At 39.7% G+C, this 72089-nt stretch overlaps 4 protein-coding genes, 1 non-coding gene and 2 pseudogenes across 5 annotated transcripts; all 7 read left to right on the forward strand.

Moving 5' to 3' along the window:
• The first annotated feature begins 6637 nt into the window (after positions 1-6637).
• Positions 6638-7666, forward strand: LOC126084563 (olfactory receptor 11G2-like; annotated as a pseudogene).
• Positions 7667-14010: 6344 nt separating this feature from the next.
• TRNASTOP-UCA (transfer RNA opal suppressor (anticodon UCA)) lies at positions 14011-14097 on the forward strand. Its single transcript has one exon. It is a non-coding gene; the product is annotated as a tRNA-Sec (tRNA).
• A 1568-nt stretch (positions 14098-15665) lies between these two features.
• On the forward strand, positions 15666-16628 carry LOC126083613 (olfactory receptor 11H4-like). Its single transcript, XM_049897485.1, has one exon. It carries the CDS (start codon positions 15666-15668, stop codon positions 16626-16628), a length of 963 nt encoding a protein of 320 aa, XP_049753442.1.
• A 13683-nt stretch (positions 16629-30311) lies between these two features.
• On the forward strand, positions 30312-31289 carry LOC126084503 (olfactory receptor 11H6-like). Its single transcript, XM_049899117.1, has one exon. The coding sequence runs from the start codon at positions 30312-30314 to the stop codon at positions 31287-31289; it is 978 nt and encodes a 325-aa protein (XP_049755074.1).
• Positions 31290-36991: 5702 nt separating this feature from the next.
• Positions 36992-37992, forward strand: LOC126083614 (olfactory receptor 11H7-like; annotated as a pseudogene).
• Positions 37993-38393: 401 nt separating this feature from the next.
• On the forward strand, positions 38394-48158 carry LOC126083615 (olfactory receptor 11H4-like). Its single transcript, XM_049897486.1, has 2 exons — positions 38394-38469; positions 47119-48158. The coding sequence occupies exons 1-2, from the start codon at positions 38394-38396 to the stop codon at positions 48156-48158; spliced, it is 1116 nt and encodes a 371-aa protein (XP_049753443.1).
• A 19124-nt stretch (positions 48159-67282) lies between these two features.
• On the forward strand, positions 67283-68251 carry LOC126083617 (olfactory receptor 11G2-like). Its single transcript, XM_049897488.1, has one exon. It carries the CDS (start codon positions 67283-67285, stop codon positions 68249-68251), a length of 969 nt encoding a protein of 322 aa, XP_049753445.1.
• The last annotated feature ends 3838 nt before the right edge of the window (positions 68252-72089 follow it).

Genomic DNA, 72089 nt, shown 5'->3' on the forward strand with positions numbered 1-72089 from the left:
CTAGGGAGCTTAGTTGCCCCAGAGGAATGGAAAGTCCTCCAAGCCCTAGGGAAGGAAATTCTAATTCAGAAATGATGTTTCCATGACATTCTTGAGAGAAAAATGGGAATTTAGAAATCAACCCTTGAGGCCCTTGAACTACAAGTAATCTTAATTACTACTGTATAAAAATTTACAAGACATTTTTGTATCCATTATCTCATTTTGTAATCCAACCCTATGAATGCCACTAAATTTCCAGGAGTCAGAGAGACTGCCTTAAACTAGCCCAACCCAGATTCAGTCCACCCTGCATGCCCAAAAAGGCCAGCTGTGACCATTAGTTGACCTCAACAGAGGACAGAGCAACAGGTAGAACAAATAAGAAGGAAAATCATCACCTGGACCCCATTCCGAAGTGAGAGGTCTCAAAAAGAACCATGTCATCTCTGTTTTTTGGCCACCATAATTCCTATAATGTCTTCCTTCTAGAATTTTCCCTCCCAATTAATCCTGTGTGGCTGTTGTCTTGCTACCGAAATCACACCTAAGCCCTACTTATGCATAGCTCAAGGAGTCAGATCTGAGGAACTGACTCTTTTCTCCAAGCATTACAACGAATTTGCTTTCTCTTTCTCAAGGGTTGGTATCCAGATTATAGGCAGGTCTGAGCACTCTGGACAGAACCCACCTTCTAAGGTTTGGCAACAATTTCACCCCATATCCCATATCAGCCCCATGGGGCACACAGGAAAGGTATGTATTTTATACTTGATGAAACTGTACCTCACCAAGCTCTTACATCTAATAAGTGAAAATACTCAGACTAGGACACAAATTATCTGTGTCCCAATATTCTTTCTGCTACCCCTAGCTTCTCTCTAGATTCAACCCTCCTCTCACCCAGTGTCCCTCTTTAACCCAGGTCGCCCACACTCATAAAATATCTGAATTATCTTTTCCACCATTTCCTTGCCTGTCCTATGCGTCTTTCAAAATTTCCTCCAGTTGCTTAAATCCAACTCTGCTTTTCAATATGCCTAGATCTTAGTCCCACACTGTCATGGATTGAACCGTGTCCCCAAAAAGTGTGTGTCAACTTGGCTAGGCCATGATTTCCAGTATTGTGAGATGGTCCACCATTTTGTCATCTGCTGTGATTTTCCTATGTGTTGTAAATCCTACATCTATGCTGTTAATAAGGAAGAATTAGAGGTAATTCTGTTAATGAGGCAAGACTCAATGTACAAGATTAGCCTCTGTCTTAACCCAATCTCTTTTAACATATAAAAGAGAGAAAGGAGTAGAGAGAAATGGGGATCTCATACCACCAAGAAAGCAGCACTGGGAGAACAGTGTGTCCTTTGGACCCCAGGTTCCTAGGCTGAGATACTCTTTGACCACAGGATGACAAGAACCTTCCCCCAGAATCGACAGAAAGAAAGCCTTCCACTGTAGGTGGTACCCTGAATTTGGGCTTCTAGTCTCCTAAACTGTGAAAGAATCAATTTCTCTTTGTTAAAGCCATCCCCTTGCAGTATTTCTGTTATAGCAGCACTAGATAACTAAGACACACACTGAACATCACCTGTAGCTAAGCTCAAGGTGAGTTATCCCTACAAATATCATTCTTAACCCACTGTTGGAATTATGCTCAATCGATTCCTGATCCTACTGACTCCAATGCTCTATCTTCTATCACAGTGGTTGTCAAACTTTTGGGTGCACCACAAACACTGGAAAGCTTGTAAGCACAGATTGCTGGGCCACACACTCAGAGTTTCTGATTCAGTAGGTCAGGCTGGGGCCTGAAAATGTGCATTTCTAACAAATTGTCAAATGATGCTAATACTGCTGGTGCAGGGACTACATTTTCAGAAAACTTGCCCTTCCTCATTCTCGCTCCTAAACTCAGACAAGATCTCTACTTGAGCTCTTAATAGCTCAGATTGAATTCATCTTTCTCTCAGGTCTTCAGGTTCTCTGCCTCCTGTCATTTGTCCTCCTTCCACTGATATCACTGGAAGAATTCATACTTCCCACCTCTGAACCATTTACAGTGCCAAACCTTCATTTTCAGTAATATTACATCATGTCAACCAACAGCCTTACAAAATTTGTTTTACAGAACACTAACTTTTTTCAAACAGATGCTTTCAAACCGCATTTAAAATTGAAAAAGGGGATTCTTTGTTTTATATTGAATGTAACAAAATTAAATTATGTACAGAGATTTTTTTTAATGTAATTGCTTATCGGTTAGTTACCAAGAATAAAGTAAGTCTATTTTCCAGAGACGATCAAACACACACTCACGCTGTTGTCTCTCCTCCCCCATCAACCACAACTCCCCACCTCCCACCCCCACCCTCTCATCCCTACTCCCTTTTCACCTTCCTCTCTCTGCACAGTAGATTCGATCCTTAGAGGATGATATCTTCACTAAGAGGAAAATTTCCCTGGCCTCTTTGATAATTATCCTGATCTCAGTGTCTCACTAATCCAGCCCCTGGGGAAAATATATGCAAATATAGATCAGATTAGATACAAGCACAGGGAGTGATGCCTCCCAAGGAGGACACTGGGGAACTATGGGTCCTTGCAAGAGAGACTTGTAAACTCTTAATAATCACTGACCAGGAGAATGAATTCCATTTGTTCAGGTTCTTTACACTGTAAGGAAGCAAGCATCTGGAGCCACAAATATTGTTCTCCGTCCTTGGCTCAGTTTTTAGGTCATAATAGTAAGGAGAGTCTTGTGGCTGGAGTTTCTCTCACGACTTCCTCTTGGAGCCAGAAATGCCACCAGGTACATAAGGAGGATGCACGCATCAGTACATCACAGCGCCTGTGCACCATTGCTATCAGAGCCTAAGAGGATGCTGGCCCTTCCGTAAGTCCACTGAGTCTTCATTCCTTTGTTCTTTATAGGACTCTGCAGTTCTCTTCTCCCAGCACACTACTGAGAAGTCCTCAAGGTGATATAGTCACATTTAGGACTCACAAGGTACCATACAGTGCCCATGGTACAGCACACTTGGCGAAAATGTTGCTCAGGAGTCTTGGGTATTATTTTTTGGCCACTAAATTTCCTTCCATTAGAAGGTAACCTGAATCTGATAAGCAGACCAACTTCTGTGGAGTCAATTCCAACTCATGGCACCCCATCTGTGTCAGAGGAGAACTGTGCTCCATAGGGTTTTCAATGGCTGAATTTTCAGATACAGGCCTTTCTTCCAAGATGCCTCTAAAAACCCACTGCCATCTCTAGGTGAACTCAAACCACCAACCTTACAGCTAGCATCCAAGTGCATTAACTCTCTGCACCACCCAGGGAATCTGTCAGGCTTTGTTTTTAATATTGATGCAATGTAGTTTTCATTGATGGATTATCCTTCATCGAGAGCAATTAAAGCAGGTCATTCTGATTTTTTTCAAGTTGTTGGCAAGTGGCAAAGAGAAACTGAGAAAGAAGTTGCCCAAAAGACTCCCTTGCCTTTCAGATTTCTCTAAAGGTTAGCCATAAATACAGAAATATTTAAAAGAAGAAGAAGCCATTCATTTATAATTTAAAAAGTAAAAGCTCCTTACTGGTCAAATGGCTTAAATTCCCAGCATATGATTGGTTATCAGGAGGGTCCGGCCCCCTTTCTAGTGCATTCAGGATGGACTGCCCTGGCTCACTGTTCCTCGTCTTCTCTGCAGCTGCCCATTTGTACTAACACTTGAGGTGATCAGGAAGGTGAATGAGGTAAATTTTATTTTCCATTTAAGCTACTAATAGGTGTGCTTTGGAACTAGGGGCAGTAGAAAGAGATTCAATAAGATTTCAATTTATCTGTGAAGTTCATTTATCCACATTTCCATCTTTCTCTGGTCCTGTATTCCATAGATAACTGAGATTTCACTGCAGCACAAATAGTGTAGGCAGAAAGAAAGGCCAAAGTTATGTTACTGAAGTATCGTGTTGAGGAAAGCTATGAGTGTATGAGTGTGCCATTGCGTGTGTGGTGTTTGTGTGTGTGTGTGTGTGTGTAGAGGAAAATCCCGATGGCTCTGGAAACTCATTTCAGTAACTTCACTAAAAGCTGGCTCAGCATGTCTGTTAGCTCAGTAGAACAGGCTGATTCCAGCTGCTGGTCTGTACAGGCCCCTGCTTTCTAACAAGGCCACTTGCTCATCGGAGGAACTTCCATTGTTCCGTAGTCAAATTGATGGTCTCTGCTTTTCTGTCCCTATAAATATGTAGAGCAGGAGTCAACAAACCATGGTTCATGGGTCAAATCTGGCCTGCTGCCTGTTTTTATAATACAGAAAGCTAAGAATGTTTTTTACATTTTTAAACGGTTGGAAAAATTAATTGGAGAGTAACGTTTCATAAAACATTTGACATATGTGATGTTAATTGTATGAAATTCAAATTTCAGTCGACATAAACAAAATTTTATTAGAATACAGATATGTTCATTCATTTAGGTATTATGTATGGCTACTTTTGCACTACAAAAACGGAGCTGAGTTGTTTTGACAGAGCCTATTATTGTGCACAAGCCTAAAATTTTTTTTTTTTTTTTTTTTGTATAGGGCATTACATGGGTAGGGCAATCCTTCACTACTGAAACGCAGACCTTGGTGAGTACAGTCTAAATATAAACAACTCAGTGGGATTGTGAGAGCTCAGGGGATGGTGGGCCTCCTGTTACTTTTCAGCTTGTCAGTTTTTCTGCAATGAACCCTATTTTATATGTGCAAAGCTTACATTAGTAGGGCATGTATGCACACCCCATTTTCACAGCACTGTGTGTGAGAGAGAGAATGAGTGACAGTCTGATTGACAGAACCATGAAAAGAGGTTGGAGATGTTTGTTTTTGTTGTTGTTAGGCACCATCAAGTAGATTCTGCTCATAACAACTCCATGCACAACAGAATGAAACACTGCCTGGTCCTGAGCCATCCTCACAACACTTGCTATGTTAGAGCCCATTGTTCCAGCCACTGTGTCAAACCACCTCGTTGAGGGTCTTCCTTTTTTTTTCACTGACCCTCTACCATACGAAGTATGATCTTTTTCTCCAGAGATTGGTCCCTCCTGATAATATGTCCAAAGTACATGTGATGAAGTCTAGTCATCCTCGCTTCTAATGTGCATTCTGGCTGTACAGATTTTTTTCATTCTATTGGCAGTCCATGGTATATTCGATATTCTACACCAACACCATAATTCGAAGGCATTAATTCTTCTTTGGTCTTCCTTACTCATTGTCCAGCTTTCATATGCATATGAGGCCATTGAAAATACCATGGTTTGGTGTCGATGCACCTTAGTCCTCAAGGTGACGCCTTTGCTTTTTAACACTTTAAAGAAGTCTTTTTGCAGCAGATTTGCCCAGTGCAATACATTATTTGATTTCTTGACTGCCACTTCCATGGGTGTCGATTGTGGATCCAAGTAAAATGAAATCCTATTGGTTCAGTTGCTAGGGTTTTTGTTTTCTTTCACTGAGTAGTAATCCATAGTAAACGCTTTTAGTCTTTGATCCTCATCCGTTGAGTGCTTCAATTTCTCTTCACTTTCAGCAATCAAGATTATGTCATCTGCAGATCACAGGTTGTTAGTGAGTCTTCCTCCAGTCCTGATGCCATGTTCTTCTTCATATTGTCCAGTTTCTTGAATTATCTGCTCAGCTTACAGACTGAACAAGCATGGTGAAAAGATACGACCCTGACATATACCTTTCCTGGCTTTAAACCACGTAATATCCCCTTGTTTCTTCAAACAACTGCCTCTTGGTTTACGTACAGGTTCTGCAGGAGTACAATGAAGTATCCTAGAATTCCCATTCTTTGCAATGTCATCCATAATTTCTTATGTAGATGTTTATTATAGAATTTTGTGGAGATATTTATAGGGGCTAAATCAAAGACCACAGTTTAGAGGTTTTATTTTATTCTGAGTGAAGTGAGAAGCTAACTAAAGTCTATGTGCAAGAGAAGGAAATGATCTGATTTTCTTTGTTTAAAGAGTCACTCTAGCTGTGGCATGGAGAGCAGTGTACTGTGAAGCAAGAATGGAAGCAGGAAGCCAGTTAAGACACCATGACAGTGGTCCAAGGGAAAAAAGATGACTTGAACTAGGGCAGAGGCAGTGGAGGTGGGAAAAGCATCACTCAAGTTTTCTTAACAAGCATTTCATTTCTGATTGATCAGTGGGAACAACCAGTTCATAAGCTCAGCTAAGTACTTTCAAGACAAAAATATGAATTTGGAGGACCTGTGTCTCACCTTGTCATAGATACCCAAGGGAGCATCCAGGAGTTGTATCCAACTGATATGAGGAAGGATTGTCACTTGCAGTGAGCCATTTTCCTGAACACAACGGACAAAGGGGTTTCTTTAATCATAGCTGTTTTCTAGGCTCACGGGGTTCAGGTAAAATTCAACATTGCCAGGTGATATATATAAATATATGCACATACATATATATGTACTACTAAGTGTAAGTCTTATATAAACACCTCAACAACACTCTATTTCAAGAGCTTATCAGTTCTGACCACAAGTTTTCTTGGGTCCACAGTGAAAATGTGAATGAAAGCAAGCCAGGACGATATTTCAGGATTCTAGAAAAAGAGTAGCAATTGATACTTAATTCTTTATTTTCTGTCCAAAGATGTTTCAGATATAAATCTGGGTCCCCATCTGTCTTCACACTGTTATTCAGTATTTGCTGGTCTTTTACAGCTCACAGACATGAAAATCTTCAACACATCCAACAACTCAAGCACCATCACTGGCTTCATCCTCTTGGGCTTCCCTTGCCCCAGGGAGGGTCAGATCTTCCTCTTTGTGCTCTTCTCTATTGTCTACCTCCTGACCCTCATGGGGAATGGTTGCATCATCTGTGCTGTGTGCTGGGATCAAAGACTCCACACTGCCATGTACATTCTTCTTGCCAACTTCTCCTTCCTCGAGATCTGCTATGTCACCGCCACTGTCCCCAACATGTTGGCCAACTTCCTCTCTGAGACCAAAGTCATCTCCTTCTCTGGGTGCTTTCTCCAATTCTACTTTTTCTTCTCCCTGGGTTCTATAGAATGCTTACTCTTGGCGGTTATGGCGTTTGATCAATACCTTGCAATCTGCCAGCCTCTATGTTATCCAACCATTATAACTGGATGTCTCTGCACCAAATTTGTGATCAGTTGCTGGGTATTTGGTTTCCTCTGGTTCCTGATTCCTATTATCATCATCTCCCAGATGTCCTTCTGTGGATCCAGAATAATTGACCACTTCCTATGTGACCCAGGTCCTCTTCTAGCACTCACTTGCAAAAGAACTCCTGTGATGGAGGTTGTCTTCTCCACCTTAAGTCCTCTTCCCCTCATTGTTCTCTTTCTCTTCATCATGGGGTCCTACACTCTGGTCCTAAGAGCAGTACTAAGGGTCCCCTCAGCAGCTGGATGAAGAAAAGCCTTTTCCACCTGTGGGTCTCATCTGGCTGTGGTTTCACTTTTCTGTGGCTCAGTACTGGTCATGTATGGGACTCCAACATCTCAGCATAAAGACAGAATGCACAAAATTGTGACCCTGTTTTACTCTGTTGTGACCCCTCTCCTTAACCCTGTGATATACAGTCTTAGGAACAAAGATATGAAAAGAGCCCTGCAGAAATTTCTGAGAATATAAAGAAGGGTGCTAATCAAAAAGGCTCTTGAGCAATATTAAACTCATATGTAAGCTCTTTTTCAGATTAAAAAAAGAAAAACAGGGGTCATTCATATACTTGTTCATCCTAGTATTCATCCAAAACTTTAACCACCTGTAAGCCTGTTTGTATTATCTGTTTCTTCTCTTGGTTTTTGATCATTTAATCCTATTTCTTAGCATGCCTCATTTTTTTTGGAATGCAGCACATTGTGCTTAAAAAATTCTGTAGACATTGGGTGTAGTAACCAAACCAAGATAAGGTTTCCTTTTAGCAGGTAGATAGAGTAGGCACAGATAGTTTTAATCCCATTTAAAAGTTATTTTTATGTATTTTAAAGATGGTCTATGTCAGTTTTGACCTCACTCCTGGGATACATTCCTTACTCAGGAACATGGCCCTCATGAGATCTCAACTGAAGCCTGGACCATGTACCAGGGCCACTTCTAGTGTGCCCTGACTCCTATTTCCGTACTTCTTGCACCCTGTGACTCCAGAAACCTCTGCTCATCTCTTCAGACCCTCAGTTTCTGCTTTCTGCTAGATTTCTTGAAGTCTCATCTTGCATATGAACATCTCCAAAAAAACCCAAACCCATTGAGTTGATTCTGACTCATAGCAATCCTATAGGACACACTAGAACTGCCCCACAGGATTTCTGAGGAGTGGCTGGTGGATTCAAACTGTCAACCTTTTGGTTAGCAGCCAAACTCTTATCTACTAGCCACCAGGGCTCCATGAAGAGTTAAAAAAACAAAAACCAATCTCTTTGCCATTGAGTCTATTCCAAGGCATTAAAAAAAAAAAAAAAAAAGGCATAGGCACCCAATTAAAAACAAACAACAAACAAAAAAACCCAAACCCATTGCCTTTGAGTCAATTCCGACTCATAGAAACCCTGTAGGACAGAGTAGAACTGCCCCATAGTGTTTCCAAGGAGCAGGTGTTGGATTCGAATTGCTGACCTTTTGGTTAGCAGCCGCGCTCATAACCACTGCTCCCCCAGGGCTCCTAGGAAACCCAAAGTGCGTTGAAGGAAGTTTTCATCAAGTTCTGGGTGTCGCTTCTCTGTGGTCAGCCTCTCTCAAGAATATGTTTCTCAAACACTTACTGCTTAGGCAGCTGCAAACTCCAATCTTTTATCTCCTCAGTTCAGTAAAACCACTGCTTTCTACTCAGACTTTATTCTTCCATCCCCCAACCCCCAGTCTCTTCCCCATGCCTCCACATCTCCATATTCCACACACCTAGTGACTTGTCCAGAGCCCTGGTTTCATAGTTAAGACCTCTGCTTGCTAACCAAAAGTGTGGCAGTTTGAATCTACCAGCTATTCCTTGGAAACCTTATGGGACAATTCTACTGTGTCCTGTAGGGTCGCTATGAGTTGGAATCCACTCCATGGCAATGGGTTTGGTTTTTTATTGGTTAATTGTCAAACATCCTTGGGTGGGGGTGTACGAGGTGAATGGAACACACTTCCTTGCTTTTGGTTTTTTACAGGAATTGTAGTCCCTGAAGTTTTACCTGTGTAGATTGCTCTCCAATGCATTCAAATGGTTGCTTGTATTTTGTCCAGATTTTATAGCTACATTTGTCAGAAGCATTAATTCCTAAGCTGCTAATCATGATCATAACCAGGAAAAATATACTAAAAAAAAAACAAGACCAAATTGAATTTATACCTGAAAACTTCATGCTTGCTTTTACATTAGAAAATCTATCTATGTAATTCATCACATTAACAAAATAAGAGAGTATAAACATTGTATCTTATCAAAACATACAGCAAAACACGTATTAAAACTCAATATCACCCATTTTAAAACATCTTAGTAAAATAGCAATACAAGAATTACTTCTTAACTGATAATGATGTTTTATTTAAAAAAAAAGCTACATTAAATACATTTAATATTTTAATTTGAAAGTTTTTCCCTTTCAGATTGAAAAGGAGACAAGGATGCTCATTGTGTTTAAAATTGTACTTGAGGTTCTAGCCAGTGCAATAAGACAGGAAAAATAAAGTTACAAGGAGTGGAAAGTTAGGATATAAAATTGAAAAAATTGTATACATTTATGTGTAGTATCTAAAAGAAATTAAAATGGTATAATTGTGTATGTATAATATCCAAAATAATCTCCCAAGAAAATATCACGTTTAATAGGCGAATTTTTAATAATCATTGAATGAGTCAATATGCAAATATTTATTTTATTTCAGCAACAAAAGCTATAAAATATTTTAATGGCACCACTTATAATGGCATCAAAAAGTTATCTAATGACAAAAAATAAATCTAACAAAAGATGTACAAGGCCTCATGACAAAAAAAAAAATTGAAGATTCAAGTAAATGGTGGTTATATTATTTCACAAATTGAAACTCACTATTGTGGAAGTATCAGTTCTGTCCAAATTGTTCTATGGATTTAACAATATACCAACCAAAATTCCAGCAGTTATTTTTGGGAACATTAACAAACTAGTCCTAATTTTAAATGAAATAATGGAAATAATCATGAACAGACAATGGGCAAAAAAATTGCAGTGTGTCTAACAATGTAAAGCTATAAAAAAATAGTGAAGAAAAAGGAAGAGGAGGAGAAGGGAAAGAGAAATATGAAAGAAAGGAAGAAAAAAGCATATAGGTAGATGACTTATATTTCTGGACAACAAGACTTATTACAAAGATAATGACATTGTGATATTAGGGCAAAGGTAAGCAAATAGGCCAATGGAACCAATTAGAAAGTCCAGTAAAAGACCAACAGATGTAAAGTCACTTGGTTTATGACAAAAGTGACATTGCAGTGCAGTTACAAACGGATGGTCTGGAAGTGAAAAAAAGGAATGAACTCTAGGGAGGATAAATATGTGAATAAATATAAAACAACCATTTACAAAATAATTATAATATCTTGTGGGATTTATAACATATGTAGAAATAAAATGTATGAATAAGTGGGTTTAAACCATTGTTACCATCTTAAATTGTCCCGGAAGCGGTAAATGTATTAATTTAAGGTATAACAAAACCAAAACCAAACCCATTGCCATACACTCAGTTGCAACTAATAGCGACCCTATAGGACAGAGTAGACCTGTCCCATAGGGTGTCCAAAGAGCAGGTGGTGGATGTGAACTCCCGACCTTTTGATTAGCAGCCTAAATGCTTAACTACTGCACCACCAGGGCTCCAATTTAAATAGGCTGTAATAAAATAAGGATGCATATTATGATTACTAGAATAATTATCCAAGAGTGTACAACTAAAAAGCTAACAGAGGAAAACAAAATAATAAAATTACTTGGGTAATCCAAACAAGAAAAGAATAAAGGAACAAAGAACAAATAGGACAAATAAAAAAGAAATAGCCTATCAGTAATTAAAGCCTGGAAGCAAAAATTTACTGTTGTCAGTTGTGTGAAGAAAACATATCCTCAGAGAATACAAACAATGTACATCTTGAACATTTTCTAAACTTCACAGTGAAAAAGCATTTTCCTGGAAACAAAAAGAAGTTCTCTGTAAATCCATACAGACATCTCACCATTGCCTTTTTAAGACAATTTTCCTGCCTTTACTCTAGAGACCAATTTACCCTAAACTGTTTGAAGATTATGGGTGGAAGAAAGGATGCTACACCAAGGACTACTGAGCACAAACCACCCCAAGGGGAGACTGAAAGCTTCACAGAAATTTCAAAGATACAACTTTAATTGCACCCCTTGAGAATCTCAACAACACTCTCTTCCCATTCATTCTCATGCACCCCCTTTTTGAAATTACCTCATGACCTCATACCTCAGTGTTTCCATCAAATCTGCACCAAAAATAACTAATCTATAAAAATCATCTCATGAACCTTCTCTGCCGGGCCAGACAGGAGAAAGATCTGGGTGCCTATGGGTGACTAAGGTCTTGAGGAAAATACCAAATTGGTGATTAAGGCCCACAACTCAAGGACTGATTATAGGGCTATGCTTCTTCCCATTAGCTATCACTATTGCCCAGCGGAAGTACCCTGTTGCTATAACTTTCTTTTTTGAGCTCCTCAGGAAGGGAGGAAAGAGAGGTTCATTGGTTAGCTTTGTTATTTCCTTGGATTTGGAATAACATCCAAGTGTGCACTAGTGATCAGGAGAACTCTCAAGGCTGAGACTTCTGGGTTTTGATTCCAGGGAAGGGATTGAAAACCATCAATGACGGTACCCAGACACAGTGTTTGCTCCCAGCTGTGTCTACATTTAGTCCTATCATGAGGGGTAAGTAACTTTTCTTCCTGTCCAGGCTTCACTGGGCTTTTCCTGAGTCATCCACATGGACACTAGCTCCAGTGGAATCACCTTTCACTATTAATATAGTTTTGCAAATTTTTGTGGGTTTTGTATTTCTGGACATGTGATGTCATTCATAGTAAACTGTATCATCAGTAATATAATAATCAAATATAATGAGCTGCTGAGTGAGGACACAATTATTCAGATGTTCCTTAGCTTAACACTCCCATAAACTTTCCTGCCTTGTGATTCACAAAGGAATGACTCATTACTCAGAAAATTGATAAATTTATAATATGATATTAGAAAACTGTTCAGTGTGGTATCTAACTCGCCTTTTACACTGTCAATACAGTTAACAGATTCCTATTTACTCTTATGCATACCCCAGTTAATGTAATGCCCTTCCTTTAATCATTTATTTTCTGCATATTGAATTGGGAACACTAATTTGTTTTCATATCTTCTTCCTTATGTCATATCAAGCTGTATGTTTCTGAGTGCCAGAATATACAAGAAGATAATAAAATAAATCTGAGCAACCTAGAGAGCTGCCTGTAGCTTTGTTATGTGGTACACTGTAAGAGGGTAACTTCTTAAACCAGCCTATTAGTTTCATTTGAGTTTATTGTTGTTATTTAGGTTTGTAAGTGATTTTTAAGCTAAGTGATTCTCCTAAACATTGTTACCCCAATTAAGTTGTAATCATGTTTGTTAGTGGCAATATTAATTAAAAATTTAACAGCAATTTTTTTTTTTTTTTAGGTCCTCATGTATTGCAAGCACTGTGCTAGGCAAGTGTTCAATTCTATTTTCACAGGAGTTCTGCAAGATAGATGCCAACTTGCCCAAAATCACACAGTGGGTCATATAGTTCTTGAACCCAAATCAATTTGACTTTATCATTTATTTTCCTTTAAGTACATGACATACCAGGACTGCTGATTTCAGTGTTACTGGATTGAATCACATAAGGAGCCCTGGTGGTGCATTGGTTAAGAGCTCAGCTGTTAACCAAAAGGTTGGCAGTTTGAATTCACCAGCTGCTCCCTGGAAACTCTATGGGGCAGTTCTAGTCTGTCCTATAGGGTTGCCATGAGTTGGAATTGACTCCATGGTAATGGGTTCTTTGTTTGGATTGAGTAATCCGTTGCGAACATGTCTCAGCTGTGGTATGTCACTCCGTAGGTTGCCAGACTGGGTTTCTTCTTTCTCCCCAACCCATGTGCTTTCTTCCTGAAACTATACTCTTCATCTGTCCTAAAAAGCAGCCCATTTTTCTTTCTAGGTTACATGTGTGGCTGCTGTGCTCCACTACTGAACCATCCAAACAAAGAGAGCATACTTAGATTGATCTCTTATGTGCTCAAGACATATTTGAGAAATCTTTGGGAGGGAAAATCAACAGGATTTGGTAATTAGTTGCACATAGGAGGTAACAGAATTAGAAGGTGCCTTGAATGACTGTCAAGTTTCTGGCTTTAGTAAATGCTGAATGGATTGATGAATGGAGAGAAGAACCATTCACCAAGAAGCAAGTACAGAGGAGGAGCACTTAGGAAGAAAAAGATGGAATAAGGAGAAGGACTGAGCAGAATGTCAATTATAGGGTTGAAAATATACAACAGAGTAAATGAGTGGAGAGGCTTACATTTAGAACGGACCCTAAAGGATGATAGGGATATGAGGCAAGGTGGGATTACTGGGCCCCAAGGTGGGATTAGTAGCCCTGCTGACAATTTGGTCAGAGCCACACAAGACTCTACCCAATGATGTTCAGATTGGAAACTCAGCAATGGCAACGTTCAGAAACTCAGGTTTTTGATGACAGGATAGCAAGTCTGAAACTCATTTATCCATTCATTCATTTAATAAATGCCTACTGGACACCAGAAACTGAGTCAACTGAGAAAATAAAGATGAATTTAACATCATCCGTGAATTATAGGAGCTTTCAGCCTAGACAGAAAAACATAAACATACAATTTAGTCATTACGTCACATGGCCCAGTGGATATATTATAACATGCTGTGGAAAATACCACCCAAATGATCCTCAGTGGTCTGGGGTGCAGGCTTCAAACCTGTAGATGTCTGGCAACAGAGTGGTTCAATTCCGCCTTTCAGGCAACTGGTATCCTGCTTTTTAGGAGCCCTGGTGGTGCAGTGTTAAAGAGCTCGACTGCTAACCAAAAGATTGGCCGTTCAAATCCACAAGCTGCTCCTTGGAAACTCTATGGGGCAGTTCTACTCTATCTTGTAGGGTCTCTATGCGTTGGAACCGACTCGACAGAACCTAACAACAACAACATGCAAATATAGAGGGAATTCATCTTATATGTAGTAGGGTTTTGTCTGACTGGCTTCAGTATATGATAGGTATCAAAAGCATATCTATCATACTCATCATCAAAAACTAGGGCACACTACGCTGACTAACCATTAAATATTCTAGTAATCTTAAATTTATTTTATAGGTCAAGCATAAATCTATTACTAGGGGTTGATTCAATTCATAGAATACAAGACAATGCAGTGATAGAATTAATGGTGTAGAGCCATGTATTTTTACATGGAGAGAAGTCTAAAAAGTATTAAAAAAAAAAAAAAGGTTATAAAACAATGTATTTTGAAGATCTCTTTTTAATGTTTTTTAAAGAATAGAGGAACGCAATACTCCAAAGAGTTAAAATTATCTTCTCCAGAAAGTGAGATGATTTCTAATTTTTCTTTGTCTGTTTTCATATTTTTTATGTGCTTAATAATTAAAAATAAGGATTCTATTTTAGAAAAGTAAATTTTTAAATACTGTGGTGTTAATAAACTAAAATCACAAAGCATAAGCACTTTAGATTATTTGAAATTTTGTGCCAAATAATGTATTTTTTCCTATCATGTGCAATATCTGGATAGCACAAGAGTGATTACTCGTAAGTAACCAAACTATATTTTTTGAAAGAAATTGTTTCAAATGACATTTATGATAAAATTATTTAAAAGACCATATTTGTTTAGGGTTGCAGAGGTTCCGTTGATAAATTAGAGGGGTTTAAAATAAAAGCTTGAAGTAAAGCAAATTCAAGGAATGTTCTGAGGTCACTATCAGCTCTCTACTCTCCAGGAAAATATTCCTACGAACTTTCATTTTGGCTTCTGAGTTAAGACTTATAATTCGCTGATATGTTACAAGAGAAAATTATTCCGATGTGAACTAGACACAGAAACAAGTGTATAATGGACATTCACAGTTCAGGTTATCTGAGAAGTATGTCAAATACTTTCCATTGGGTGAGAGATGTCAGAACATAGTCATTTCACTCCTAATAAAAAATAACTTAGACTAAGAGTGGGCCTATTAAAATAAATAACTATGGGTGTGAAAAAGAAACACAACTGAAAGTCACTTGGCTGCCCTTCAAAGAGGTGAGAGAGGGTGATGTTTCTGAGTTTTCAAAATTTCAAAGAGAAGAATTTTTTTTTAATCTAACACATTGATAAAGTCCATAAAATATAAAGCTTCTATTGCTACAAACCCAATTTTATTGAAATTTAGAATCACTAATATCATTGATTGGTGGCTTTTAAGGAAGAGTTCGGAGTCAGTGGATAGCTTATTCCAAACTAATTACCAAATGGCCAACATAGGTGCCATGCATAGGTTTCCTACAGGTTTCTCAGGAAGCAAAACAAGTTGTATAATGCTGTTCTCTGTCTTCTCTGCAGCCCTGGGATTCATGAACAATTCGGTGAAAAGCACTGTGACGAACTTTGTCCTCCTAGGCTTCCCTGGTGGCCAGGAGATGCAAATTTTCCTCTTCTCACTGTTCTTTGGGGTCTATATATCTACGATGAAGGGAAATGGCAGCATTGTCTGTGCTGTGAGGTGGGACCAACGACCCCACACCCCAATGTATATTCTCCTGGGGAACTTTGCTTTCCTTGAAATCTGGTACATTACCTCCACTGTGCCCAGTATGCTGGCCAACATCCTCTCAGAGACAAAAACCATCTCTTTTGTTGGCTGTTTCCTGCAGTTCTATTTTTTTACTTCCCTTGCTACAACTGAAACATATCTCCTCTGTGTCATGGCATATGATCGGTACCTTGCCATCTGCCGCCCATTGCACTACCCAACCATCATGACCCTGCGACTCTGCTATCTCTTGATGTTTCTTTGCTGGCTTTTTGGGTTCCTTAGTTACTCAGTCTCCACAGTGCAACTCTCCCAATTATCTTTCTGTGGGCCCAACATCATTGATCACTTTGTGTGTGACATAGACCCACTGATGTCTCTGTCCTGTGCTCCAGCTCCTATCACTGAGATTGTCTTCTATATCCTGAGCTCCCTCATTATCATCCTAACCCTTCTATACATCCTTGGCTCTTATATCCTTTTACTGATAGCTATATTAAGAGTCCCTTCAGCAGCTGGCAAACGAAAGGCCTTTTCCACCTGTGGATCACATCTGACGGTGGTGTGTTTATTCTTTGGGGCCCTCTTGGCAATGTACGTGCGCCCCACATCTGAAAACCCAGCTGAACTTCAGAAGATTATTACTTTGTTCTATTCTGTGGTCACTCCCTTCTTAAATCCTCTGATTTACAGCTTACGTAACAAAGAGATGAAGGCCGCACTGAAGAAAGTCTTGAGGATAGAATGAGCATAATCTATGTGAGACCAAGCAGACCACTGTCCACACGTAAAGGATCACTTAAGAAAGACTTGATTTCAGCTGCCAATGCACACTTTAAAGAAGACATTTTCTCAGTGGGGCCCTTCGTTGATTTATTCTTCAGCTAACCAGGAAGAGCTATATTATAATTGACTTAAATGTAACAACTATATTTTCAACATGGGTAATCCTGGTAGATATAAGGTCATTACATCTGTGGTATTTCTCAATGTTTTAGGTTTGATTACTGGAGGGGTTGGGTGTAGAAGGTCAGAGAGCTGTTATCCCAGGTAGATCATCATTGGTGTACTCAGGCATTTCTGAACATAGTCTAATATTTTACAAAGTGAATACGGAATAAATTTTAATGCCTAATGACTACCGAACTAAAGGATTTAGTAACAGAACCACTTTCTAATTTCCTTGGTTCTTGATGGTTGAGAGTCTTCCAGACTAGGGACAAACTGAAATTTTCATGCTTACGTAAGTAGTAAATCTTTTAACATTAGATTGGGCAACAAATACTATTGGGCAGCTACTACGTCCCAGGCACCCTTCTAAGCACTACAGAGACACTATAACCAAAATGGCCAAAAACTACTACCCACATGGAGTTTACATTCTAGTTGGGGAAAGAAAAACAGTAAATAAGTAAAATATATAGCATGTCAGAGAGAGAGGTAAGTGCTATGGAGAAAGGGGAAAGAGGATAGGGAGAATAGGAGAGAAGGCTGAAATTTTAAATAGGGAGGTCAGGAAAGGCCACCCTGAGAAGTCAAGATTTAAGCAAAAACTTGAAGGAGGTGAGGGAGGCAGCCATGTAGACAGCTGAGGAAAGAGTATTTCCTGCATGCAGGAAAGTAAGTTCTCTACAAAATTCTGAGGCAGGAGTGTGTTCAGGTAACACCAAGGAGGATGCTTTGACAGTAGAGAGAATAAGGGAAAGACTAATGGAGATCAAGTCAGAGAGTGACCAGGGAGGCAAATCGTTCAGGACATTGTAAGTCATTTTAAGAACTTTTATTTCTGCATGAGATGAGAAGCCTTTGGAAAGTTTTGAGTAAAGGAGTAATATAATGGTATTTACATTGCAAATGTTCAACTCCTTGGATGTTTTGTTGATAGTAGACTGCAGGTTGGAGGTTATGTGAGATTGAACCTGAGATAAAACCCACGTAGGATCTTAAGGACCCCATTTTACTATTATTTCTACTGTAAAAATGACTAAGTCCTAATGTCCTGCTAGCAAGAATAGATAAAATAGCAACTTTTATTGATAATGAACTTGATGTAATAATTTTTGCAATTTGAATCATTCTAGTTTGAGTCAACTAAAACTGCCCCATGAAATGGTGTTATTATGAAGGACTACAAAAGGAAAATTGGTATGAACAAAGCTTTCATGTATGTATGGCTCACATTCTACTCCTTTATACCGAAGCAATACATTTGATTGAAGATCCTCTCCTTCATGATTTTCATCTTTTTTTTTTACATCATGTGATCCACATACATAAAGGTTTCTGATTATGTTGAATTGTACTGTTGAAACATCCTGGATAACCCTAACCAGTAACTTGTTGCTGTTGAGTTGATCCAGCTCATGGCGACTCCATGCATTTCACAGTAGAAAACCTCCATAGGGTTTTCTTAGCTGCAATCTATAGGTAAGCAGGTCATCAGACCTTTCCTCCACGGTTCTGGTAGTGGCTGTGAACCACCAAACTTTAGGTTAGTATGAAAAACAAAAGCCCAAACCCATTGCTGTCGAGTTGATTCCAACTCATAGCCAGAGCAGAACTGCCCTATAGGGTTTTCAGGGAGTGGTTGGTGGATTGCAACTGCCAACCTTTTGGTTAGCAGCTGAGTTCTTAACCACTGCTCCATAGTAGCCAATCACAAACTGCTTGCACCACTCAGGGATCCAGGACTCTGACCTAGAAGTTGAGTAATTTTTCCTGAACACTATGCCTGCTTTTCAAGAAACCGTCAGCTAATGGAGGGTGAAGCCAGGCAGAGTAGATTACCTTTAATATAAAAGTGAGATATAAATTTATAATACAGTTGATTTTGCTTTTTTCCAAAACAAAAAACTCTGTGTTAGAACAGTGGGTTGAATAGCATTTAAATAGCAATACAATAAGTGAAGAAGTTCTACGCTGTGACTCTACATGTCCTGCATATCTATGTCCTGCATAGATAATGACAAAAGAGGGGGAGAGAGCCCACTCAGCAAAATTGCGATACTTTGGAAAAGTTTTCTTTAGTGTATTCAGCATCTCTACCTCATTCTATTCTTTTCTTTTTAAAATACATGTACTTTATAATAGTCAATAAGTAGAAAATTCAGATTGTTTACTCTCAATCACTTTTATCCCTTCCCCTCCCCTCCCCATTGTACCATGTAGGGAGTCCCTTTGTTGTACAAATGGTTAACACACTTGTTTGGAGGTCAACTGCTGTGGAAAATGGTATGGTGCTTCCTTAAAAGACTAGAAATAGAAATACCATACAATCCAGCAATCCCATTCCTAGGAATATATCCTAGAGAATATAAGAGCCATCATGCAAATAGGCATATGCATACCCATGTTCGTTGCATCATGATTCACAATAGCAAAATGATGGAAACAACGCCAATCAATAGATGAACGGATAAACAAATGATAGTACATTTATAAAACAGAACACTATATAATGATAAACAATGAATCCGTGAAATATCTCACAACATGGACAAATCTGGAGAGTACTATGCTCAGTGAACTAAGTCAATCACGGAAGGAAAAATAGTGTATGAGACCACTATCATAAAACCTCAGGAAAGGTTTACACACAGAAAAAAACAATCTTTGATAGTTAAGAGGGAGGGGAGGGTTGGGGACAGAAAATAACTAACTAGATAGTTGTTGTTGGGTGCCTTCCAGTCAGTTCCAACTCACAGCAGCCCTATGCACCACACTGCCCAGCCCTGCGCCATGCTCACAACCCTTGTTATGCTTGAGGCCATTGTTGCAGCCACTGTGTCAATCCATCTTGTTGGGGGTCTTCCTCTTTTCCGCTGACTCTCTACTTTACCAAGAATAGTGTCCTTCTCCAGGGACTGATCCCTCCTGACAACATGTCCAAAGTATGTAAGACACTGTCCCACCATGCTTGCTTCCAAGGAGTATTCCGGTTGTACTTCTTCCTTGACAAATTTGTTTGTTCTTTGGGAGTCCATGGTATATTCAATATTCTTCTCCAACACCACAACTCAAAGGCGTCAATTCTTCTTCAGTCTTCCTTATTCATTGTTCAGATTTCACATGCATAGAATGCTTTTGAAAATACCATGGCTTGGGTCAAGCACACCTTAGTCTTCAAGGCGACATCTTTGCTTTTCTACATTTTAAAGAGGTACTTTGCAGTGGATTTACCCAGTGCAAGTTGTCTTTTGAGTCTTGACTGCTGCTTCCATGGGCGTTGGTTGTGGATCCAAGTAAAATGAAATCCTTCACAACCTCAATCTTTTCTCCATTTATCATGATGTTGTTATTGGCCAGTTCTGAGGGTTTTTGTTTTCTTTATGTTGAGGTGTAATACCTACTGAAGGCTACGGCCTTTGATTTTCATCAGTAAGTGCCTCAAGTCCTCTTCACTTTCAGCAAGCAAAGTTGTGTCATCTGCATAACGCAGGTTGTTAATGAGTCTTCCTTCAATTCTGATGCCGCATCCTTCTTCATATAGTCCAGCTTCTCGTATTATTTGCTCAGCATACAGGTTCAATAGGTGTGGTGAAAGGATACAACCCGATGCACACCTTTCCTGACTTTAAACCACACGGTATTATCTTGTTCTGTCTAAACAACTGTGTCTTGATCTATGTACAGATTCCTCATGAGCTCTGTTAAGTGTTCTGGAATTCCCAGTCTTCACAATTTGTTACGATCCACCCAGTTAAATGACTTTGTGTAATCAGTAAAACACAGGTAAACATCCTTCTGGTATTCTCTGCTTTCAACCAGGATCCATCTGACACCAGCATTGATATTCCTGGTTCCACATACTCTTCTGAACCCAGCCTGAATTTCTGGCAGTTCCCTGTTGATATACTGCTACAGCAGCTTTTGAATGATGTTCAGCAAAAATTTGCTTGTGTGTAATATTAATGATATTGTTTGATAATTTTCACATTTGGCTGGATACCTTTCTTGGGAACAGGCATAAATGTGGATCTCTTCCATTTGGTTGGCCAGGTAATTGTTTTCCAAATTCGTTGGCATAGACAAATAAGCACTTCCAACACTACATTCATTTGCTGAAACTACTCAATTGGTATTCTGTCAATTCTTAAAGCCTTGTTTTTTGCCAATGCCTTCAGTTCAGCTTGGACTTCTTCCATCAGTACCGTTGGTTCCTGATCATATGCTACCTCCTGAAATGGTTGAACATCATCCAAGAACTAGATAGTAGACAAGTATAAACCCTGATAAAGGAAAAGAGTATACAATATATGGGAAATCAACACAACTTGACCAAGGCAAAGCCATAGAAACTTCCTAGGCACAAGCAAACACCATGAGGGACTGAGTTACTGGGGCTGAGGGCTGGGGACCATGGTCTCGGGGGACATCTAGCTCAATAGGCATAACATAGTTCATAAAGGAAATATTCTACATTCAACATTTGTGAGTAGCTTCTGGGGTCTTAAAAGCTTGCAAGTGGCCATCTAAGACACATCTCTTGGTCCCATCCCATCCAGAGCAAGGGAGCATGAAGAAAACCAAAGACATAAAGGAAATATTAGTCCAAAAGACTAATGGGCCACATGAACCACAGCCTCACCACCCTGAACGTAGAACAACCAGACTGTGCACAACTACAACCATGGACTGCTCTGACAAGAATCACAATACAGGGTCCCAAACAGAGCTGGAGAAAAATGTAGAACAGAATTCAAATTCACCAAAAAAAAAAAAAGAAAGCCGAGACTTACTGGTTTGACAGAGACTAGAGGAACTCTTAAGACTATAGACCCCAGACACCCTTTTAAATCAGAGCTGAAGCCAGATGGTATAGTTTTATAAAATAAACAATAACACATGTAAGGAAAGGGCTTCTTATTTTAATCGTGTACACAAGACCAAATGGGCAATACTTGCCCAAAAGCAAAGATGAGAAGGCGGGAAGGACAGGAAAAATGGATGGATGGAAACCGGAAAAGATGGGGGTGGGGGAAGTGCTGACATATCACGGGAGTTGCAATCAATGTCACAAAACAATTTGTGTAGGAATTGTTGAATGAGAAACTAATTTGCTCTGTGGACTTTCACCTAAAGCACGCATACACACAAAAAAAGGCATTTCGAATCCACCCAAAGTCAGGTTGGAAGACACATCTACTTCAGAAAAAATCAGCCCTTGAAAACCCTGTGGAGCAGAGCACAGTTCTAAAATGAGACACATGGGATGGCCATTAGTCAGAATCGACTCTGTGGTAACTAGTTTGGATTTGGTTTATACAATGTAGACTTGTTTTCCTCTTTCACAGATGTTTCTAAAGTAATGTTTTAGAAGTTTTTAAAAATTTTATTGCATTTTAGGTGAAAGTTTACAGCACAAATTCGTTTCTCATTCAAAAATTTGGGCACAAATTGTTTTGTGACATTGGTTGCAATCCCCACAATGTGTCAGCACTCTCCCTCTTTCCCTTTCCACACCATTCATCCAGTTTTCCTATTCCTTCCTGCCTTCGTACCTGCTTTTGGGCAGGTGTTGCCCATTTAGTCTCCTGTACTTGATTAAACCAAGAAGCACGCTCCTCACCTGTGTTGTTTTATAGGCCTGTCCAGTCTTTGACTGAAAGGTGGATTTGGGAGTGGCTTCCGTTCTGAGTTAGCAGGGTGTCTGAGGGCGACGTTCTTGGGGGTTTCTCCAGTCTCTGCCAGGCCAGTAAGTCTGGTCCTTTTGTGTGCGTGTGTGTGTGTGTGTGTGTGTGTGTGTGAGTTTGAATTTTGCTCTACATTTTTCTCCTGTGCTGTCTGGGACCCTCCAATGTGATCTCTATCATAGTGGTTGGTGGTGGTAGACAGGCACCATCCAGTTCCTCTGGGCTTAGGCTGGTGGAGGTTATGTTTCATGTGGTCCCTGAGTCCTTTGGACTAATATTTCCCTTGTGTCTTTGGTTTTCTTCATTCTCTTTTGCTCTCAACATGGTGGAACAAATAGATGTATTTTAGACAGCCATGGGCAAGCTTCAAAACTCCAGTTGCTACTCACAAAAGTTGGATGTAGAACATTTTCTTTATGAACTATATTATATCAATTGAGCATGATCCCCAGACCTTGGCCCCAGTAACTAGGTCCTTCAAGTTGTTTGGATTGTCTAGGAAGCTTCTATGACTTTCCCTTGGCCAAGTGGTGCTGACTTCCCCTATTATGTGTACTGTCTTACCCTTCACCAGAATTAACACTTGTGTTAATTGTGTTTCTCCTCTCCGCCCTTCCTCTCCCTCATAAACCTGAGAGATTGTTTTTTACTACGTGTAAAACATTTGTTGGAGTTTTATGATAGTGGTCTCATGCAATATTTGTCCTTTCGTGATTGATTTCTTTCATTCAGTGTAATATCCTTCAGATTCATCCATGTTTTAGATGTTTCGATGATTCATCATTGTTGTTTACTTATGTGCAGTATTCCATTGTGCGTATGCACCATAATTTGTTTATCCATTCATCTGTTGATGAGCACTTAGATTGTTTTCATTCTTTTGCTATTGTGAAAAATGCTGCAATGGACATAAGTGTGCATATGTCTATTCTTTTGATAGCTCTTATTTCTCTAGGATATATTCCTAGGAGTGGGATTACTGGATTATGTGGTATTTCTATTTCCAACTTTTAAGGAGGTGCCATATCATTTTCCATAGTGATTGTACCTTTTACTTTCCCACCAGCAGTACATAAGAGTTCCAGTCTCCCTGAAACCCCTCCAACATTTCTTATTTTGGGGTTGATTTTGTTTGTGTTTTTTTGATTAGTGCCAGTTATGTCACGGTGAGATAGTATCTCATTTCTGTTTTGATTTGCATTTCTCTAATGGCTAATGACATAGTGGTTAAGAACTACCTCTGCTAACCAAAAGGTCAGCAGATCGAGCCCACCAGGCACTCCTTGGAAACTCCATGGGGCAGTTCTAGTGTGTCCTAGAGGGTTACTATGAGTCCGAATGGACTTGACGGCAAAGGGTTTTTTTTTTTAATGGCTAATGTTCATGAACGTTTCCTCATGTATCTGTGAGTCTCTTGAATGCCATCTTTGGTGAAGTATCTGTTCATATCCTTTGCCTGTTTTTTAATTGGATTATTTGTGTTTTTTTATTGAGGTATTGAAGTATTCTATAGAGTTTAAGATTAGACTCTTGTTGAACGTGTTGTAGCCAAATATTTTTTCCCAGTCTGTATGTTTTTTTTTTACTCTTTTGGTGAAGTCTTTTGATGAAGATAAGTGTTTAATTTTTAGGAGCTCCAGGTTATCTTGTTTTTCTTCTAGTGTTTGTGCATTGTTATGGTTTGTATTGTATATATGCCATGAACTAGGGCCCCTAGCATTGTCCCTATTTTTTCTCCCATGAACTTTATCATTTTAGGTTTTATATTTAGGTCTTTGATCCATTTTGAGTTAGTTTTTGTCCCTCATTCTATTCTTGTTTCCCCACCCTACCCTCTAGTTCCTGGTTCCTTCTCTATTACAAATTCAGAAAGAACTTTCTATCATCATTTGTAAGTTTTCCTAGAAGTCTTTCATGCCGATGTGTCTACTCTCTTGGGTATTTATATTTTTTAAATTCTTATTTCTAGATGTCAAATAAAAAAAGGTGTTTCTTCTTAAAGGAATTTATATATTTTACCTGCCCTTGAGAATATATTTTTGGGGAGGGGGAAAAGCTAGGGAGCTTAGTTGCCCCAGAGGAATGGAAATTTCTCCAAGCCCTAGGGAAGGAAATTCTAATTTAGGAATGATGTTTCCATGACAGTCTTGAGAGAGAAAATGGGAATTTGGAAATCAATCCTTGAACCTCTTGAACTACATGTAATCAAATTATTATTACAAAATAATTGATAAAACATTTATCTTCATTATTTCATTTCACACCCATATCCCATATCTGCCCTATGGGGCATGCAGGAAAAGTGAGTATGTATTTCATACTTGAAACTGGAGCTCACCACGCTGTTACATTTAATAAGTAAAAATGCTCAGATTAGAACTCAAATTACCTGTGTCCCAGTTTTCTTTCCATTATCCCACCTTCTCTTTAGATTCAACCCTGCTCTCACCCAGTGTTCCTCTTTATCCCAGGGCACCCACACTCATAAAATGTCTGAATAATCTTTTCCACCATTTTCTTGCCTATCCTAGGCCTCTTTCAAAAGCCTCTCCTGTTGATTAAATCCAACCCTGCTTTTCCAGACCTAGATCTTAGCCCCACACTCACCATCACGTGTACCTCAGCTCCAAGTGCCTATTATCCCTACAAATATCATTCTTATTCCTTTGACAAGATACCCTCAATTGATTCCTGACCCTACTGACTCCAATGCTCTATCTTCTATCACAATGGTTGTCAAACTTTGGTGTGTACCACAAACAGTGGAAAGCTTGTGAACACAGATTGCTGGGCCCCACACTCAGAGTTTCTGATCAGTAGGTCAGGATGGGGCCTGAAAATGTGCATTTCTAACAAGTTGTCAACTGATGCTAATACTGCTGGTGCTGGTGCAGAGACTACATTTTGAGAAAACTTACGCTTTCTCATCCTCACTTCTAAACTTAGACATGGTCTCTACTTGAGCTTTTGCTATATTTGAATTCATCTTTCTCTTACGTCGTCAGGTTCTCTGCCTCATGTTTTTTTGTCCTCCTTCAACTGATATCACTGAAAGAATTCATACTTCCCACCTCTGAGCCATTCACAGTGCCAAACTTCCATTTTCAGTAATATTATGTCACATCAACCAACACCCTTTCAAATTTGCGTTTATAGAAGTCTATCTTTTTTCAAACAAATGCTTTCAAACTGCATTTAAAATTGAAAAAGGAGATATTTTATATTGAATGTAACAAATTAAATTATGTATAGACAAAGATTTTTTTAATGTAATTGCTTACTGGTTAGTTACCAAGACTGAAATAAGTCTATTTTTGAGAGAAGATCAAACACACACTCACACTGTAATCTTTCCTCCCCCATCAACCATGACTCCCCACCTCCACCCCAACTCTCCACCTCCCACTCTCTCCATCTTCCCCCCTTTTCCCTGTAGATTCAATCCTTAGAAGATGGTGTCCCCACTAAGGAAGTTTCCCTGGCCTCTCTGGATAATTATCCTGACCTCTGTGTATCGCTAGTCCAGCCCCTGGGGCAAATTTACACAAATATAGATCAGATTAGATGCAAGCACAGGGAGTGATACCTCCCAAGGAGCACACTGGGGAACTATGGGTCCTTGCAGGAGAGATTTGACCTGAAAAATAAATTTCATTTTGTTCAGAGTACTAAAGGCTCTTTACGTTGTAAGGAAGCAAGTCTCTGGAGCCACAAATAATGTTTTCCGTTCCTGACTCAGTTTTTAGGTCATGTTAATAAGGAGAGTCTTGTGGCTGGAGTTTCTCTCACAACTTCCTCTTGGAGCCAGAAATGCCACCAGGTACGTAAGGAAGGTCACGCATCAGTGTATCACCACTCCTGTGCACCACTGCTGTCAGAGCCTAAGAGCATGCTGGTCCTTCTGCAAACCCACTGAGTCTTCATTCCTTTGTTCCTTATAGGACCCTACAGTTCTCTTCTCCCAAGACACTCCTGAAGAGTGCTCACAGTGATATAGCCACATTTAGGCCTCACAAGGTACTACAGTGTGCCCACCATGCAGCTCAATTAGGGAAAATGATGCTCAGATGTCTTGGGTATTATTTTTTGGCCACTAAATTTCCTTCCATTCGAATGCAGTCTGAACCTGGTAACCAGACCAATTGTCATGGAGTCAATCCAACTCATGGTGACCCCATGTGTGTCAGAGTAGAACTGTACTCCATAGGGTTTTCAATGGCTGATTTTTCAGAAAAAAATGACCAGGCCTTTCTTTCAAGGTGCCTCTGGGTGGTCTTGTTCCTCCAACCTTTCAACCAGCATCCAAGTGCATTAACTCTTTGTACCACCCAGAGAATCTGGTAGGGCCTTGTTTTTAACATTGGTGCAATGTAGTTTTCATTAATGGATTATCCTTCATCAAGAGCAATTAAAGCAGGTCATTCTTATATTTTTCAAGTCGTTGGCAAGTGGCAAGGGGAAACTGAGACAGAAGTAGCCCAGCAGACTCTCTGGTCCTTTAAATTTATCATAATACATAAATATTAAAGGAAGAAGAAGCTTTTCACTAATAACTTAAGAAGTGAATGCTCTTTGCTGGTCAAATGGCTTAAATTCTCAGCAAATGGTTGGTTATCAGGGAAGGTTTGGTTCCCTTTCTAGTTCATTCAGGATGGATTGCCCAGGCTCTGTGTTCCTCCCCTTCTCTGCAGCTGCCCATTTGTATGAACATTTTGGGTGAATAGAAAGATAAATGAAGCAAATTTACTTTTCCCTTTAAGCTATCAATAGACGTACTTTGGAGCTAGAGGAAGTAGAAACATACCCAGTAAGATTTTGAATTATCTGTGAAGTTCATTTATCCACCTAATCCATCTTTCTCTGGCCGTGTATTCCATAGATAACTGAGATTTCACTGCAGCACAAATCATGTCGACAAAATCTCAGATGTTATGAAGTCAAATCACGAGCTGGGAGTCAAGACTTACAAGATCTGGTTCTAGGCCAAGGACCATGAGTTGGGATGATATTTCTGTTCTTAATGCCAAAATCTACCTGGTCTGTGACTAAGGTAAGTTAATTTGTGTCTCATATTTCTGCATATTGTCTCAAAAAGTCCAAAATGTCCATTTTTGGATGCACAGGTGTGCTAAATTATAATTGCCCCCTTACCATCTCCCTATCTGCTAATGGACATAATAGCTACTAATGAACGTAAAGTAACATATGTCCTTTAGGGGGAGATTATTGCCCCCCGAAGAAACCCAGAACTCTGTTAAACTCTCTCAGTGAGGTAAAGGAGGAAGGACTATTCTCTGGCACCAGTAAATCTAGCCTACTCTGAACAGAGGCAAGAAATGATGTCCATTGCCCACACAGGGTCTTCCGCTATTTTTTTTTCACCTTTTACCTTTTATTACCCCCCCCTTTTATTTCCCCTTCCCCTAATTATTCTCTCTACATGTTATTTGGCACATAGACATGTCCGTCTGATTAGTATTTAATCCTGAGGGAGAGGAACTTAGGAGTTATCTTCCCAAGACGTGAACTGGGGCACGCATGGATATGATCTGACCCTGTAGATGAGAGCCTAACTTCAGAGACCGTAGCCTGGTGATGATGTGTGCTGTTCTACTCATCCCTGCCCTGTTTATCCTGTGAGTAATAAACGCCTCTTGATCATGCCATTAGAAGTGTCTGCTCTGTGCTCTGCTCCAGACAGCCCTCCACTAAGAAACTGTGAACACAGTGACATTGCACCCCTGTCATGCCAAGTAAAGCTTGTTATCATGCCACCCTCACTACATATGTTTATCTAAATTGCTTCTAACTGGAGTAAATATTGTTTTCCAGGTCCGCAGCATACTGTGGGGCATGCATGAAACACACTGCTCCAGGAAGCCCCATTCATGTGGACACACAACTGTACAGATGCAGGTGGCAGCACTGATTTTTTCCACAAATCATAAGTTCCAAAGGGGGAGACATTTTATTTTTTATGTTCATCATTATGCCCAAGAACTTAGCACACCGCTAGGAGCCTAACAGTGACAAAAGCATTTGTTAAATGTCTGAATTAATAGGTAAATGGAGGAAATTCTGAAATCTACATTCGGCATTCAATTTTTTTTTTTATTGTCAGAAGCCCAGTACCTATGTTCCCAACCAAAAATGACAGCATGTGGTCTGAAAAATATAAGCATAGCTGTAGGAAGTATATTGGAAATTATCTCTCTGCTAGAAATTTTGGTGCACAGGTCATGACGATTACAGCCCAGTGAACGAAATCTCTCAGACAAAATTTACATTTTCACAAAAATCATGTTTATTAAAGATAATATTTTTCACCATTCTAAATACAAATGTTAATGCAAATATCCAAAGTAACCTTGGCCATAAGACATTTATCCTTCTGGGTTTGCTCCAGGTTTTATCAAGTGCTAAGAAGCAGGTCCCTTGCTCTCTGCAGATGGTATAAATGGCATAAGGATGGTTATCGGTGAGTATCTTAACAATGACCTAAATAAATAATATGGTCGTTTATTCTAGTTTTAAAGTCAATGTATGGTTGAACTTAAAATATGGATGGTGACTTACCTAGCAAAACATTCTGAGTTTTAGCTGGCAAAGTTTAGGACATAGAAATCAACCAGGACCAATAATTTCAAGAACTTTGCTAGCAAAATATCCAGATTTATACCTTTGTCTCAACTCCTGATTCAGCCATCGTCAGAAAGATCTTTTTGGTCTCTGCACATCTTAAGGAGATCCCTCTATTCATGACTGAATTTAGGTAAAAGCAAGATTATGAAGCAACATAAATTGTTGTCTTTAGGGCTTTATTCCCGGAAAAAATGAAGGCACGTGGCTGTATAAACTAGCGAAATTGACTTACCAGCAGCAAAACACCAAGGTGCCTCAGGTGCCCAGCTGTGACTGTGGGGTTGTGGAATAGTACAGATGCTGGGGTAAACAAGCCAGGGGAAATGGTGGTGAAAGAAATGATGTAAAAGGAAAAAAACAGCTGTCTTCAGTAATTTAATCTCCCTACCCCCATGGATGAGGAATTAGACTTATTTTGTGTAGCTGCAAAGAGGAGGCCCAGCATCAGTGTGTAGAAGTAATAAGCAAGACAGAGTTTGTGCAACAGAAGGAAGTGCTTTGAGAGAACCAGGGCTCCTTAAGTGGGAAATGGGTTGAAATGTTCAGCAAATCCAGATGCCACCTGAGAGATGTGATCTAGAGGGAACCAGATCGGTGATTTGGGGACTGCTTTACAGAACCCTAAGAGTTTTGCAGCACATCACTAGGAGCAGTGAAGGCAAGGGAACTCAAGGTTACCACCTAGCTCCATTCTCACCTGCTTATATTGCATGTCTGCATATGAAACTCTGAGTAAGAAGGCAACTTAACACATATTTTTGTTTCAGATTTATACTCAATTTTGCTTCAAAATGAAGGAGTGCATCCAGAATTTATACTTATATGTAGGCTATCCAAGGGGCCCTGATTCTACCATTAAAGTTGAAACTGAGACTTCGGGTTGCAGGAACACTTTAAATGAACTGGTGTTTATTCCAAACCAACCTCCAAATAGGCCAGTGTATCTAGGAATTATTGGCTTTGCATATTCAAGTAAATTCCTTAAATCTCTCTGAGCTTCAGTTTTCTTATCTGTAAAAAACAAAACAAAAAAAAAAAGAAGAAGAAGACAATAAAACACACTTCCCTATAGCTCAAGGGGCCATGAGGAAGACCAAATGAGATAATGTGTGAAAATGCTTAGTACATTTTCAACCAATTGTTAGCTTATCCAACTAATGCTCATTATTACTCACTCCTTGGTCTCTTCTGTTTCTCGAACACCTTCGAGAGCCCAGAACAGAACGATGCATGTCGTGACTGAGTTTGTCCTCCTGGGTTTCCCTGGTCAAAGGAAGACACAGAACTTCCTGTTCATGTTAATCCTGGTGGTCTATCTCCTGACCCTACTGGGGAATGGGGCTATTGCCTGTGCAGTGAAATGGGACAGGAGGCTCCACATACCCATGTACATCCTCTTGGGGAACTTTGCCTTCCTAGAGATCTGGTATGTTTCCTCCACTGTCCCAAACATGCTGCTCCACATCCTCTCTGAGACTAAGACCATCTCTTTCTCTGGCTGCTTCCTCCAATTCTACTTCTTTTTTTCATTGGGTACAACTGAGTGTTTCTTCTTATCAGTTATGGCCTATGATCGGTACCTGGCCATCTGCCGCCCACTGCACTACCCCTCCATCATGACTGGAAAGTTCTGTGTGATCCTGGTCTGTGTTTGCTGGGTGAGTGGATTCCTCTGCTATCCAGTCCCCATTGTCCTTATCTCCCAACTTCCCTTCTGTGGACCCAATATCATTGACCACATTGTGTGTGACCCAGGCCCATTGTTGGCACTGGCCTGTGTCCCTGCACCTTCTACTGAGCTTATCTGTTACACCTTCAACTCAATCATCATCTTCGGGCCCTTCCTCTCCATTTTGGGATCTTACGCCCTGGTGCTCAGAGCTGTTCTTCATGTTCCCTCTGGAGCTGGTCGAACTAAAGCTTTCTCCACATGCACATCCCACCTGATGGTTGTGTGTCTGTTCTATGGAAGTCTTATGGTTATGTATGTGAGTCCAACATCAGGGAACCCAGCAGGGATGCAAAAGTTCGTCACTTTAGTGTACTCAGCAGTGACTCCACTACTAAACCCCCTTATCTATAGTCTAAGAAACAAAGACATGAAAGATGCCCTAAAGAAAGTCCTGAGATTATGAATTAGCCAAAATTGAGACACCTTTGGAAGGGAAACTGAGTTTGTCACTTCTGGCCTGTGTTATTTACAATAACAATAGAGAATGGCATCAGTACATCATGTTCTGGCTCATACTTAAGAGAGAGAATTCCCTTTCACTGTTCCTTAACAGTTCAGTGGACCCTGGAGGTACAGTGATGAAAGGACTTGGCTGCTAACTGAAAGCTCAGCAGTTAGAACCAACCAACCACTCCGTGGACAAAGATGTAGCAGTCTGCTTCTCTAAAGATTTACAGCCTTGGAAACCCTATAGGGTTGTTCTACTCTGTCCTATAGAGTCGCTATGCATCAGAATCAACTCAATGGCAGTGGGTTTGGTTTGGATTTTGGCAGTTCAAGTTCAGTTCACTGATGGTATATTCAGTAAAACATTTTAAATATGCATAGCTCACTGAGTAATTATGTACGGTTGTTATATGTATGTTATATGTACTTTTTGCTGTACTTTATATGTGTCTTTGCTGGTTTTAATCTTGACTGGCAGAAGGAATTGATTGCATGTGTTTCTGAAGGCTTTCAAGAGAGGGAGGAGTCTTGTAACTTCAGAAAACAAATACTCTTAAAGACACTGGGCCAAGCAGCCTCAAAAAAAAAAAAAAAGCAGTGGACATCTTTCATTGATTGAGGTTCTCTTTCACACCAAAAACAGAGTGTGCTTCATATCTCTATCAATTATGAATGAAGTACAAACTCTTCATTTGCCATTCAAAGTCTTTCCAATAGACTGCTAGGTCCAGTCTTCTTTCCCACTTATGCACTGTATAACCCTGCACTTCACAATGATCAGCCTTCTTACTTCTTTTAAACACATTTATTCCCAACTGAGCCCTGGTGGCATAGTGGTTAAGAGCTTGGCTGCTAACCAAAAGGTCAGTAGTTTGAATCCACCAGCTGCTCCTGGGAAGCCCTATGGGACAGTTCTACTCTGCCCTATAGGGTTGCTATGAGTCAGAAGTGACTTGATGGCAGCAGGTTTGTTTTGGGTTTGGATGTTTTAATCATAGTGCTTCCCCTGACTTGCCCCTGTCTATCGACTGAAAACCAGAAAAACCAAACCCACTGCCATTGAATCGATCTAACTCGTAGCGACCCTATAGGACAGAGTAGAACTGATCCATAGAGTTTTCCAAGGAGCACTGGTGGATTCGAACTGCTGACCTCTTGGTTAGCAGCCATAGCACTTAACCACTACACCACCAGGGTTTCTATCTACTGAAGTAAATCTTAATCAACCCTTTCTCTTCCATGAGATAATACCTGATGTCTCCTTGAACTCTCCCTTCCCCCAAAAGTATCTTTATCTGCAATTTGGCCATTTAATTGCATACTATTTTGTAGGGACGCTTACCTGTTCTTTTATGAGCAAGTCTAAAAACTAGATATCTTTTGCTTTGCCCCTCAATGCCCAAGTCAGGGCAATGTACACAATAGACACAAACCAAATACCTATATGTAAGTTAATAAATATCTAGGATACTGACTCTATCATCAAGACTAGCCAAATGTATATCTAAATTCCTCAATTTGACTTCTAATCCTACAACTTATTCACGCAAAGTACAGTCATATAGATAAACATTAATTTATTCTTCACATACACTTAATTGGGTCCTAACTAGATTGGAACCTTTTTAAATGACCTTATCCACCTCCAAGAGAAAACTCTATAAGTCATACTAGAGTGTGTCTGTGGGAAAGGGGACTCTAAAGCAGGTTTCAGGGTAGGGTGTTCAGCACTGAGAAGAACACCACAAAATCTAGCAGTCAATTCTACTAGATTCAATCTTACATTGCTTCCTAATTGTTTTATGTCGATACACCTTGGATGGTGAACTGTGGAAAGGGAATAATCCATAGCTTCCATTTCTATAATAGTCTCCTGTTTGCTTGGCTCATACTAGTTCTTCAAAAGGAGCTTAATTCTTAATGTGATACATGTAGCAAAATTCTGCTAAACTCTTAGATTAACACAACATTAGAGCAGCAATCACTTTGAAATTTCCCTTGATGATAACCTGTGATAATCATTGTGATGTTGATCCACTCCATACGGATTGAAGGTACTTAAGAGAATCTTTGAGTATACGAGCTCAGACTGAGTTCTATATACCATATATCTTGGAGATTAAAACAATGTTTTATAATTAATATAATGGCATAAAATGATCATCAGCTTTCCTAATTCCTGAACCCCACCTGTTCTAATTCCTTCATGTTGTCGCTGACTAAAGACAAAATACAAACCGAGATCACCCCTACGTTCCCAGACGTGACAGTCATTTTCTGCCTACTTAGTGATATTCCACTTTAACAGCCCAGAAACAAGTGGTAAATTAACTTTGGTCGGAGGAGTTTTAAAGTTTGCCTGATGATGACAACTTGATAAAACTAGAAGCAAATCCATCAGACGGCAACCACAGAAGACATGAGACCACCCAGCAGCCCTTTAGCCTCCTTCACGGATGGTTCTCTCCTAGATGTGTCATGAAATACGTAGAATCCATCCTCCCCAAACTGACTATGACAACTGTAATATCACTCGGAATATATATAGACGACAATAACCTAAGCATATTTTATTTGTGTGCAGCAGTTTCCATGTCATCCACAGAGCAATGTGTGCCTCTCAGAAGGCTGTAGGGCAAAGCCTCAGACAGAAAAGTGTGCACAGAAAACAATGCCAAGATTTCCATGTTTGTGCCCAAACCCCACACTGAACGAGAAGACCTTCAGCTGAGAGGCCAACCTACTTAAAATGAGAGAATGCCCAGGGTTTTAGTTGTGGCCATACTGGGGCTGAAATGAGGTGTGTGAAGAGGAAGAACTTTCTGGGTGCCAGGTGAAGAAATGCTCCAGGTGGGTGTTTCTCAAGCTTTCCCCCAATGCATGCTTAACAACAGTGGTCAGAGAACACAGGCCATGTGGGAACAATAATTATTTGAAATCCAAAGTTTTATTTTAAAGTTCATTACAAATTTTACTTGCTAGTCACAGTGGTTATGCAGTTGGCTGCTAACCAAAAGTCGGTGATCCGAACCCACCAGCCACTCCATGGGAGACAGCTATAGCAGTCTTCTCCTGTAAAGATTGCAGCCTTGGAAACCCTATGGAACAGTTCTACTATGTTCTATAGGGCTGCTATGAGTCAGAGTCGAATTGACAGCAATGGGTTTATTCCACAGTATACATGTATTTTGTATAATATAAAATTATTTTCTCTAAATAAAATTGGCCCTTCAGGAAAACATTTAACTGAAGGATTTGTGTACCTCATGGCACAAAATCACATACCCTGTTTGAGAAGCACAAGGAGGGATGCTTAAGGAGACTACGGGGTCTCCCCAGAGTTAAAATTGCACGTTATTTTTAATAATCCCTAGGGATCAATTTATCAAATAAATGAAGGAAACCCTAAGGCAAGAAATAAGAAAATCCCTAGGGAAAACATGAAAAGTTACAAGAGACTTGAGGATTCTCAACAGTGGCTAATATAAGCCATAAAATAAGACTAGAGCTCAGTTTCAACACACTCTATGGGAAATAGGGCACCAGAATCTCATGGAGCAAGGGAAGAGAAACAAGCCAAGCATGGGGCTCTCTCTAGGGTTTCCACACTAGAGCCAGGGGAGAAGAGAAACTTTGTGACCTCCCTACAGACTCTCTTCAGGCTAACCTAGGAAAGCTTCATGGTATGCATGGGACGTCTCCTCTGATGGGCGTTGCTGCTATGATACACCACATTGGGCCTATCCACCTGTGCATTTGTTCACTCAATATGCTCAAGGTTTCAAGTACCAAAGGCTATCAGTTTCTCTTCCGCTCAATAACAAAATTAAAAAAAAAAAAAAAAAAAACCGCGAAGTACTTAGATCAACGGGGAATTCACACTCACCAAAATAAGTGCACTAAAAAGGGAGCCAAAGTCATCCCCGGGTGACCAGAAGTGATCTGACTCTTCTAGATATTTGAGCAAAATAGTATGGAGCTAACTCTATCGACTGAGACTAGAAACCAAAAGAAAACTGGAATTTGTTTGTTTCTCTGTTTGTTTCCTCTCACCAGCTTTCCCCTCTTGGTCCATTACTCATCTGCACCTTCAGATGAGGTGATAGAAAAAAAAAATTTAATAGTTATATCAAATCGGGCAGCATGAGGAGTAAGATTTCCCATAGGGTTTAACGGTGAATATATTGGGAACTACTTCCTACCGTTACGTTTGAAATTGTCTGTGAAATTCATTTCTCATGCTTTCCCTGTGGCTGACTAGCAGTTTCTGGAAGGTTGTTTATGTTTCTTTGCTTGTTTCTTTGTTTGTATGTCAACTAGAGCGATCTATGGCTCAAACGCATGGAGTTCAGCCTTCTGCATGTTGGGTCAAAGTCTGTGACTCTGAGTTCAGAGTCATTGCTGATGCTGCTCTGTTCCAGGGATAATGGTTGTTCTCTGCATCACTGCTTTCTCAAACTTGTTGAGTTGTGTTTCTTGCTTAGAAAAATGGAGAACATATAGAGCTTCTGGAAACCCTGGTGACGTAGTGGTTGAGTGCTATGGCTGCTAACCAAAAGGTCGGCAGTTCGAATCCACCAAGCACTCCTTGGAAACTCTATGGGGCAGTTTTACTCTGTCACTGAGTGGGAATCGCCTCAACTGCCATTGGTTTTTTGGAGATAGAACTCCTATGGTGGGGAACCATTTTTCAAGATGCTTCACCACAACGATCATCAATGCAGGCTAATTTAGCTGTTCACAAAAATCCTAGTTTACAAAAGCATTTTAGATTAGGATTTGTATATTTTATATACAAAGACCCTCAGCAAGATGGATTGACACAGTGGTTACAATGGGCTTGAGAACAGCAACCACTGTGAGAATGGCTCAGGACAAGGAGTGCTTTGTTCTATTGTATATAGGGTCATTATGAGTCAGAACCAACTTGATGGCATCTAACAACAACATATATGTGTGTGTGTGTGTGTGTGTGTGTGTGAGTATGTGTATGTATGTGGTATGTGTGTGTGTAAGCCTTTCAGAAGTGGTAATAGCGACTTTTTTATTACTAAAAACAAAGGATTAAAAGCCAAATGAGCTGGAGTCTAATTTAAATGTCTTTATATACATAAAGTATTTTATCATTTGAATGACCTTATGATATTTTTTCTGGTATCACTCAAAAGTATTGGATTGAAAATAAATTCTTCTAATGGAAATGGGGCTCCAAGAAAGAAAGAATCTAAAATAATGTAAAAGCACAAGTCATTCAAATTGATTAGAAAATTCAATGATGGTATGCATGTCATCACATATTGATGTCAATAGCACTAATTGCTGTGTATAAACAGCTTTCACTGGAAAAAAATTAGGTAAAAGACAAACCATGTTTCCTCTAGTTCAAGGTTTCCTAATATCAGAAGAAGACGAAATTTAACTGACTTTGTCCACTGCCACAGAAAGTTCAAGTAGCCTGGAAGTGTATATTTACAAAGAGTTAGGGCCAAAAGATTCATTCATAACATGGAAGGATTCATTCAAGACTCTTTTTAGAATATCCATATGTTTGCCTGCATGAATCAAGCTCTCAGTCCCAAGAAAAGCTCCAGGCTGCCTCAGCAGCAAACAAAGTCAATTGTCACTATCTATCTGTCTTCTCTCCACAGTCTGGGGACCATGAACAAATCGGGGATATCTACTGTAACACACTTTGTTCCGCTGGGCTTTCCTGGTCCCTGGAAAATGCAGATCATTCTCGATGATTCTGTTGGCCTACATCTTGACTCTGACTGGGAATATGGCCATCATTTGTGCAGTGAGATGGGACCCACGACTCCATACCCCTATGTACATGCTCCTGGCCAACTTCTCCTTCCTAGCAATCTGGTCTGTGACCTGCACAATTCCAACATGTGGGTCAATTTTCTTTCCAAAATCAAGACAATTTTCTTCTCCTGCTGCTTCACTCAGTTCTAGTTCTTCTTTTCCCTGGGCACAATGGAATGCTTCTTCCTCTTTGTCATGGCTTATGATCAGTACCTGGCTTTCTGCCGCCCACTGCACTATCCCTCCATCATGACCCAGAGGCTCTGCGGCATTCTAGTGTCTCTTTGTTGGATCATCAGTTTCCTTGGACATTTAATTCCCATTTCTTCATTTCCCAGCTAGCTTTTTGTAGTGCCAACACCATTGATCACTTCCTGTGTAATGTGGACCCACTGATGGCCCTGTCCTGTGCCCCTAAACCCATCATAGAGCATGTATTCCACTCTGTGAGCCCTCTTATTATCATTCTCACCATTTTCTACATCCTTGGGTCCTATTCCCTGGCGCTCAGAGCTGTGCTGCAAGTCCTTTCTTCAGGGGGTCAGTGAAAAGTCTTCTCTACCTGTGGATCCCACTTAGTGGTGGTATCTCTGTTCCATGGAACCATAATGGTGATGTATGTGACTCCCACATCTGGCAATCCAATTGCTATGCAGAAGATCATCACACTGATATACTCTGTAGTGACACCAATCTTCAACCCTATCATCTACAGCCTATGCAACAAGGACATGAAATATGCCCTCTGTCATGTCCTTTGTGGGATGAAAATTACCCAAAACTCAGGAATAGGCTTTGTACAACCCAATGAATTTATTACTATAAGTGAGAGAATAATCCTCTTTCTCTAATTCAAGCTGACTTTGCTTTATTCATAACCATCACAGATCTTTTGTACAAAGCCAGACTCATTGTGTATTGGTCATATGTTGATTCCCTTTTAGTTTTAGATATGTATTTCCATGGAGAGAAAATATTAGCCCCCCAACACATCATAAAAATAACTTTAAAATCTTAATATTTATCCAGGAAGGTTTTGATTTTTTTTTTTTAAGTCCATACAACGTTGGAAAGAGAAATCAATCAAATGATTTTCTTACGTGGTTTTCTATCACTTTTTCTTAAAAGCCATGTAACAATACGCCTCTTGTATTTTTCGCAGAATCTCCACATATCAATGCTGGACATACTAAGAGATTATGAATCAGTCTCTCAGAAATCTTAGCTCATCATCCTCATCAACAGTGTACAAATGGAGACTGGAAGTGTGATGGAGGCCATTAGTAAGAATATCCTCGTTAGTGTGCTATGTGATCCCCCTAAGCAAAGTGAGGGATACAACAAGAAAACCATTCAGAGAGCTTGACCTTGTTCCCTGAAGTTTGAGGGACACCAAGACTCTCCCTGGATTCTATCTGGAAAAAAAAGGTATAAATGCTATTGAGGAGCTGGCTCTGAGAGCAGAGCAGAGAGAGATGGGCTATAATGGGAGCAAACTGAACTCCATCAGTAATAGGACAAATATAGAATACCCACATTTGGCCTAGGTCGACCTCACGGAAGGTAAGCAATTTGGGCCATCCTGAAAGGGATCCTACCCAGAAGTACCATCTGTCAAAGTAAGGTAATGCCAAAAGAGAGTCTGGGTCACCAGAATCCAGGGATGAGAAAGAAGTCATAAGTACCCAGCCAGGGCAGCATTGTCCATATCAGGGAATTGCATTTGAGGCGGTCCCTCACCACCAAAAAAAAACACTCTGTGAGCAAAAACATTCAGACTTTTGCCACAGCTAGAAGCCAAAAGTGCCTGAATAGAGATATCACAGTCAGAGAAGAACTTTCCAGGCCTTACTTCTCCCTCACCCCAAACCTAAATAACCAGCAGCCGCCAAGCAACGTGAGAGAGGGGGAGTGGAAGGGTAGGTGGAAAGAAGGAAATCAACCCTAAGTCAGACCCTGTATGTGTGAATAAGTTTTAGTTTTGATAAAAATTAAAATTTTGATTTGGAACTTCCAATATATGGATAAGAAGAACATATATTAATACTAAGAGTTATCAGAAAAGCTGTCATATCTGCCCAAGATATTACTCAGAAGTAGAAACAAATAGGATCTCAGAAAATATTTGAAGTAGATATTATCAGTAAAGATAAAATTTCTGTCGATTTTCACCCTACCAAGCCCAAATCTGGTGGTATAGTGGTTAAGTGCTATGGTTGCTAACCAAAAGGTCAGCAGTTTGAATCCACCAGGCACTCCTTGGAAACTCTCTGGGGCAGTTCTACTCTGTCCTATAGGGTCGCTATGAGTCGGAATCAACTTGACAGCAACAGGTAAGGCCAAATCATCCAATAATATAGTTACAGATGAGAATATTTAAACATTCATGTAGCTTAAGAGAGTAAGAAAACCCTCACCTAGGGGATCCAGTGGTGTCTCCTCGGCATTCCTTGGGCAAACAGGAGAGCACTGCCCTTCAGGGTGACAGAAAGACCTTAAAAGGGTGGGAAAATACATCAGAAAACATGGTTAAGAAGTCACTAAAGACAAGCTTGGACTATCCATCACTGTTTTGCCTAAAGTCACTCCTAATGATTCAGTCATTCACCGGAACTCATTAGTTGAAAGAAGGACAGAAAATATTTTGTATAGAACTGAGTAACTTAAATGTATCCCACTACTGCAACTTTTAAATGTCAAATACGTAGCTTCTGTCAAACACCTATTCTTTCATTAAGATTCAACTCAGAAATCACTTCCACCAAAAAACCTTCCTAGCACTCCAGGCTGGACTTGTGTCTCTCCTTGGTGCATCAGAATACACTAAGTTCATATGCCAATCATTGTGCTATAGACTCTTTGAGGTGAGGCTATGTGTCTCTTCCCCTAGACTGTGAGCCCTTTGAGGACAGGACTGGTATCTTTTTATCCCAAGGATCTAGCATGATGCCTGACTCATGGTAAGCGCAAGAGAAAGAATCATTTGTACAATTGGATGAATGAGCTAGTTCTTGAATTAGTCCTCACCAGAATTAAATATATTTTAGTCAAAAAATCATTGATTGTTTAGATATTTTAAATACTTAATAATCTTGTCTGTTTTCAAACCCACATTATGAAATGTATCTGATTACAAAAGTACATGCTTCGTACTATTTATTATATGTATCTCTTCACAGCTAATTCTAGGGCCTTGGAACACTTTTTTTTGGAACACTTTATATAGCTACGGGGTGAAAAATTACTTTACCCAAAGAATTTGGCCTTTGTCTCTGATTCCTGGGAGGTGACCTCTGAACACTTAGACTTTCTTGAATGTTTGGAGTGTAAGTGCTTGAACCACACCTGAGAGTTTAAGTTAAGGAGGTGGCTCATGTTGAATGGGGGCTGGTCATCCCAGAAATACCCACCTGTGATATCAGTTAGACCTGTGGGGTGGGGAGGGGGACTGATATTGAATTCAGTGACATGGCCAATAATTCAATCAATCATGCCTATGTAATGAACCCCAATAAAAACTCTGGACACTGAAGCTCAAGTGAGCTTCCTAGTTGGTGGTGGTAGACATCAATGCACCAGGAGGGAAAACACATCCTTAGGACACAGAAGCTCTGTGTCAGGGACCCTCCTGGGCCTCATACTAGGCATCGCTTCTTCTGTATCCTTTTAATAAAACTGTATTCCTAAAAAAGATAGTAGTACATGTTTGTTACAAAATTTTCAAACAATACAAAAGAGTATGATGTTAAATGTAAAAAGCTCCCACCATCCTTCTACACAATCCCACTGCCTACAAATAACAAGTTTAGTAGCAGTTAGGCTTGTATGTATATACACGCCAACAAATGCATACATATGTAAAGGTTCAATTTTCTTTAAACTGATTATATTGTACAGACTATTCTGTAATTTTTTTTTTTAATTTCTCAACATTTTATGAGCTTCTTTGCAGGCCAATACAAATAGATATATGTCATTCTTTTTCACAGTTGAATAATGTCCTATAGTATGAACTAACCTTACTTATTTAAACATTCCCCTGTTGCTAGACACACATTGCTTTAAAGTGCTTCCTTCTCACAGAGATTTAAGCTATTAAAAGAAAAATTTCTTTGGTGACCTGCTCCCTTAAAGATTATAGCCTAGGAAGTACTATGGGGCAGTTCTACTCTGTCCTATAGGGTTGTTAGGAATCCAAGTCAACTCAAAGGCACATGACAACAACACTATTGGGGTAGGGAGAGAGAGGGACCAGAATCTCCTACTCCACTGGGATAAAGAACTGGGAAGGTTTTGGTTTTGTTTTTTTTTTACAGTGTGTATGCTACATTTTTTTTATTGTACTTCAGATGAAGGTTTACAAAGCAAACTAGTTTCTCATTAAACAATTAATACACATATTATTTTGTGACATTGGTTGCCAACCTCACAGCATGCCAACACACTCCCCTTCTGGACCTTGACCTAGGCTTCCCCATTAACAGCTTTCCTGTCTCCTCCTGCCTTCTTGTTCTTGCCTCTGGGCTAGTGTGTCCATTTAGTCTCATTTTGTTTTATGGGTGTGTCTAATCTTTGACTGGAGGTTGAACCTCAGGAGTAATTTCATTACTGAGCTATAAGGGTATCCGGGGCCCATACTCTCTGGGTTTCTCCAGTCTCTGTCTGACCATTAAGTCCAGTCTTATTGTGTGTGTGTGCATGAGTTGGAATTTTGTTCTACATTTTTCTCCAGCCCTGTCTGGGACCCTCTATTGTGATCCCTGTCAGAGCAGTCAACAGTGGTAGCTGGGCATCATCTAGTTGTGCTGGACTCAGTCTGGTGGAGGCTGTGGTACATGTGGCCTATTAGTCATTTGGACCAATATTTCATTTGTGTCTTTGATTTTCTTCATTCTCCCTTGCTCCAGCAGGGTGAGACCAGTGGAGCATCTTAGATAGCCCCTCACAAGCTTTTAAGACCCCAGAAGTTACTCAACAAAGTGAAGTGTAGAACATTTTCTTTATAAACTATGTTATGCCAATTGAGCAAGATGTTCAAGAACTAGGAAGCCTTCAAAAGAAAATTAAGAGGGATTGATCACTGGGAAGCGTAAGTGATTTATTAAGTTTTTGAGTAAGGCCATTTGGCCATTTTCTTATGATAAGGCCACCTGAATCCTGGGCACCTTCTTCTCTTGTTACCCATTGCCATCGAGTCGATTCCGACTCATAGCAACCCAATAAGACTTAGTAGAACTGCCCCATAGGGTTTCCAAGGAGCAGCTGGTGGATTCAAACTGCCTACCTTTTGCTTAGCAGCTGATCTCTTAACCACTGCATCACCAGGGCTCCTTCTCTAGTTAGGTGCCTGGAAATTATAAAGACTGAGGAAAAAAAAAAAAGAAGGTAAGGGAGATAAAGCAGGAAAAGACCCATCTTAAGTTTATCTGAAGTCCCTGGTGGTGCAAGCAGTTAACACAATGGGCTGCTAACCTTATGGTTGGCAGTTGGAATCCACCCACAGGTGCCTTGGAAGAAAGGCCTAACAATCTGCTTCCAAAACTTCAGCCACTGAAAACCCTGAGGAGCACAGTTCTACTCTGACACACATGGGGTCACCATGAGTTGGAGTAGACTTGACAACAACTGCTTTTAAAGCTTATTTAAAGAGGAGATCATGAAGTCAGTCTTGGTCAGTTGTTTGCAATGAACCATTCTCTAGAACACAAGAGTGGGGAAATTTCTTTAACCACCTCTGCTTTCCGAAATCATAAGGCTCAGGTAAAATTTAACTTTGTCATAACACACGTTAAAGTTTGAGAACCTTTGGCCTAGGCTGTCTTTGAATATCGATTTCATGAACAAGCTGGCCCAGGTTATAAGTGAAGATTTTCTCATTGCTCATCTCCATCACCTTTCCCCAGAAGTCATGTTTCAAAAAAGAAGTAGACTAAGAGGATCCTTGAAAGAAGCTGCAATTTTTTAGAAGAAAAACAAAAGCCAAAAGATAAAAAATGGAAGTAAATCCCTGCTCACATTTGCACTGATGTCAAATTCCCTACTGCAGAGCCCTGGTGAGCAGTGGTTAAGAGCTCGCTGTAGCCAAAAGGTCAGCAGTTCAAATTCGCCAGCCGCTCCTTGGAAAGCCTATGGGGCAGTTCTACTCTGTCCTATAGGTTGCTATGAGTCAGAATTTACTCCATAGCAATGGGTTTGGGTTTGGGTTTTTGGAGAGTGAACTCAGAGGGGAACCTGACAATTTGACTCAATTAGTCAATTAAATGGCTTCTGTATATGGACAATCATGGAATTCCTGCCACATCTATTATGTAATTATTCATTATCAGGTCACTCAAGGCAGTTCCTACCTAATACCAATCACCTGGTCATTACAGTGACTGAGTCCAGGAAAAATGAGTGGACTTAATTTTAAAGTGGCCAACAGAATACAGATTCCTGTTTCTCTGTGTTGTTGCACTCCATTTAAGATAGAGAGGAAGAATTTGTTCACAGATATCTCTCCGTTTCAGAGTTAGATTCACGAGCACAATTAACACTTAATTTCACTGATCTCCACAGAGGTGATTCCTTAATGGAATGCAATCTCTTTGCAATAAAACCCAAAATCAAACTAAATCGAATGCCATTGATTACAACTCATAGCGACCCTGTAGGATGAAATAGTACCTCCCCATAGGGTTTCCAAGGCTGTAATTTTTACAGAAGCAAACTACCACATATTTCTCTAGCAGGGTGGTCAGGTGGTTCCAGACACCCATCCTGCAGTTAGCAGCCAACTGCTTAACCACTGCACTACCAGGGCTCCTTTTACAATAGAAACCCTCCTGAATTTTATCTGGTATTTCCCCTGGCTTCTCTGTTTCCAGGAACCCTGGTGGCACACTGGTTAAAGCACTCGACTGCTGACTGAAAAGTCAATGGTTCAAAGCCACCAGCCACTCCACAGGGGAAGGATGTGTCAGTCTGCTTCCGTAAAGATTTACAGCTTTGGAAACCCTACGGGGAAGTTCTACCATGTCCTATAGGGTTGCTATAAGTTGCAATCAACACGATGGCAGTGAGTTTGGGGTTTAGTTCACTGTTTCTTTAACTCTAGCCACACCCTGGGATCTAGTCTACTAAAACCTCGGTAAGCCTCAAGGGTTGGAAAGAGGATGCACTCCAGGGGAAACTTGGAGCCACAGAGACCACCTGGGAAGAGACACAGGGTTTTACAGTAATCCCTGAGAGGAAACACAAATTTAAGCATCTCCACAGACTCCTAGAAAACAAGACTCTGGAGTCTCCAGAAGTAAAGGAGGTTCAATAATACACGAGGCCCTCAATTGGGGTTTTCCTCAATAGAGGCAGTGAGAAGGTGATGCTTGTTGCTGAAGTTATCTTCAAGCCCACTGTGTCTATCCCTCTCTGCAAGCTGAGCCAGGAAACCCAGCATTACATGTAAGAGAAAAGGAACAATTTCCACTCAACAACTATGGCTGTGATAGACTACCTGAAGAAAAAAACCAAATCCATTGCCATTGACTCGATTTCAAATCATAGTGACTGCATGTGTTACAGAGCAGAAATGCCCATAGGATTTTCTTGGCTGTAAACTTTACAGAAACAGATCACCAGGCCTTCCTTCTGTGGCACTGTTGGGTGAGTTCGAGCCACCAACCATTAGTAACTGAGAGGAAACCATTTGTGCAAACCTTTGTGATATTCTACAGAGTGCCTTTTACTACATAGATCTGATTATCACCGTTCTTCTGGAGAAACTCAAAGGAGGCAGTGTAAAAGTTCAATATGTGAATACAGGACACTTCTATTCACTAGGTGACCCTAGAAAAGTCATGTTCCCTCTCTGAGCTTCATCTGCAAAATGGTTAGAATAGATCATCTCACCATTTCTTCCAATTCTGTGATTTTATGATTACTAGGGATCAACTTTACAAAAAATAGCTCATTCTCTAGGAGTGATCAGGAGGCATGATTCTTCTCTCAGTCTACATGAGCTGACCACAGCATGTCAAGTGAGGAACATTTAGGAGGAGCCTATTTAATGAGGCAAGCACTCTTGGGGTGGGTGGACTGACTAATTGGTTGGTTTTTTGTAGGGGAAAGGAGTTATGAAAGAGCTGATCCTCTGGTTTTATAGCCCACTATAGAGTTATAGTGACAATAGAATCCCGAAAGCATGAGAAATAGTATGCTTGTGGCATAAAATGATGGATATTCCATTCTAATAACCTAACTATTCCCAGATAGTAATTTTGAAGGTCTTAGAGGGAAGGGTTTATGTAGAATTTTGCAAATTCATTCATTTCATCAAGGTTGAACCTGAAAATTGATGATTTGGGCTCTTCTGTTCAGCTCCCCTTACTTATCTGCACTACCACCAAAGGCTACAGCAAAAAAAAACCTGTTGCTAATAGATCAAAAAGACGGTACAATGGAAGAAAAGATGTAGTTGTCAGTGTAGAACTGACAGTGTCGTGAACTATTGGTCCTAGTCAGCAGGCATGGCTTCTTTCTCAGAACAAAGGATAGGAAGCTCAGATCCACTCTTCTGGTCCCTGGTTTACATCTGAGAGCTTGGACTTGGTTCCCAACCTGTAGCAGGGAAAGCAATTTATTTCTGCTTCATAAAAAACAATCTAGGAATCATCTATTGAGCAACTTATTCAGGGAGGATGGAAAACAAATGTGTTTCAAATTTATTATTGATTGGAAAATGAACAATTTTGTAACTTCTTTTTGTTCCTTTTTTATGCCTCCTTAAAAACAACCTCCAGTAGGGGAATAATAATGTTGGAATCCAGGTCTTCATTCTGAAGGATCTTTTTTCTTCTTTGCTTTTCAGAGTTTTTTCCCTTCCACTCCTGACAAAGTTGTGACTGGTGACCTCCAATACAGAAGGCAAGAGATCTGAATTTGACGAGAAAACAACATCAAAACAACCATTTACATTATTTTTGGTAAGAATCTTAATTCAGGCCTTTATGAATATTAATCAATAATAGATTAATCTGTTGTTTAAACACACATATTTTTGCATTTTGCTTGCTCAAGTCTTAAAATATATAAATGTGTTGCTACTGAAAAGTACATGCCTGTCCAAATATTTGGAAATGTCTTCTCCTCCCATTTAGAAAATGAAATAAATTCTACCAGATACAATTGCTACCCCACTTGTTCTCAGATCCCTTTAGCAAATTCTTTTATTGGTTTAATCACCTAAAAAGGCTCACTAAATAAACTAAACTTTTGTATTGAAAACACCATTTCCTTCATTTCCGCTAGGTAAACACCACCCAGTTATGAAAAATAAGATAGATCCTTTCTGCATAGTAAAAAACTTGAAAATAAACACTTGAGAAAGTTAGACATATTTGGAAAATAATATTCTCACTGGTCCTTATTTTGGAGCAAAGGTATTTGTTATGCTGGTATTTTGTTTGTTTTCTTGTTTTGTTTTTGCTTTTAGGTGCCACTGACATAGTTAGAGTAGTAAAAAGAAAATCCTTAAAGGAAAAATTGAAGAATAGCCTTAAGTCTTGGGTGTGGTGATGTCTGTGACAAATTAAACTATTCTGAAAGGCCAGTGTCCTGGTGTGGGTTTTATCTCCACATATCAGTCTACTAATTCTGTTCCCAAAGGCATAATTCAACCTCACACCAGCTGTCCTCAAAATATATGTTCTTCTTTGTGGGTGTTTGTTTTGTTTTGTTTTTAACAAGGTGGGCTAGATAAGAGAAAGTAGATGAGCTTGTGCATAAAGACCTCTTATCTACATTGGAAACACAAGTCAAAAGCAGAAAAGGTCTTATGCATCAAAAAGAAAAACACATCTGGTGATACCACTGCAGTGGAACGTTCTAGGTGCACTGGATTCTGCCAAAATAATATTGAGATTTAGAGCCACAATTAATTCAAAATAAGGTGGGATTGTTCCCAACCGGTCCTAGAATATGTCATGCATTTTCCATTATAGGTCAAGCTCCCTTCTCAGTAAAATCCGTGAGATACATAGGAAGCAGAGCAACTCGGATTAAACTCATTTCTTTTTTCTTCATAGGTTTAAGATCCACGAACAGGTCAGCAACACACATTGTGACTGAGTTTGTTCTCCTGGGATTCCCTGGTTGCTGGGAGATGCAGATTTTCCTCTTCTCATTGCTTTTGGTGGTTTATGTCTTGACCCTGCTGGGGACTGGAGCCATCATCTGTGCAGTGAGATGGCACCCACGACTCCACACCCCCATGTACTTTTTGCTGGGCAACTTTGCCTTCCTTGAGATCTGGTATGTTTCTTCCACAGTTCCCCACATGCTAGCCAACATTCTCTCCAAGACCAAGGCCATCCCATTTTCTGGTTGCTTCCTCCAGTTCTATTTCTTCTTTTCCCTGAGCACTACTGAATGTCTTTTCCTGGCAGTAATGGCTTATGATCGGTACCTGGCCATCTACCACCCACTGCACTACCCCACCATCATGGCCAGGAGGATCTGTGGCATGCTGGTGCCTCTCTGCTGGCTCATTGGATTCCTTGGCTACCCAATCCCAATTTTCTTCATCTCCCAACTTCCCTTTTGTGGTGCCAATGTCATCGATCACATCCTGTGTGACATGGACCCACTCATGGCTCTGTCCTGTGCCCCAGCCCCCATTACTGAATTTATTTTCTACACTCAGAGCTCCCTTGTCCTCTTTGTCACTATTACGTATATTATTCGATCCTATACTCTGCTGCTCAGAGCTGTTTTTCAGGTCCCCTCTGCAGCTGGCCAGCGGAAGGCCTTCTCCATATGTGGCTCTCATTTAGTTGTGGTGTCTCTTTTCTATGGGACAGTCATGGTAATGTATGTGAGTCCTACATATGGGGTCCCGACTTTGATGCAGAAGATCCTCACACTGGTATATTCAGTACTGACACCTCTCTTTAATCCCCTGACTTACAGTCTTCATAATAAGGACATGAAATTTGCCCTGAGAAATATCCTGGGAAGAATGAGAATAAGTCAAAATTCATGAGTCAAAGAAGTGCCATACTTCCAAGTTCTAATGAAGAACAAGGTGAAGATGTGCTCATTATCGCCATGGTCTTTTAATCCTCACTTTGTGGAGTTAGGGGCCAGATATTCTATCTGCTATGTCCAACTTTAAATACCTTTCCTGTACTGATCTACTTAAACCTTAACTCACTGGGCTTCAACACTGAGTAAAAATTTGTTAGTGTCTGTACTTATTGGAATGATACAACGCAATTGTTATCTGAGAGAAGTTAGCTTTTGGTATAACATCAGTTTTAGAGCAAACATAGTCACCTTTACTGAATAATTAAGGTGCAGTGACTTTAACCAGCCATGGGACATTTCTAAACCTTTAACGGACACTTGTTTCTTATACCTAGTCTAACAATATTATCTAATCACTGTCTCTTTCTATCAAAAGAAGGAAGAAAAAAAAAACTATGACCAGAAGAAACTATTTGAACAGATTTTCTTAGGGGTATAATTCCCTTGTCACAAGTTTGAAATAAAACTTTGACACATGCTAAACAGTAATTTGTTGCAGTTGCTCTAACACTTCTGTCAGTACACTTACCACATTAGGCTGTAATTTACTTATTCATATGTACGTCCCTTTGAGGGAGCTCTTTGAGGACAGGAATTGCCTTTTTCATTTCTGGATCCCCAACACAGGGAGAGACAGGAAAGCAGTGTTTGACACCCAGGAACTGGCCTAACACTGTCAGGTCCTGGTGTTGACAGGAGCTGGCCTGCCACCCACAGTTAGACAGGCAGAGTGTCCTCTGCTGAACATAAACAATTTCACACAACACCAGTCTCAGACAAGGCCACTCTGTGATCAGGATGGACCAAGACAAAATCAAGACCACTCCACAATCACTTCTGAGCAGAGTCCAAAACAAGAGCACTATCCAAATCACAAAAAAATGACCAAACATCTGCTTTTTCTGCCTCATATGAATGACTGCTTTCTCTTCACCAAGTATAGCTTTAACCCAACTTCATTGCTACTGCCTTACAGATAAAAATTAAGACGCCAAATCATAGAATTTTCCGCTACTTTCTGTCAGCATCCACAGAAAAAACTTACTTCCTTAAGCTCTCCCCAAAATCACCTAACAAAAACCCAAATCACATAATAACTACTCCCTAACACCCTGACATGCACCATGGTTTCTCATGGCATAGATTCTCCCTCATGATGACAAACCGATAAACCCAAATTCAACTTTGTTCGACCACAGGTATGATACGGTGATCTTTCATATGATGGAAATCAACAGTAGTTCAATACTCAGCATACAATAAGGGCTTAAATATGTTTATTGAATATTTTCTATCTCAATTTTTTTACTTACAAAAGTAATATGAGGTCGTCATAACAAATTAAAGCAATGTAAAAGTGTATAAAGATGGTGAATTTCCCTTTTCCGCTCGCATTCCCACCAATCCTTCTCTCTGCTACTCAGAGTCAACGTATCTAAATTCCTCTGTCTGGCCTTCATAATATGGCCCCAGTAAACCTATATTATTTGTTTCCCACTGCTTCCCAACACGAACCCTCAGGTTTAGGCAGGACAGTCACCTGACTCCTCTAATCGCTATCATCCCTGCACCTTGGCTCAGGCTGCTTTTTAGCCCACAGAGCCTCACCTCATCTTCTGCTCTGCCACTTGAGAAAGACACTTAACACTTACGATGCCTGGGGTCTTATTTTGTAAAATGGGTACAATTTATATCTTGTAAGAATTTCGTAAAGATTAAATGAGACAATTTATATAAGGACCAAAGCACAGAAAGAGACAGAAGACTCTCGGCACATGTTCGTTCCCCTCTCCTTCCTAACTTTCAAGCCTCAGATTAACCACAACTCCTCCTTGAGGGATTTTGTGTCTACAGATGACTGGCCTGGCTAGAGCTGAGGATTTGTGTTGGGAAGCACGGAAAACAAATAATACAGATTTTAAAAAACCGTTGCTCTCCAGTCAACTCTGACTTGTGGAGGCGCCATGTGTGTCAGGGTAGAACGGTGCTCCATATGTTTTTCAATGGTTGATTTTTTGGAAGTTAATCAGGAGAACATTGAGGTGTTTCTGGGTGTCCCCAAACTTCTCAACATTTTGGTTAGCGGCCAAGCACATTAACCTTTTGCACTATCCAGGGACTTCCAATATAGGCCATATTGTGAAGGATGATGATGAATGCCAGACAAAAGAATTTAGATATATTGACTCTGAGGAGGAGAGAGGAGGACAAATAAATTGGAAGAAGGGAGGAACAGAAGCCTAGGTAACCTCCTTCATGACCACAGGTATCCATGACATCCCAATCTGCCACCTGTTCTGTGTCAATAAATCATATCACCTCCACCTACATACCTCCTCCCAAATGTTCCCAGAAAAAGGAGTAACAAACACCAAACTACTACCACTGAGTTTTTTGAGGGATGAGTTTTTGGAACAATAGCTTTTCTTGGAGTGGCTGTGAGTCAGGAGCAGCCATGAGTCAGGAGCAGACTAGATAAAAGCTAACAACAACTTTTACAATGACTCTCAGAGTTACTAATCAGATATTGGACGAACAATTTCTGAAGATGGAGAATTGTGGTGAAACGTAAAACCCATGACAATGAGAATAGTTTTCTTCATTTTTTTCCAATTACTCTACGCCTCTCCCTAGCATTTCTCCACTTTTGCTTTATTAATTTTCTTAAAATTGTAGCCCTAGAAATTTTCCACCCTTGGAGGACCCAAGATGATTGTACCTAGTCGCCTGTGTTCTGCTGCCCTCTAGCGGTCACTATACTTCTATCGCTTGTGTAAGCATAACAGGAAAAACCTCAACCCACCCAAATGCAATGTGGAGAGGAATGCATTTGCTAATTGAATCTTTTAAGTAATTGACCAGTAAAAGCCTTTTTAAACTGAGTATTAAAATCGTTCCAAAGTATATTGGTCCTTTTTTGGACCTAGGTATATTGAAAATGGAGTACCTGGGTAGTGCAAATGGTTCACATGCTAGGCTGCCAACCTAAAGTTTGGAGGTACAAGTCCACCCAGAGGCACCTCAGGGGGAAAAAAAAAAAAAAAGGCTACTTCCAAAAAAAAAAAAAAAACCCACTGAAAATCCTATGGAGCACAATTCTACTCCCACGCACATAGAGGTCACCATAAATCAGAATTGAGTTGACGGCCACTGATTCATTGAAAATAATTTAACGTTTCATCCCACAAGAACTCAAGATGTTTAATGTGCTGGGACAACCAATGAACAGGCGGTCAGTTGATGAGGGTTCCAATCTAGTTCTACCACCAACTAGTAACGTGTCTTATAAGTCACTTCACATCTCTGGCCTCATCTTCTCTACCTGTAAAATAAGAAGCTTGAATGGAGCAATGTTTCTAGGTTCCCTATACTCATTCACTTTTCCCTCAAAATATTTGACCTATTTTTTATTTTTCATTGCCAACATGTATTCCGGTGAGCTAGAATAATATTTTGAGGTATTAACCAAAATTCTCCATGGTCCTTCCCATACCACATATTTTCTCATATTTTTACCCTCAATACTTTTAGAGCTAAAGTCATTGTCTCAGGAGAGGAATGGTGCCTTAGAAAACATGAAAATACTTTTAAATTTCAAAAGCTGAAGTCTTTAATTTGCAATAGCCCAGGCTTTTTAACTTTCAAAATTCTGAAAATTTATCCCATGAAAAAAATCGGGAATAAGAGATGAAAACCAATATGTATTGTAACACTAATTTCTGTAATGCCTAAAGCCCAAACTTGCTGTGGTTTGACACAACAGAAGTCTATTTCTCATTCACCTAACACTTAAAGCAGTTTTCTTCCACCAATTTCACACTGGAATTGATGTGCTATCTAAAAGAAGAGTCTTGCCATGAGTTTATGAGATGATATAACAGTTGAAAGTATGTAAATGACTCTTACTTGGAAGATTTACCAAAGTTATTAAGTTTTTAAATCTATCAAAACTCAATATTAAGAAAACAAACAACCAAATGAAAAACAGGAAAGATCTGAACAGACAGTTCACAAAAGATGATATACTAAGGGCAAATAAACACATGAAAACATTATATGTCATTAAAGAAATAAAAATTAAAACCACAATGAACCACCACTGCATGCCTATTAAAACAGCTAAAATCCAAAAACCTGACACTGCCAAATGCTGACAAGGATATGGAACGACCAGAACTGTCACTCATTGCTGGTTGGGATGCAAAATGTTACAGTTACTTTGGGAGAGCATTTGGCAGTTTCTTATAAAGCTAAATATAGACTTACCCTATGACCCATCAATCAAACTCCTACATATTTACCCAAGCAATCTGAAAACTTATGTCCACCAAAAAAAAATCTGTACATAAAAGTTTACTGCAGTTTTATTCACAGTCACTAAAAACTGAAAGCAGCTAAGATGCCACACTTGGATAAAGTGTGGTGCATCCATACAACGGAATATTATTATTCAGCAATAAAAATAAATGAGCTATTGAATCACACAACAACATGGTTCATCTTAAATGCATTGTAGAAACGAAAAGAAGATCCAAAAGACTACATACTGTATGATTCTATCCATACGAAATTCTACAAAAGGCAAAACTATAGGGATAGAAAACATAGTAGTGATTGCCAGGAGATGGGGGGAAGGGGTGTGGTTGACTACAAAAGGGACGTACAGGGGAACTTTTAGGTGAAGAAACTATTCTATATGGTTCTAGGGTGGGTGGTGGGTACATGAATTTATGCATTTGTCAAAGCTCATAGAAATGTAAAGCATGAAAAGTGAACTTTAATATATGCAACTAAAAAAAAAATGATCAACCAAGATGTGAGGGAATTCCGAGATGGAAGACAGTTTGTGACAAATAAATCTATCTGTATTATAACTGTGTGACATAACTGCACTCGGTGGGTAGGGTAAAAAAGGAGGAGCCTACCTAAGTAACTTTGGAAAATGGTATTTTGACTAGAAACTGTAAGGCTAAAGGCAAAACACCTACACACAGACACTCTACTGTAGCTGGTAAATTTGTTTTCACCGGACTGTGGGCTAACAATTCTGAAACTGTTTTACATGTATCCTGTGGCTGAACAAATAAGTAAATGAATAGTAGATGGTGAGAGCCACGGTTCTTACTCTCTTTATTAGTTTCCTATTGCTGCTATAACAAAGCACCACAGACTTAGTGCCTTAAAATAACATAAATGCATTATGTTACTGTTCTGGAAGTCAGAAGTCCAAAATCAGTCTCACCTGGAGAAAGTCAAGATGTCAACAGGGCTGGTTCAGCCTGGAGGCTCCAGAGGAAAATCTGTTTCCTTGCCTTTGCCAGTTTCTAGAGACTGCCTGCACTCCGTAGCTAGTGGCCCCTTCCTCCATCTTCGAATCTAGCAGCCAATCTCTTTCACGCTCCTCACTCATCACATCACCTTCTGTGTCTTTAACCTTCCTGCCTCCTTCTTAGAAGGAACCTTCTGATTACATTGGTCTGCTGAATATTCCAGTATAATCTCCCTATCACAATGCCCTTAGCTTAATCATATCTGCAAAGTTCCTTTGCCATTCAAAGTTAATATATTTATAGATTCTGGGGATTAGGACGTGACATCTTTGGGGGGCTGTTATTCAAATCTACTACACTGTCAAGGACCAAAGTTACAGCTAAGCAAGAAAGAAAGCCAAGAATGAACCCTGTGGAACTGATTAGAGACATCCAGTACGAATTCATGCTTAGCTTAATATAGATAGACAGATAGAAAGATAGATACATAGATAGATAGATAGATACATAGACACATAGATAGATACATAGATAGATAGATACATACACACATAGATTCATACATAGATAGATAGATACATAGATACGTGATAGATACATAGATACCTAGATGATGGATGGATGGACGGACGGACGGATGGATGGATAGATAGATTAGATAGACAGATAGAGAAAAAATTATACGTGTGTGTGTGTATATACATGATTTAGTGTGTATTTATATATTATGTAGCTCCTTTTACTGAAGGGGACTAGAAACAATGACACCCCAGTAGCAACAAACACTCCCAACACCCAGATCTTGATTTCTAAATATCATTCTCCAATAAAAGGTACCAGGGCTCCTTGGAGAAATGACAGATTCTAGGGCTGGGACAGGGAAAAGACAGATGACCCTGGAGCATCTTGTAGTACCAAAAAGTAAGAAATGTCCAAAAAACAAAAAGAATGGCAACATGTCAAATGGATATAAGAGCCAACCTGAAAGAGCTCTCAGTAGCCAAAACTGGAACAATTTAAATTAAAAAAAAATAAATAGCATAGTATTGTATTATAACCCAAAGTATAAAATAAATATACATGAATTCATACAGATATAAGTGACTGAATAAATAAACAAATGAGGGAGAAGAAACAAAATTTCCTTACAGAGGAAATCCAAATAGTATATGTAGATACTCCCCTCTCCAGGAGGTAGAGCTTAATCCCTTTCCTCCGAGGGTGGCCTAGACTGTGTGACACACCTCAAAGAACATGCTAGAAAAAGGGAAAAATAATAACTTTACAGTGGAGAAACCTGGCAAACACTCCATCAACCAAGTGATGGTTAGCATCACCAGTGATGTCATGTGGATGTCATGTAGCCGTGATATGATGCAATGAGGAGGACGTTTCACCTCTCTGGTACTCTTACCCCAAACCCAGAATCACAATCTAATCATGAGGGAAAACATCAAACCCATATTAGGTGTCTGCATGACACCTGGCCAGTATTCCTCAGGAGTATCAAGGTCATGAAAAACAAGGAAAGTCTTAGAAACTGTCACAGACCCAGAGAAGGCTAGAGAGACATGACATCTAAACACGATGTGGTACCCTAGATTAAGTCCTGGAATAGAAAATGTACGTTAATGCAAGAACTGATGAAACCCAAAATAATCTGGAGTTTAGTTAATAATGTAACAAGGTTGACTTCTGAGTTTTAACAGAGGTACAATGGAAATGTAAGATGGTAACAATGGAGGAAATTGCATAGGGCCATACGAAGGTTTTCTGGGGTATCTCTGAAATTTTTCTGTAAATCTAAGGTTATTCAAAAATAGAAAAATTTTATTTAAAAAAAAATGGTTAACCTAGTATTTCTGACCACCTGAATAAACTAGCTCAAAAATGCCAAGACCCACATGAAAACCTATCATTTGCTGACTATGTATATGGATTCAAAGAAAAGATTCAGCTTCAAAAGAAGGTTAAAAGTGGTTCACTAGTCATGCTTAGTTTTACTAGTTGAAACCTGACAAAGAGTTATTAAGACTAGAAGAGAAAAATCGGTGCATGTTTCAGGAAAATCTTATCTGTGTTTTCAAATACATGATATGAAAAAGTTTGATTTGATGTTAATGCAATGTTAAGTTTCCTCACAAGGATTTTTTTTAAATTGTACTGTAGATGAAGGTTTACAGAGCAAAAGAGTTTCTCGTTAAACAATATACATACTGTTTTGTGACATTGCTTGCCAACCCCATGGCATGTCAACCCTCTCCCCTTCTCGACTTTGGGTTCCCCATTAACAACTTTCCTGTCCCCTCCTGCCTTCTGGTCCTTGCCCCTGGGCTGGTGTGCCTCTTTAGTCTTGTTTTGTTTTATGGGCTTTCTGATCTTTGGCCTAAGAGTGAACCTCACAGTAGTTCCATTACTGAGTTAAAAAGGTGTTCAGAGGTCATACTCTCAAGATTTCCCCAGTCTTTGTCAGACCAGTAAGTCTGGTCTTGTGTGTGTGTGTGTGTGTGTGTGTGTGTGTATTAGAATTTTTTTTGTTTCCTTACTTTTTTTTATTTCTTCCTGTACATTATACCAAGAATTTTCTGACACCTCAACTTCATTTATCATGATCTACCATTGAGTCCAGCCTTAAATCAACGAACTGGACAAATAATTAGAACATCTTCCAGCTCTTCAAGCCAGTGCATTGATTTTGGGATCAATAATCTCCACCCGCATCAGTCAATTCAGCCCAAACTAAAGCTATGTTCCCCTTTGACCTGCGTTCTTTAGATTGTTGTCAATACTAATTAGCAAAAGCTGCATACATCTGACTGAAATCTCTCTAGTCTATGAAGGGAAACCATGGGGTGGCATGAGGGGACTTGGCCTTTGCTGATTATGAGATAGTGCCCTCCAGTGAGGTCATTTCAAGGCCTTTAAGTACGTTCATCAGATACTGGACAGTGGGCTGCTGGGCTGTCAAGGAAAGTTTGGGGACCTGAGTACTCCTAATCTCCTGAATCTTCTCCTGTACCTACATTCCTATTCTCAGGGTCCAACTCTTTCCCAATCAATTCGCTAACTTTCACATAAGTCATTTGGTGAGGCTGTGAAGTGATTGACATTGCAAATGGACAGGACAACCCACGTGACAGATTTTGTGGATTTTCCTTTTTTGGTTCTCTGTTCTGCAGCAAGGAGCCCTGGTGGAGCAGTGGTTAAAGAAATCTATTCCTAACCAAAATGTTGTCAGTTCAAAAGCGGTTCTGCAGGAGAAAGGTGTGGCAGTCTACTTTGTAGAGATTTATAGCCTTGAAAACACTGTGAGGTCACTAAGAGTCAGAATAGACTTGATGGCAGTCGGTTGGGTTTGGCTTTTTGGGTTCTATAGGTAGAAGCTAAAAGCCACAAAAAAAAAAAAAAAGACATTTTTTTTTAGCATAGCCCATGGAAAGTCCCTGTACCTTTGGCCAAGGACTTAGCAATTCCACTCTGTCATTCTCAGTACTGTACAGTACTATAAGACATAGCCACCACTTCGAATTTCTCATGGTTTTCAAATATTTAGTTGCCACATGGTACACCCAAACCCTTGCTATATTAATAGATCTGTTATTCCAGAGTGACCACAGGCGATCATTTGATGAACTTTTTAGTCATCACATGCTATAAGTCGTTGAGTCCCATCACTTAATATACTGCCCAGTGTTACTGCCTTCAGCACCAGTCAGGCCAGATAACAGTACTAGATTTCCCCATCCTTTTCTACAGGATTGGTTGCTATTGGCAACCCAGAGAATCTTTGTGAAAAGTGGAGAATGAGGCTCAGGCAATTGGCAGAAACGAAGGGAAGCTATATTGCCAGAACCACAGCCAAAATGACTCCTCAGACCAACTTTGTGGAGGACATCACTGGCCTCAAAGCTGAAGCCTGGATTCTCGAGCTGAGTCTGCATTTCCCTACCGCTGGTCATCCCAGCACTGCTGCCCCTGGAAGCTGATGCTGTGCCACAAATACCATCTCTAAGAAGAATGCCCCACAGTGCCAATTTCTTTGTCTCCCTGGCTTCTGTGTCTACGTTTAGGTGTCTGGTTAGTTGAACCTAGGGAATCTACCTACTATGGGTTAAATTGTGCCTCCCCACCCCCTACCCAAATATGTGTTGGTATCCTAACCCCTGCACCTGTGGATCTCATCCTGTTTGGAAATAGGCTTTTCTTCACTATGTTAATTAGACCATACCCAAGTATGGTGGGCTCTAAATCTAGTCACTACTGAGTTATAAAAAGAACAGATGAGACACGGACACTCACACACATGCGGGAAGACAGGTGCCATGTGAAAATCACCAAGGATCCAAGGAATGCCCTGGACTACCTACATGGAAAGAATGGATGTGGCTGAGATCCTAAATTGGACTTTCAGCCTCCAGAATTGTGAGAAAGTAAATGTCTGTCCTTTAAAGCTCCCCACTTGTGGTTTTCGTGTGATGGCAGCACTGGAGAACTCAGACGGTGCCCACGCTCTAGTTTCTACAAAGCAGAGAACTCTGGTTTGAAAGTTTTAGCTTTCACTTTTAGCTAAGTCAATTTCTATGAAGTCTTTGTAACTTTATGTCTGAGCACACACGCTGCCCTTGCAGCATACTTCCTTCAGTCACTTTGAAGCAATGACCCCACGTTTCCTGTCTGTCTCCAACATGGCCTCCTTGGCCCTTTCTTTGTGTACCCATGCCCGTCATTTACCTGTACTGCTTGCTCCTCAGTTCTGGGCATTAACGGTTCTCTCATGGAAGTATGTCCTGGTTTCTGACTTCTCTCAGATACCAATGTGGCTTTTGAAAGCAGCCTCACGTTTCACATTTTCTTTTTCGTTGAGATATTTTCTGCAGTTGTTCTCATCCTTCAATTTGTCCTTAAAATTTTTCAATTTTTTTTAATTTTTATTGTACTTTAAGTGAAAGTTTACAAATCAAATCAGCCTCTCATACAAAAATTTATATAAGCCTTCCTATATACTTCTAGATGCGCTCCCCTAATGACACAGCACACTCCTTCCCTCCACACTCTGTTTTAGTGTCTATTTGGCCAGCCTCTCACCCCCTCAGCCCTGTCATCTCCCCTCCAGACAGAAACTGCCCACAAACTCTCATGCATCTACTTGATCAAAGAAGCTCACTCCTCACCAGTACCATTTTCTATCCTATACTCCAGTCCAATCCCTGTCTGAAGAGTTGGCTTTGGAAATAGCTCTTGTCTTGGCCTAACAGAAGGTCTGGGGACCATAATCTCCAGAGTCCTTCTAGTCTCAGTCAGACCATCAAGTCTGGTCCTTTTACAAGAATTTGAGTCTGCATCCCACTGCTGTCCTGCTCCCTCAGGGGTTCTCTGTTGTGTTCCCTGTCAGGGCAGTATCGGCTGTAGCCAGGCACCATCTAGTTCTGTCTCAGACTGATGTAGTCTCTGGTTTATGTGGCCCTTTCTGTCTCTTGGGCTCATAGTTACCTTGTGTCTTTGGTGTTATTCATTCTCCTTTGCTCCACATGGTTTGAGACCAATTGATGCACCTTAATGGCCGCTTGCTGGAGTTTAAGACTCCAAACGCCACTCTTCAAAGTGGGATGCAGAATGTTTCATTAGTAGATATTATTATGCCAATTTACTTAGATGTCCTCTGAAACCACGGTCCCAAAACCCGCACCCCTGCTGCGCTGGCCTTAGAAGAGCTCAGTATATTCAGGAAACTTCTTTGCTTTTGCTTTAGTCCAATTGTGCTGACCTCTCCTGTATTGTGTGTTATCTTTCCCTTCATCTAAAATAGTTCTTATCTACTGTCCAATTAGTGAAAACATCTCTCACTCCCCCCGACACTCTAGTAAACATCAAAGAATATTTTTCAAGTTTCTATAATAGTGGTCTTATACAATATTTGTCCTTTTGCAACTGACTAATTTCACTCAGCATGCCTTCCAGATTCCTCCATGTTATGAAATGTTTCACAGATTCATCATTGTTCTTTACCAATACATAGTATTCCATTGTGTGAATATACCATAATTTATTTATCCATTCATCCACTGATGGGCACCTTGGTGCTTCCACCTTTTTGCTATTGGAAACAGTGCTGCAATGGACATGGGTGTGCATATATCTGTTCATGGAAAGGCTCTTATCTCTAGGATGTATTCCAAGGAGTGGGATTGCTGGATTGTATGGTAGTTCTATTTCTAGCTTTTTAAGAAAGCGCCAAATTGATTTCCAAAGTGGTTGTACCATTTTACATTCCCACCAGCAGTGTGTAAGTGTTCCAGTCTCTCCAGAACCTCTCCAACATTTATTAGTTTGTGTTTTTTGGATTAACACCAGCCTTGTTGGAGATGGAATCTCATTGTAGTTTTGATTAGCATTTCTCTAATGGCTAATGAACGTGAGCATTTCCTCATGTATCTGTTAGCTACCTGAATGTCTTCTTTAGTGAAGTGCCTGTTAATGTCCTTTGCCCATTTTTTAACCAGGTTATTTGTCTTTTTGTCGTTGTTTTTGCAGTATCATGTAGATTTTAGAGATCAGACGATGATTGGAAATCTCATAGCTAAAATCTTTTTCCCAATGTGTAGGTAATCTTTTGTTTGATTTTTAGGAGCTCCCAGTTATCTAGTTTCTCTTCTGCATTGTCAGTAATGTTTCATATACAATTTATGCCATGTATCAGGTCTCCTAGTGTTGCCCCTATTTTTTCCTCCATGATCTTTATCATTTTAGATCTCATATTTAGGTCTTTGATCCATTTGGAGTTAGTTTTTGTGCACGGTGTGAGGTATGGGTCTTGATTCATTTCTTTGAAGATGAATATCAAATTCTGCCAGCACCATTTGTTAAACAGACTGTCTTTTATTTTTTAATAATTTTTATTGTGCTTCAAGTGAAAGTTTACTAATCAAGTCAGTCTCTCATACAAAAACCAATATATACCTTGCTACATACTTCCAATTATGCTCCCCCTAATGACGCAGCCTGCTTTCTCCTTCCACTCTCTCTTTTCATGTCCATTTCACCAGCATCTGACCCCCTCTGCCTTCTCATATCCCCTCCAAGCAGGAGATCCCAACATAGTCTCTAGTGTCCACCTGATCCAAGAAGCTCACTCCTTACCAGTATCCCTCTCCAACCCATTGTCCAGTCCAATCCATGTCTGAAGAGTTGGCTTTGGGAATGATTCCTGTTCTGGGCCAACAGAAGCTCTGGGGGCCATGAGCACCGGCGTCCTTCTAGTCTCAGTCAGACCATTAAGTCTGGTCTTTTTATGAGAATTTGTGATCTGCATCCCACTACTCTCCTGCTCCCTCAGGGATTCTCTGTTGTGCTCCCTGTCAGGGCAGTCATCAGTTGTTGCTGGGCACCATCTATAAATAGACTGTCTTTTCTCCATTAAAGTGACTTTGGGACTTTGTTGAATATCAGCTGCTCATATGTGTTGGATTTATGCCTGGATTCTCAATTCTGTTCCATTGGTCTATGTATCTGTTGTTGTACCAGTACCATGCAGTTTTGACTACTGTGGTGGTATAATAGGTTCTGAAATTAGGTAGAGTGAAGCCTCCCACTTTGTTCTTCTTTTTTGGTAATGCTTTACTTATCCAGGGCCTCTTTGCCTTCCATACGAAGTTGGTGATTTGTTTCTCCATCTCATTAAAAAATGTCCTTGGAATTTGGATCAGATAGCATTGTATCTACAGACCGCTTTTGGTAGAATAGACATTTTTACAATGTTAAGTCTTCCTATCCATGAGCAAGGTATGTTTTTCCACTTATGTAGGTCTCTTTTGCTTTCTTGAAGTAGTGTCTTGTAGTTTTCATTGTATGGGTCTTTTACCCCCAACGTGTCTGTCAGTTTGTCTTACTGTGGGGGCTTGTGTGTTGCTGTGATGCTGGAAGCTATGCCACCGGTATTCAGATACCAGCAGGGTCACCTATGGAGGACAGATTTCAGCTGAGCTTCCAGACTAAGACAGACTAGGAAGAAGGACAGTCTACTTCTGAAAAGCATTAGCCAGTGAAAACCTTATGAACAGCAGGGTAACATTGTCTGATACAGTGCTGGAAGATGAGCCCCCCAGGTTGGAAGACACTCAAAAGATGACTGGGGAAGAGCTGCCTCTTCAAAGTAGAATCGACCTTAATGATGTGGATGGAGTAAAGCTTTCAGGACCTTCATTTGCTGGTGTGGCACGACTCAAAATGAGAAGGAACAGCTGCAAACGTCCATTAATAATCGGAACCTGGAATGTCGGGCAGTGTTTCATTCTGTTGTGCATAGGGTCACTATGAATCAGAACTGACTCAACGGCACGTAACAACAACAACAACAACAGGTCTTTTACATCTCTGGTAAGATTTATCCCTAGGTATTTTATCTTCTTGGGGGCTATTGTAAATGATATTGATTTGGTTATTTCCTCTGCGATGTTCTTTTTGTTAGTGTAGAGAAATCCAACTGATTTTTTAAGTTTATCTCGTATCCTGATTCTCTGCTGAACTCTTCTATTAGTTTCAGTAGTTTTCTTGAGAATTCTTTAGCATTTTCTGGTATAAGATCATGTCATCTGCAAATAGAGATATTTTTACTTCTTCTTTACTAATCTGTTGCCCTTTTTTTCTTTATCTATCCTAATTGCTCTGCTTAAGACCTCCAGCACAGTGTTGAATAAGAGTGGTGATAAGGGGCATCCTTGACTGGTTCCTGATCTCAGGGGAGATGCTTTCAGATCTCTCCATTTAGGATGATGTTGGCTATTGGCTTTGTATAAAAGTCCTTTATTATGTTGAGGAATTTTCCTTCTATTCCTATTTTGCTGAGCGTTTTTATCATGAATGGGTGTTGAACTTTGTCGAATGCCTTCTCTGCATCAATTGATAACATCATGTGCTTCTTGTCTTTTGTTTTATTCGTGTGATGGATTACATTAATAGTTTTTCTAATGATGAACCATCCCTCCATACCTGGTATGAATCCCATTTGGTCATGGTGAATTATTTTTTTGATGTTGAATTCTACTGGCTAGAATTTTGTTGAGGATTTTTGCATCTAAGTTGATGAGGGATATAGGCCTCTAATTTCCCTTTTCTGTGGTGTCTTTACCTTGTTTTGGTATCAGGGATATGGTGGTTTCATAGAATGAATTTGGGAGTATTCCGTCCTTTTCTGTGCTCTGAAATATCTTTCGTGGTAGTGGTATTAACCCTTCTCTGAAAGTTCGGTAGAGCTCTGCAGTGAAGCCCTCTGGGCCAGGGTTTTTATATTTTCCCCTTGGGAGTTTTTTAATTACCTTTTCAATCTCTTCTTTTGTTATGGGTCTATTTAGTTGCTCTACCTCTGTCTGTGTTAGTTTAGGTAGGTAGTGTGTTTCTAGAAATTCATCTTTTTCTTCTAGGTTTTCAACTTTGTTAGAGTACAATTTTTCATAGTAATCTGATATGACTCTTTTAATTTCAGTTGGGTCTGTTGTAATATCACCCATCTCATATCTTATTCGAGTTATTTGCTTCCTCTCCTGTTTTTCTTTTGTCAATTTGGCCAGTAGTCTGTCAATTTTGTTAATTTTCTCAAAGAACAAGTTTTTTGTCTTGTTAACTCTTTCAGTTGTTTTGCTGCTTTCTATTTCATTTAGTTCTGCTCTAATTTTTATTATTTGCTTCCTTCTGTTGCCTGAGGGCTTCTTTTGTTGCTGTCTTTCTATTTGTTCAAGTTGTAGGGATAATTCTCTGATTTGGGCCCTTTCTTCTTTTTGGATGTGTGCATTTATTGATATAAATTATCTTCTGAGCACTGCTTTAGCTGTGTCCCAAAGACTCTGAAAGGAAGTGTTTTCATTCACATTGGATTCTAGAATTTCTTTATCCCCTCCTTAATGTATTGTATAAGCCAGTCGTTTTTGAGCAGGGTATTGTTCAGTTTCTGAGTGTTTGACTTCTTTTCCCTGCTTCTTCTGTTATTGATTTCTACTTTTGTGGTCTTATGGTCAGAGAAGATGCTTTGTAATATTTCAATGTTTTGGATTCTACTAAGGCTTGCTTTATGACCTAATATGTGGTCTATTCTAGAGAATGGTCTATGTGCACTTGAAAAGAAAGTATACTTGGCTGCTGTTGGATGGAGTGTTTTGTATATGTCTGTGAGATCCAATTGGTTCATTGTGGCATTTAGATCTTCCGTGTTTTTATTGAGCTTCTTTCTGGCTGTCCTGTCCTTCACCGAAAGTGGTGTGTTGAAGTCTCCTGCTGTAATTGTGGAGCTGTTTATCTCACTTTTCAGTGCTGTTAGAGTTTGTTCTACATATCTTGCAGCCCTGTCATTGGGTGCATAAATATTTAATATGGGTTTATCCTCCTGATATATTGTCCCTTTAATCATTATATAGTGTCCTTCCTTATCCTTTGTGGTGAATTTAACTTTAAAGTCTATTTTGTCAGAAATTAATATTGCCACTCCTGCTCTTTTTTTTTGATTGTTGTTTCCTTGATGTATTTTTTTCCATCCTTTGAGTTTTAGTTTGTTTGTGTCTCTAATTCTAAGGCGTGTCTCTTGTAGGCAGCATATCCACGGATCGTGTTTTTTTATCCATTCTGCCACTCTCTCTTTATTGGTACATCTAGACCATTTATGTTCAGCATAATTATGGATAGATATGAGTTTAGTGCTGTCATTTTGTTGTCTTTTTTGTATGTTGTTGACAGCTTCTTTTTCCCACTGAATTTTTTGTGCTGAGTAGTTTACCTTTATATATGATCTTTTCCTCTTATTTGTTGTTTTGTTTCTGCTGAGTCTGTATTTTTTCTTGTATTTTATTTTGAGGATTAGGATTATTAGCCTCCTTTGTGGTTACCTTAACATTTACCCCTATTTTTCTAAGTTTAAACCTAACGTTTATTTCTTTATATTGCCTTGTCTTCCTCTCCTGCTCCACAGGTTTTGTCGCAAGCTAAAGGAAGGATGATTATGCTTGCTGTGAATGCAGATCAGCAAAGATCAGAATTTTTAAGTAAATCATCTCTGAATAAAACCTAATGGTGATTTATTGGTAAATTTATTTCCCGACGTTCACTTTCTATTCCCCACTGGTAGATGCTTGGCCTTCATAAAAACAATTTCTTTAATTTCTTCTTGCTGTTTTAAAATTAGATGTTTCAAAAGAACAAGCCCCCAAATAAATAAAATTGTATATATTCACCCACAGATTGTTTTCTTTATACATTTTTCAAAATGTAAATATTTGTTTCAATTGGTCATGTTGTTCTTCTCCAAGTAAAACAGTTTTTTTTTTTAGTGGATCAAACATAAATGAAGTTAATTTATTGCTCATTTAAAATCTAAATGAATACTCCTGATCAGCAGGTAATCATGCTTCGGGTAGTGATTCTGGAACTCAGGTTCTCTCCATCTTTGGCTTTACCACGTTTAAATGTGACTTTCACCGTCACCATGCTCAGTTGCATCAGAGATTATCAAGGACTGGGTATGGATAAGACCAGAAGCATTGCACATCCATTTTCATTACATTCTGCTGACTAGAACTTGGTACCACGACCACACCTAACTGCAAGGGAGGCTTAGAAATGTAGCCTAGACTTGAGGAAGAGGAAATGGACATGTGTGTGTCACACAACTGATTTCTTAACTTCTTGGTTGACAAATATCTACTCTACTATTTGATCTATATGTAGGAATAGGAGTTTGTAAGGAATGGAGCTAGTTAGCACTGTGGATGTCTGGGTATAGGATCATTCTGGATGTAGTGGACGAGGTCTTTAAACTACCATTTGGACAATAGGAATGGGAGACTCTAGGTATAGGCTGCCAAGCTTAACAAAGCTTGAAAGCAACGATGCATCTCATGTGGAAAAGCTTGCTAGCCAAGGGGTAATTTATTATGGTCAGGAGAAGTAACTCTGGAGGAAGCACTACGGTGTTAGCAACCCATGATGTGCATGTATGTGCATGTGTGTGTGTGTGAGTCCACAAACGTATGTATGCACATTCATGTATTTTCATCTTCAACATGGCAATCACTGAAGAGGAAACATACTCAGGTCTGTGTGATGCATGTTAATTGCCCCCATTGCTCCTGGGGTTCTGGTCTCTAGAGACAGGACCGCAGAATCTGGAAGGGATAAATGATAGGTAATGGAGAGATGCTTGGCAGGTTGTATTCCCTAAGTAAAATCACACAGGGACATCTGTGAAGAAAGGAACCAAATAGTGCTTTACCAAAGAGCTAACATCTCAGACCCTTTGGCTGCCTTTAGGATATATGGGCACATGGAGCAGTAACTTCTCTCCTATGTCTCAGGGTCCATTTTGTTTCATATATTGATATGAAAAAGGAGTATAAAACTTCATGAGTGTTCTATTACACAATGCTTATCAGGCATGGGATAAAGAAAATATCTTTTGTTAAATTTTCATTTGGTCTGTGCAGATCATCTTCAAAAGAATTGTATTCCTAGAAGACGGAAAAATAGGGAATTTATTTTTAAGACTTGGCAATAATTGAGAAGACTAACTGGATTGTTTACTGTTCTCTTTCACACAGATGTCTGTATAGAAAACCTGCGATTGTACGTAAGTTGCAGGAGAGGAAAACTTTGTAAGTAGTACCTACTTCATTTCATGAAATATTTAATATTTAAATTGAATGATTTTAAAAAATAGGGGGATAGGGAATCGACTATTCCAACTAATGGCCACCCTCTCTGTGTCAGTATAAAACTGTGCTCCAGAAGGTTTTCAATGGCTGATTTTTGGGGAGTAGATCATCAGGCCTTTCTTGAAAGGCACCTCTGGATGGACTCAAACCTCCAACCTCTTGGGTAGCAATTGGACTTGTTAACCGTTTGAACCACCTGGAGAATCCTTGCTTATTTTATTACCCTGTACCAAATAGTCTTGCAAAATGCTACTTAGATAAAGCTCTGATTATCTTTGTCTTCTCGATCATCTGTTTTCCATTGACTGACAAGCTAAAGCTGAACTAATCAGTCTGGCAGGGAGTTTTCTGCCATATGGCCTCATCTTTATCATTTATAATTTACCATTCTCTTACAAGTATTTTAACTTTCATTCTTTTGGACTCTTCCCTGAACATTATTTCCTGTATCAAATCTTTTCTTGTCTCCATATTTTACTTTGGAAAATTCTGTCCTTTGCTCCCCAGGTCCATTACCCACTCAAAACCTTCCCCAATTTTTTCCAACTGAATATAATGTCCATGTCTCTGAATGACAACAGAAAATTTTGCTTTGAATTTTCACATCCTGCTGTTACTGTGTCAGTGGAAGCACAGAGCGCAGGTGGAGGGATGTTAACATGCACCCCATAATCTCTAGCAGCCCCCCATGAAGCTGACACAAACATATAAAACGTTTTCCTTGCTGTGCAAATGAGGTTTCAAGGAAAAAGTTCTGGCATTTCTTCCAAAAAGATTTAAACTCTTAAAATCCCAGTATATAGAAATCCTACAACAACCTTGTAACTGTTTAAAGTAGCTTTGAACAAAGGGTATTTGATATGAGCTCCGTAAGAACAAGGGCTTAGCTTGTTTTATTTACTGTTCTTTCTACATCTCCCAGTACAGTGCCTAGAAATATTATATGTTCAATTAATGTTTATTGAATAAATGAGGAATAGAGAGGAAAGGGCAGCCAACCCTTCTAACCTCACAAACTCAAACTGAGGAAAAGCAACACATATCTCCTTACCAGGAAGAAGAAAAGTCCTGTAAATATTTCTGTGGTTCTTACTATCCTGTCGCCTTCCCAGGTGAGACCAATGAGGATCCTGAAGACCAGTAATATCTCTGGATCTGTGAGTGAGTTCATCCTCCTGGGCTTCCCCTGCCGCAGAGAGATCCAGATCCTCTTCTTTGTGCTCTTCTCCCTCATCTACCTCCTGACCCTCATGGGGAACTTGTCCATCATCTGTGCTGTGTGGTCAAGCAGGAAACTCCACAAGCCCATGTACATCCTCCTGGCCAACTTCTCCTTCCTGGAGATCTGCTACATCAGTTCTGATGTGCCCAAATTGTTGGCCAACATCGTCTCCCAGACCAAGAGCATCTCCTATGCTGGCTGCCTGCTCCAGTTCTACTTCTGCTTCTCCATGTGTGCTGCTGAATGTTTATTCCTATCAGTGATGTCTTTTGATCGATTTCTTGCTATTTGTAGACCTTTGCACTATCCCACCATAATGACCCATGACTTATGTGCCCAGTTAGTGGGTTTCTGCTGGGCAGGTGGCTTCCTCTGGTTACTGTCACCTTTGACCCTAATATCTCAGGTGCCCTTCTGTGGTCCAAACACCATTGACCATTTTCTCTGTGATCTGGCACCCTTACTGGCATTGTCCTGTGCTCCAGTACCTGGAACTACTCTGACCTGTGGTATTGCTAGCTCTCTCATTGTCATCCTCACTTTCCTGTACATCCTTGGCACTTACTTCTGTGTCCTCCGAGTGGTGTTACAGGTGCCCTCAGGCTCTGGGAGGCATAAGGCTTTCTCTACTTGTGCCTCCCACCTTGCTGTGGTGTCCTTGTTCTATGGTTCAGTCATGGTGATGTATGTTAGCCCAGGTTCTGGGGACCATCCTGGGATGCAGAAATTTGTGACCTTGTTCTATGCTTTGGCAACACCATTCTTTAATCCCCTGATCTACAACTTCCGAAACACAGATATGAAGGTGGCATTAAAGGACATTCTGTATGTGATTTTGAGGGAAATATTTAAAAGATTCAAGAGTTGAGTTCAATAATGCATCATTGATATTCAGGAAGATGAAAGATCATGAGACAAATGAGACCATGCTCTTTTCCTTCATTTTAATCTATTTTCATTCATTAGGAAAGCTATTTTGAAGAATTCATTAGGTTCATGATTTAGGTTTAGGAAACTACTACTGTTATGTTCCAGATATATCTGGAATTACATAGAATTCTCCACTGAAATGCAATTTAAAAAGATCTTCAAATATTTCTGTATAACTGAGCTTCTGGCTATTCTTTTGGTTTTCATTAGATACTGCCTGGTGTATTTCAACATCCTAAAATTCTGTCTTTATCAAAGCAAATTGTTCTTTCTCAGAGCATAGCAACAAGTGAATGTATTGCAAATACACAAATAGTTCACCAATAATATTTCAGACTGAAGAAAACCCTCAATATCACAAACTATTTTTAGTACTACTAGTATATCTCTCAACAGTAGTTTTGGACACAAACAAGTTTCCTCGGTAATATTCTGTTGACTTGATTAACTTTCCACATTTTGCCAATACTATCACTTCACTGACAAACAAAACCTACTGCTGTCAAGGCAATTCCAACTCATGGTGACCCCATATGTTAAAGAGAAGAACTGAACCATAGAGTTTTATTTACTTAATCTTCATGGAAGCAGGTTGTCAGGCCTTTCTTCCATGGTGCCACTGGGTGGATTTGAATTTCAAACCTTTACATTAATAGTTCAGCACAAGCTGTCTGCACCACTTGGGGACTTTTTATCACTTTATTAAGTAGGTTCAAATATTCCATATGCAGATGCATGAAGGTTGATACTCAGTGTATATTCTAAGCCAAAGAGCTACAGAATGTGTGAGATCATTGCTAACCAGGTCTTAGGTGCACTTATTTTCATGTAGCTCTGGATAGCTTTCCCTCAGAAGGATTTTCTTCTCTAGTTCTCGTTTTCGAGCACATCGATTTAATTTATAGTACTGGCCTTCATGAGGAAGTCTTGAGCTAAAGCTTGGTTCTAGGGTAACCCCAGCAGTACCTTTACTTCCAAACTTTAGTCAAACATCCACAGACTCCCGTTATGTATTTTTACATGAATATCTACTTCAAATCCAAATGCCTAAGACGAAATTTGTTAATCTCCTTTGCAGTTAGCTCTTCCCATTCTTTTTCTCCAGTGGCTCCACTGATTTGTATGATCCAAATATGAAATCTTAACATTTATAATTCCTCTTCTTCTCACCCCGCTTTGAGCTTGTCGTTAAATTCTGCCCTGCAATCCTTTTCTGCTCTAGTCAGTTTTGTCCAGGTCCTAGTACTGCGTAAGTATAATGGTGTAATAACAACTTAAATGGTCTCTCTGTCTCTGACATCTGCTATATTAAATTCCAGAATCATCTTCTTAAACATCCTTTCTACCAGTCTCCACACCTATAAAAAAAAGGTAAATTCCAAATTCCTTAGTTTATAATTCAATATTTTTCTCAACCTGGGCTCAAACTTTATTTCTACCTCACTAAATATGTGTTCCAATACTTCAGTTGATTCGCTATCTCCAGTCAATGCATTACAGGTTTCATTTTACAACCTGAGCTTAAAACCGTTGTATTCATACCGTGCCCATTTTTAGGCACCACTCATGCTCTCCGTGATAGGAATGTATACTGAACGTTTAAATTAACTAATAAGCATCCAAATGGAGATTTCAATAAGTGATTGGGTATGCAAGTTTGGAGGTAAGGAATGAGGTTAGTAGTGGAGACAAAAGCCTAAGAATTATCAACCTATCAATGGTATTTAACACTATTGGGCTCTTTGAGACCAGTCTAATCAGTGCTGCCCAATAGAAATACAATATGAACCACATATATTAATTTAAACTTTGTAGTTGTCGTGTTAATAATGGTAAAAAAAAACATTTTATCTCAGTAATAAGTCACTCCCAAAGTTCATCCTTCAGCCAAAGATTAGACAGGCCCATAAAACAAGAATAAAGGGGCACACCAGCCCAGGAGTAAGGACTAGAAGGCAGGAGGGGACAGGGAAGATGGTAATAGGGAACCCAAGGTCGAGAAGGGAGAGTGTTGACATGTCATGGGGTTGTTAACCAATGTCATAAAACAATATGTGTACTGTTTAATGAGAAACTAGTTTGTTCTGTAAACCTTCATCTAAAGTACAATTAAAAAAATGAAATGCAATTGAATAACTTAAAATATAGCTATCAATAAAAAAATAAAGGTAAAAAAGAAAGATGTGAAATTAATTTTAGTATTTTATTGAATCCAATATGTTCAAAATATTGTTTCAATATATACTCAATATAAAATTATTAATGAGATATTTACATTCTTTTATACTAAGTCTTCAACATTTGTAGGTATTTTATACTTACAGCATATCTCAGTTAGGATAAGTCCCATTTCAAGTACTCAATAGCCACACGTGGCTTGTAGCTATTGTATAGGACAACATAGCCCAACAGGGAAGATACCTGAAGATTAATTACAGAGCTCATACAATGATTACAGGTTAAGCAAAGAGGGGAATTGCCTTAATTTTCCAGAATAAAGTCTCGTAGCCGGTAGAGACAAAAAAAAAAAAAAGGATCCTCTTATTTCCTAGGTTTTCCTGGTTTAAATCCTGATTTGGGTAGGAAAAGGGCCCACTGCCTAGGCCACGTGGTGGTGCTAGTGACCTCAGACATCCATGAAACACCTCTTGGGAAAGAGTCTGTCCTGAAGACTTGTATCTTCTGCTTGTATGCCCTTATTTTTCCCAGACTCCCATTTAGAAGCCCTTGAAATAGCTCAATGAAATTTCCCTCACACTTAGCTTTTTAGTTGAGAGTAGGGAGGTGGGAAGTTTAGCCAGTTGTAGATCAATACTTAAGTAGAAACCAATTTATATACCCCTTCAAACTCAAAATTTATATTTTTATGTGTAAATGCACAGACAAAGACCTAGAAATATACTCACTAAACTGAGCACTTTGATGAGGAGAATAGTAGGTGTGTAGAGACGTGAGGATTTTCATTATTCTGTAAGTATAATTGTACAGTTTTGTCTTTTTTCCATGAAAATTTACTCATTGTAAAATATGTTATTTGTGTAATTAAAACAAGAAAATATAGATAAAATTGATTATAATTCATCCTAGAACACCCAAGCTCCGGTTATTGAAAACTCTACGTATACAACATTTAGATCAAATCAAAAATATTTTATCCTTAGGAACTTTAATTTTACACGTAAACATCTTTTTCAAACACTCTGAAAGCCTAGATGTAAATGAGGATCTTAGTTCTTTGGTTAATTATGGTCCAGGGAGAAACTGTGCTATGGCCCTAAGGATGAATTTGCCTTATGGGACATAAGATGCTATAACAAGAGTAATTAGAAGGACTGTACAGAGGGACTCTCATAAGCTGTTGACCCACTGCCTTTGAGGGATTCTGACTCATAGTGACCCTATAGGACACAATTCAAAGTCTGTAAATCTTTCCACAGAAGCACGCTGCCACATCTTTCTCCTGCAGCACAGCAGGTGGGTTTCAGCCTCCCATCTTTTGATTAGCAGCCAAGTGCTCAACCACAGCACCTCTAGGGCTTCCAGGGACTCTCATAAGGGCTCAGAAAGTTTTCAAGTTTGGTGTGTGTGTGTGTGAGATTGTGCATTAAACTCTGGACTTTCTATGAGAAAAACACTTTCATGCACATAAGCATATATTTCTGCACACAGTTGGAGATCCGTGGACTCTCAGGCTAAGAATTTTTGGCTTAACGTTGAAGAGTAACTGAAGAGTTTTCCTGATCCACTCTTCAACAGTTCTAAAAAGGAAGGAAGAA

The sequence above is a fragment of the Elephas maximus genome, chromosome 10, assembly GCF_024166365.1.
Source record: "Elephas maximus indicus isolate mEleMax1 chromosome 10, mEleMax1 primary haplotype, whole genome shotgun sequence".
Lineage (NCBI taxonomy): Eukaryota > Metazoa > Chordata > Mammalia > Proboscidea > Elephantidae > Elephas > Elephas maximus.

Excerpts from the sequence above, each read along its gene's own strand:
- LOC126083617 (XM_049897488.1), top strand. The coding sequence starts at position 67,283 with ATGAGGATCCTGAAGACCAGTAATATCTCTGGATCTGTGAGTGAGTTC.
- LOC126083613 (XM_049897485.1), top strand. The coding sequence starts at position 15,666 with ATGCTGTTCTCTGTCTTCTCTGCAGCCCTGGGATTCATGAACAATTCG.
- LOC126084503 (XM_049899117.1), top strand. The coding sequence starts at position 30,312 with ATGCTCATTATTACTCACTCCTTGGTCTCTTCTGTTTCTCGAACACCT.
- LOC126083615 (XM_049897486.1), top strand. The coding sequence starts at position 38,394 with ATGGAGACTGGAAGTGTGATGGAGGCCATTAGTAAGAATATCCTCGTT. Across the intron at positions 38,470-47,118 it reads ATGTGATCCCCCTAAGCAAA|GTCAAGCTCCCTTCTCAGTA; the intron begins GTGAGGGATACA and ends TTTCCATTATAG.